This window comes from Xenopus laevis, chromosome 1L (assembly GCF_017654675.1).
Source record: "Xenopus laevis strain J_2021 chromosome 1L, Xenopus_laevis_v10.1, whole genome shotgun sequence".
Lineage (NCBI taxonomy): Eukaryota > Metazoa > Chordata > Amphibia > Anura > Pipidae > Xenopus > Xenopus laevis.
The window spans coordinates 231,480,673-231,541,620 of record NC_054371.1 but is presented as its reverse complement, the minus strand read 5'-3'; the positions used below and the strand labels follow the sequence as shown (position 1 = coordinate 231,541,620).

General features: G+C 40.3%; 3 protein-coding genes across 4 annotated transcripts in view; 1 reads left to right on the top strand and 2 right to left on the bottom strand.

The window, feature by feature from the left end:
• Positions 1-1,569: 1,569 nt before the first annotated feature.
• Positions 1,570-28,956, bottom strand: LOC121400941 (E3 ubiquitin/ISG15 ligase TRIM25-like). Its single transcript, XM_041585155.1, has 3 exons — positions 28,598-28,956; positions 5,715-6,666; positions 1,570-1,680 (listed from the first exon to the last, which is right to left on the bottom strand). Exons 1-3 carry the CDS (start codon positions 28,954-28,956, stop codon positions 1,570-1,572), a joined length of 1,422 nt encoding a protein of 473 aa, XP_041441089.1.
• Positions 27,230-28,690, bottom strand: LOC121396011 (tripartite motif-containing protein 14-like). The gene has a single exon (XM_041570610.1). It carries the CDS (start codon positions 28,051-28,053, stop codon positions 27,427-27,429), a length of 627 nt encoding a protein of 208 aa, XP_041426544.1. The 5' UTR covers positions 28,054-28,690; the 3' UTR covers positions 27,230-27,426.
• A 23,644-nt stretch (positions 28,957-52,600) lies between the features above and the next one.
• Positions 52,601-60,948, top strand: part of LOC121396010 — a 16,915-nt gene continuing 8,567 nt past the window's right edge. The window contains exons 1-2 of one of the 2 annotated variants that reach the window (XM_041570607.1): positions 52,616-54,490; positions 57,702-59,117. In XM_041570607.1, the coding sequence (XP_041426541.1) occupies positions 53,989-54,490; positions 57,702-58,294 (1,095 nt within the window). In that variant the 5' untranslated portion in view covers positions 52,616-53,988 and the 3' untranslated portion in view covers positions 58,295-59,117. Of the gene's footprint in view, positions 54,491-57,701; positions 59,118-60,948 lie in introns of those variants that run through there. The other variant, XM_041570608.1, reaches the window with a different exon arrangement.

Below are 60,948 nucleotides of genomic sequence, written 5' to 3'. Positions count from 1 at the left end.
TTGATTCCAGAATCTCCAGAGGGTCCCTTCAATACCTCATCCATTGGAAGGGCTTTGGCCCCGAAGAATGCTCTTGGGAGGGACACCGTGATGTGCATGCTCCTCGTTTGGTAAGAGATTTCCACTCCAAGTTTCCCCAGAAACCAAGTCCCGGTGGTCCTGAGGCCCCCCGTGAGGGGGGGGGTACTGTCAAGACCGCCGGGAGCGCGAGGAGTCGCGTCCGCTCCCGGCGGCGAAGAATCCAAGATGGCGGCGCCCAGGGAACCCACGTGGGTTCCGACGCCGGCGTTGTGACGCCAGCACGGCGCGACGGTCGCAGGCGCGCTGACGCTGGCGCAAGGGCGCCAAATTCAAAGATAAAAGGACGCCTGAGACGCCAAGATGGCGCCCGAAAATAGGATCCTGTTCCCTGAGAGATTCCTGGGTTCCCTTGCTGTTTTTCCCTGCTTATATCTGCCTGATTCCTTGTTGTGACCTTTTGAACAATATAACAGGATGACTGGGGAACTGGCAGCTATGCTCTCAATCTCAGCGAAGCACCCCCGCTCCAGGTGTAGGATATATGCAAATCACAGAGAGAGCTGAGAGAAAGCAAACGAAGAGGCAGAACTTGCTGCTAAGTGCTCTTTATTGCACTGTTCCTTATTCCTTGTTGTGACCCCTTGCCTGGACTTGGACTTCGCTGTTACTCTGCCTGCCTTTTACCCCGTGCCTTGCCCTGGACTTTGTTGTATTCCGCCTGCCTTCTGACCTGTGCTTGGACTTTGATTATTCTCTTGCCTAACCCCTGGATACCACGACCCTGATCCCTCCTGAGGGGCTTCCTCCTAGATCCGGACTACTCCCCAGAGGGGGCTCCTGGCTCCCTGACAGTTGGGTGGTGTGTGCCCTACCCCCCATGCTATGCAAGCACCCAGTCCTTATCTCCCTCATCCTCCTCATTGGGCAGAACTTCCTCCTCTTCTTGCCTCCCATTCCCTTCTGCTTGCCTATAGTGCCTGCTGTCCTCCTCACCATGCACATCCCCCCTTCTCTAGTAGGCCACCCAACGTGTGCTTGAAGAAGAAAACCAGGGGTCTAACTTACTAACACATGCATTGTTCCTGCTAACAAAGTGTGTGGCCTGCTGAAAAGGGGCAAGTTCTCAGCAGAGCTGCCTCATCTGTTGCCACTGCTCTGCATTGAAGTACCCCAAATCTGCCCCAAGTACCCCTGGCACTGTGCTCAAGCAGGTAATTGCTGACCACCCAGTGCTACTCTACAAGGCACTCTACCATGTGCAGGGTAGAATAACAGCACATTTGAGGTCACAGATCAGCCAGTGGGTGGCAGATGCTGCTGCTGTTGCATCCAAGGAAAGTAGCCACATACCTTATGTGCCTTCTCCAACAAGTCACCCAACCCTTGGTAGCTCTTCAGGAAGCTCTGCACCACATGGGCGGAGGTGGACCAGAAGAACCACTGTCCCCATGCCCTGGCACTTTGGTGCTGCTCCCACATCATCCTGTGATAACGTTTCATATGGGAACTTAAAGCCGATGTTCCCATATGTGACCCTGCCTGCCCCCTTCAATCTCTCACCCGGCAAAGCTGGCACACTGCTACTGGCTGGTCCTCAGCGGATGTGAAAAATGCCCACACTACTGCCGTGTTGGCCACTGCCTTGCCTTCTGTGGAGGGCTGGGGATGGTCCCCACCCATATGCCTGTAGGCTCTGAACCTAGGTGCAGTGCTCCCCTGTTGCCTGCCCCCTATCCAATTTATAAAAAGTGTCTAAAAAAACACACTTGTAAGATTGAATCTCATTTCATTAAATTTTATTAACTACACATCTTAATTAATTAACAAACCACCAAAATCCATAGAAAAAATCAAAAGCACATGATTATTAAATTCATGTTCATTTAGAATGAATGCATAAATGTATTAATTCATTTGATGAACTAGATCAAAACCAGCTGGAAATAAATAAAAAAAATCAATCAAATCATGAAACAAATTGAATTGATTGATTGACCATAATATCCAGATACTGTTAAAAAATCCTGGAAATTGAAGTGGGAATTTTCGTCTCAATAAAATTTGTCAAAAGAACAGTACCCATTAGTATGGATCAAATCCCATCAAGAAATCACCACTTTGGTCACATCTTTCACCCATGCCGAAACTCAAAAAATTTGCAGCAAAATCTCAAATATTCAAGTTTTTTATTACAAATTTGATTGTCAAGTTTTTTAAACTGAAAATGTGAGTTTTGATAAAAAGCTTTGATTTTTGAGGAAAAAAATCACTTGAACCTTAATAAATCTGCCCCATAGTGTATAATAGCATGTATGTGGTTTGGAGTTTTTACATGATGTATTTCCAATTTCTTAATAATAATTCTTGACAGTAAGCCAAACAATGAGGTCTTAAAAAGAAAAAAAGAGGACACAAGGGAAACCCCCATAGTGTATCAACAAGCTATTAGATAAGGGATTCCCATTTAGCTATTATCAATTAGCAGGGAAAGAGAGTTTAGGTGGCCATAAATGCAAAGATTATATTGATAATATCTTACGATCTTCAATACGTGTATGGTCGGCTCGTCGATCGGGCTGGATGGATAGAAAATTTTTGATCGGGTGCCTTTGAAGGGACCCAAACATCGGCCATTGTTAGTTCTGAATCATCAGATACAGGTAGAATTCTATTGTTTCTATATGTATATCTGACCATTCAGCTCTACACGTGTGTATTGAAATCAACGATCTTTCTTGTATTTGTTACATCTATGGCCACCTTAACATTTTGCAAGTAAGGGTCCATCACTGTGCCCCCCTCTTACCTATACACTCACAGACACAATAATAATAACTTGTTTCCCCAGCCATTCCACCTTTACTAAGATTTTTTTACTCAAATGGTACAAAGGAAAAAAGCATAAAAGAATGTGCATTTATCCTTTTACTTTTACATATATAGTTAAAAACAGATGTTTACAAGCATTGAGAATATCAATCAAAAATACACTGACTGAGGGGTCCCTGAGGGGTGGTTCTGTGACCATATAAAGGCACAAGGCTGCAGGCTGAGTTATACAGGGAACTCTGAGTATCACTCATGTATTATAAGGGATAATGTACCCCCTACTGTAAATGATAAGGATATTAGAAGTCACTGAGGGGTTGTTCTGTGACCATATAAAGGCACAAGGCTGCAGGCTGAGTTATACAGGGAACTCTGAGTATCACTCATGTATTATAAGGGATAATGTACCCCCTACTGTAAATGATAAGGATATTAGAAGTCACTGAGGGGTTGTTCTGTGACTATATAAAGGCACAAGGCTGCAGGCTGAGTTATACAGGGAACTCTGAGTATCACTCATGTATTATAAGGGATAATGTACCCCCTACTGTAAATGATAAGGATATTAGAAGTCACTGAGGGGTTGTTCTGTGACCATATAAAGGCACAAGGCTGCAGGCTGAGTTATACAGGGAACTCTGAGTATCACTCATGTATTATAAGGGATAATGTACCCCCTACTGTAAATGATAAGGATATTAGAAGTCACTGAGGGGTTGTTCTGTGACCATATAAAGGCACAAGGCTGCAGGCTGAGTTATACAGGGAACTCTGAGTATCACTCATGTATTATAAGGGATAATGTACCCCCTACTGTAAATGATAAGGATATTAGAAGTCACTGAGGGGTTGTTCTGTGACCATATAAAGGCACAAGGCTACAGGCTGAGTTATACAGGGAACTCTGAGTATCACTCATGTATTATAAGGGATAATGTACCCCCTACTGTAAATGATAAGGATATTAGAAGTCACTGAGGGGTTGTTCTGTGACCATATAAAGGCACAAGGCTGCAGGCTGAGTTATACAGGGAACTCTGAGTATCACTCATGTATTATAAGGGATAATGTACCCCCTACTGTAAATGATAAGGATATTAGAAGTCACTGAGGGGTTGTTCTGTGACCATATAAAGACACAAGGCTGCAGGCTGAGTTATACAGGGAACTCTGAGTATCACTTATGTATTATAAGGGATAATGTACCCCCTACTGTAAATGATAAGGATATTAGAAGTCACTGAGGGGTTGTTCTGTGACCATATAAAGGCACAAGGCTGCAGGCTGAGTTATACAGGGAACTCTAAGTATCACTCATGTATTATAAGGGATAATGTACCCCCTACTGTAAATGATAAGGATATTAGAAGTCACTGAGGGGTTGTTCTGTGACCATATAAAGGCACAAGGCTGCAGGCTGAGTTATACAGGGCACTCTGAGTATCACTAATGTATTATAAGGGCTAATGTACCCCCTACTGTAAATGATAAGGATATTAGATGTCACTGAGCGGTTGTTCTGTGACCATATAAAGGCACAAGGCTGCAGGCTGAGTTATACAGGGAACTCTGAGTATCATATTATAAGGGATACTGTACCCCCTACTGTAAATGATAAGGATATTAGAAGTCACTGAGGGGTTGTTCTGTGACCATATAAAGACACAAGGCTGCAGGCTGAGTTATACAGGGAACTCTGAGTATCACTCATGTATTATAAGGGATAATGTACCCCCTACTGTAAATGATAAGGATATTAGAAGTCACTGAGGGGTTGTTCTGTGACCATATAAAGGCACAAGGCTGCAGGCTGAGTTATATAGAGAACTCTGAGTATCACTCATGTATTATAAGGGATAATGTACCCCCTACTGTAAATGATAAGGATATTAGAAGTTACTGAGGGGTTGTTCTGTGACCATATTAAGACACAAGGCTGCAGGCTGAGTTATACAGGAAACTCTGAGTATCACTCATGTATTATAAGGGATAATGTACCCCCTACTGTAAATGATAAGGATATTAGAAGTCACTGAGGGGTTGTTCTGTGACCATATAAAGACACAAGGCTGCAGGCTGAGTTATACAGGGAACTCTGAGTATCACTCATGTATTATAAGGGATAATGTACCCCCTACTGTAAATGATAAGGATATTAGAAGTCACTGAGGGGTTGTTCTGTAACCATATAAAGGCACAAGGCTGCAGGCTGAGTTATACAGGGAACTCTGAGTATCACTCATGTATTATAAGGGATAATGTACTCCCTTTTGTAAATGATAAGACTAAGGGGTTTTGTGACCATAGAAAGGTGAAAGGCAATAAAATAATTTAGAATTTGTAAGAAGCATTTAATAAAGCATGAGAATTTTTTTTTTGTGCTGTACATTAAAAATGTATTTATGTCAACTACAGATTACGTATAAATGCTGACAGGGAGAAAGAGGCCTTGCTCATTAGAGCTGAGTAATGTGTACACTATTAGTAATTATTTTCATATTTTATATATTATACACATCCACGCCTATTCAAATGAGTCAAGTTTTTTTTACTGTATAGTTCATATTCTACTTAAACCCACCCATTTGCAATCAATAATTGCACTTGTGTTTGCAAATCAGCCACATTTAGTTAAAATGATTGAGACTAGCTAGATAAAGACTACATAACATAAATATGTCTCCTGAACTCCCTTCCTTTCGTGGCATCACAGGGTAAGGGCAGCTCTGGGAATGGGTTTCCTCCTGGGCAGTGTCCTAACTAATGATTCTCACCCAGGTTCTAACCCTGCCTACCCCAAATGCAGCATGAAGGGGCTCAGTGAATGTGGCAGTGAAGGTGTGTAAGTGTCTGGTGCTTAAAACCTGAGGGAACTGAAATCTCTCTGGGGTTTGTGGGTGACACTGGTCTGTGAGTGAGTAGGAAGCAGATTTCCTGTCCCCTGATACAGATACATCATTCCCAGCCGTGTTTATATCCAGTAACAGGTCTGTAGCCTCCTGCCCATAGATCCTTCCCTTTACCCAAGTCACAATGGCAGCTAAGCCTGTGAGTAATGTCTCTGAGATCAGATCCACATCCAGATCCCCTACAGCAGGGACCTTTATATCATGTCTCTCTCTGGCCCCCTCATTATCTGCAGCTCCATGTGATTCCCGTTCCTGTAGGACAGTGAGTGGATCTGCCATGTTGCACAGCTCCTCAATATGAGGGATCTTCCTGGACAGCTCGTCCTTCTTTATTTCCAGCTGATCCATTAGATCAGAGAGTGGGAGTGAGAGCTTCTCTTTCTGGCTGGAGATGTCACTCAGGAGTCGCTTCTCTAGGGCTTCCAGCTGTTCCCTGATGTCTCTTAACAGGGCAGTGACTCTCTCTATCTCACCAGCTGCTTTTTCTGCCACTTCTCTCCTGCGCTCCTGCAGTCTCTGGGCTCCTCTCTCAGTCTCCTCTCTCTCTGTCCTCAGTTTCTCCAGAACCTTCCTTAGTTTCTCTTTCTTCTTCTCAGAGGCCTCACTCAGCAGCTTCACCCTGTGGCCCCTGTGCTCTCCAGCCAGGCAGCAGGACACACAGACACAACCAGAGTCCTCACAGCAATAATACTTTAGGAGCTCATTGTGTACAGAACATTTTCTCTCCATAAAAGAGTCAGTGGGTTGGGTCAGTACATGTTCTGCTGACTTGCTGTGCCCCCTCAGGTGGGTATCACACAGAGAAGCCTCACACAGGAGACAGGATTTAGCAGCAGGTACAGGAGAGAGGACACAGTAGGTGCAGAAGATCCCAGTCTCCCCCGGCTCTGTCTCAGTTGGACGGAATCTCTCTGCTATGTTACCCAGAGTTCTGTTCCTGAGCAAGGCAGGGCGCTCCTGATACTTCTCTTTGCATTCAGGGCAGGAATAACCCCCAGATCCCTCCTGGGTGCCCAGCACCCTTTCAATGCAGCCATGGCAGAAGTTATGGCCACACGGCAGGGATACAGGATCAGTATAAATGCTCAGGCAGAGGAAGCAGCTCAGCTCATCTCTCAGATCAGCAGCCGCCATCACTGAAATCAGGAACAACAAATAAACCTGAACTTTCCTCTCCCTCTCTCTCTCTCTCTATAACCAGTGGAACTTGTTTTTTCTCCAGCTCTCATACAGGGTGGGGGTAAGGTTTTTTTTGTACTTTAGCTTCCTGTTAACCTTTAAGTTTCTGTTCACTCTCTAGAGAGGCCAAGTGGCAGATCTGCCGATTTACAGGGCCCATCATTGTGGGAAACAAACCCAAACCATCATGCTGGGGGTACAGGGGTCATTCAATTATTCACTGGTCTGGGTGACTATAAATTATTGCTAATTGTTGTGTCACTATATAAATAATTGATGATGATATGGGGGTGGGGAGGACTTGATTTTTCTAAAAGAAAAGACTAATAATTACATCAGTATAATTCTATAGGGGAATTAAGGAAATAAAATCAATTTTACTGCTCTGTGACAATGGATGTTTATTTCAAGCCAATATTTATTTAGCTTATTTAATTAATGGTGTTACATATATCAACATTTCATTGTCCTTTTTATTCCCATGATTCCCAAGCACTGAGATAATATGTATACATAGTAATGTGGATATGTGTGTATCGACACCCCTTTGTCAGTGTTACACTCCACGTGTGGCACTTACCTGATGACACGGGACAAACCTGAGCCACTCCACAGTGGTATGGGGAGAGACTGGGTACCTGGTACTTACTAGCGCAGTGCCTCCACCTAGTGGGATCCGGGAATGCACCTACGGTTGGCCCCACTAGGAAAACATTAATGACACACACACAGTATTGGTTAAACTAAATAACCGTTTGTATAAAATAAATGGGCACCTAATACATGCAGCACTCCTAACCGGTGGCAATAGGGCCTCACTAACTTACTTGCTAGTGCAATCTGTCTAGCTAAAAAGGCAAAGTCCTTTAATGTCCTTTAATAAACAGTCTTTATCTTCAGCGCTCTTTAGGGTACTGTCCCATTAAACAGGATACTCACAAATCCTCTTTGGATACTTTAGAGCTCTCTTCAGGTGAGTATAGCACAGTCAGTCATACAGTGCGATTACCAGCTCCTGCTCAGATAGGAATCTCCTGCTGGTTGTTCCTCCAGTCTGGATTCCTCTCACACTCTCTGTCTCTCCAGGCACAGTATGTGGCTTCCCTGTGCCAGTCTGATCCAAATGAATGTGGTGCAGCCTCTCAGCTCTCTGGGCCCACCAGCAGCTCTCTGGCCTCTCTCTCTGTCCACCATGCGGCTCTCTATGCCAGGCTTTCTTCTTTTGCCAGTCTCTGTGACTTCCTCTTCCTGCCAGCCACTCACTAGCTGCTGTGTCACTTCCTGTTGCACTGAGATCACTGAACAGCTGGTTGCTAGGTAACAGCTTACCGCACACACACAGGTTCTCTGCCCTTACTGGGAGAAGTGCAATGATTTTGCACGGATTCCCTACATGTGTTTTTATATGTTCCTCTGATATTCAATACACATAGATTATGGCCTTACATATCTAATCTTACTGTGCAGTATTGCAGTTGGCTGCTTTATATCAATCTTTGTGAAATATCAATATGATGTGGATGTGAGACTTGAGTCTCTTTGTTTTTAAAGTATGGGGCATTTTAACATGAGGCAATAAAGAGATTATCACCTGGGTCTACTGCTGCCTGATACACTTACCTCTAGCCAAATGTGTCAGTCTATAGAAGTGGTCATGTTACTCACCAACCACTTGGATGTTGCTCCCAGTGGCCTCATACTAGATGCTTATTATTTAATTCCTGCATTGGAGGCAGGTTTTAGTTGCATTGTGTTGCTCCCCAACTCTTTTTACATTTGAATGTTGCTCAGGAATAATAAAGGCTGGGGATCCCTGGTATATAGAGTACAATTTAGTTAATAAAATAGTTGAATTTTAAGTAAAAAAAAACATAGTGCAGCTCTTGAAATCACCTTGGGTGGCTCATTGCATTGATGAAGACAAGAAGCAGAACAGCAGTTCTATGTGCTACTCTTCGTGTCCTACCATCAATGCTGTGCAGATAACTCCACAGGGATTTCGCCTCTCCCTCAGGTACACTCTCTGGATCCTCCTAGGTAAGTGGTGGATCACAGTGGGGTTCAGCTCTGACAGTGTGGTACAGGAGGCACTGGGGTATTTCTACATGAAATGGTCTCAGTGCCATCCTTATATGAGTTTTGGGGGTATTTCTATATGAAGTAATCTCTGTACCATCCTTATATGAGTTTTGGGGGTATTTCTACATGAAATAATCTCTGTACCTTCCTTATATGAGTTTTGGGGGTATTTCTATGTGAAGTAATCTCTGTACCATCCTTATATGAGTTTTGGGGGTATTTCTACATGAAATAATCTCTGTTCCATGCTTATATGAGTTTTGGGGGTATTTCTACATGAAATAATCTCTGTACCATCCTTATATGAGTTTTGGGGGTATTTCTACATGAAATAATCTCTGTTCCATCCTTATATGAGTTTTGGGGGTATTTCTACATGAAATAATCTCTGTACCTTCCTTATATGAGTTTTGGGGGTATTTCTATGTGAAGTAATCTCTGTACCATCCTTATATGAGTTTTGGGGGTATTTCTTCATGAAATAATCTCTGTTCCATGCTTATATGAGTTTTGGGGGTATTTCTACATGAAATAATCTCTGTACCATCCTTATATGAGTTTTGGGGGTATTTCTACATGAAATAATCTCTGTTCCATCCTTATATGAGTTTTGGGGTTATTTCTACATGAAATAATCTCTGTTCCATCCTCATAAGAGTTTTGGGGGTATTTCTACATGAAATAATCTCTGTTCCATCCTTATATGAGTTTTGGGGGTATTTCTACATGAAATAATCTCTGTACCATCCTTATATGAAGTTTGGGGGTATTTCTACATGAAATAATCTCTGTTCCATCCTAATATGAGTTTTGGGGGTATTTCTACATGAAATAATCTCTGCACCATCCTGATATGAGTTTTGGGGGTATTTCTACATGAAATAATCTATGTTCCATCCTTATATCAGTTTTGGGGGTATTTCTAAGTGAAGTAATCTCTGTTCCATCCTTATATGAGTTTTGGGGGTATTTATACATGAAATAATCTCTGTACCATCCTTATATGAGTTTTGGGGGTATTTCTATGTGAAATAATCTCTGTGCCACCCTTATATGAGTTTTGGGGGTATTTATATGTGAAATAATCTCTGTGCCACCCTTATATGAGTTTTGGGGGTATTTCTATGTGAAATAATCTCTGTGCCACCCTTATATGAGTTTTGGGGGTATTTCTATGTGAAGTAATCTCTGTTTCATCCTTATATGAGTTTTGGGGGTATTTATATGTGAAATAATCCCTGTACCATCCTTATATGAGTTTTGGGGGTATTTCTATGCGAAATAATCTCTGTGCCACCCTTATATGAGTTTTGGGGGTATTTATATGTGAAATAATCTCTGTACCATCCTTATATGAGTTTTGCGGGTATTTATATGTGAAATAATCTCTGTACCATCCTTATATGAGTTTTGGGGGTATTTCTACATGAAATAATCTCTGTTCCATCCTTATATGAGTTTTGGGGGTATTTCTACATGAAATAATCTCTGTACCTTCCTTATAAGAGTTTTGGGGGTATTTCTATGTGAAGTAATCTCTGTACCATCCTTATATGAGTTTTGGGGGTATTTCTACATGAAATAATCTCTGTTCCATGCTTATATGAGTTTTGGGGGTATTTCTACATGAAATAATCTCTGTACCATCCTTATATGAGTTTTGGGGGTATTTCTACATGAAATAATCTCTGTTCCATCCTTATATGAGTTTTGGGGTTATTTCTACATGAAATAATCTCTGTTCCATCCTCATAAGAGTTTTGGGGGTATTTCTACATGAAATAATCTCTGTTCCATCCTTATATGAGTTTTGGGGGTATTTCTACATGAAATAATCTCTGTACCATCCTTATATGAGTTTTGGGGGTATTTCTATGTGAAATAATCTCTGTGCCACCCTTATATGAGTTTTGGGGGTATTTATATGTGAAATAATCTCTGTGCCACCCTTATATGAGTTTTGGGGGTATTTCTATGTGAAATAATCTCTGTGCCACCCTTATATGAGTTTTGGGGGTATTTCTATGTGAAGTAATCTCTGTTTCATCCTTATATGAGTTTTGGGGGTATTTATATGTGAAATAATCTCTGTACCATCCTTATATGAGTTTTGGGGGTATTTATATGCGAAATAATCTCTGTGCCACCCTTATATGAGTTTTGGGGGTATTTATATGTGAAATAATCTCTGTACCATCCTTATATGAGTTTTGCGGGTATTTATATGTGAAATAATCTCTGTACCATCCTTATATGAGTTTTGGGGGTATCTATATTTGAAATAATCTATGTTCCATCCTTATATGAGTTTTGGGGGTATGTCTATATGAAATAATATGTGAAATAATTTCTGTTCCATCCTTATATGAGTTTTGGGGGTATGTCTATGTGAAATAATTTCTGTTCCATCCTTATAAGAGTTTTGGGGTATTTATACGTGAAAGAAAACATTTAAGGATACACATAAAATGACAGGTGCAGGGACCAGTTAGTTTTATGATATTATTGAATAAAGGACTCTAATTGCTTGTCTGCAGTGTCTAGCAGTTCTAGTTTGAATGCCTCTGAAAATTCTTCCAGATGGAAGTGGCATCATACTAGGTGCTTATTATTTAATTCTATAAATAAAAAATATAAAAATAATAAAAATTTATATTATAAATTAAAATCAATCTAGGAATTTGCGGGGGTAACCTAGATACAGCTCTCCTCACTAAAGAAAGCAAACTCATTTTTATGATGAATGCCTTAGGTCCACAGGGCCTGAATGAGAGCATTACAATGAATGTCTTTATTTGACTGATCCAATATCACCGGCATTTTTTATTTTATTATATTTTCATATGAGTCACTAACGTGTAATCTGTCAGGATTGTTAGCTATGTTGGACCGACTGTCCCTTATCTAATATCTAGCTACATCCGGCACAAAGTTACTTCTACCATTTCATTCATTACTCTATAGTTTCAACTTTATAACTGAATTTCAGTGATACTTTGTTTCGATTTTTGTGTGACACTGTGTTTCAATGTTTTGATTTTGTATGATGGATGACTTGTACCAATTGTGAAGCCCAGAGAGGTATATGAGTCAATGACCACACTGATGCCCCGCCTCATTTCTGGTGATTGGCTCATTTGAATTTGATTGACAGCCTATGGTCTTTTTATACACGCACTGTTTTTGTCGCCAAATTAGCCTTAGACAAAGCTCTTGCTTTATCGAGCGAAACGCGTCAGGCGCTACTGTTTTTCTAAAATTCTTAGGTAGGATAACAGTACTCTGGGTCTGGGGAAAGGGCAGAAGGGTGGAAGGTGGATGGACCGATGGTTCAATGTCTCTTACTGTACAGCTCACATTGCTGCATTGATGCCGGGGGTTTGAAGGAGAATGGTGGCGAGTGAGCAAGCAGGCGTCTGCGCTGTTGTTCTTGGGTGCCATACAACCGGTTAGATAAGGGAGGTGCGAGAGCAGTCAGTCGGTCAGTGCTGTTGATCTCTCCCTTATAGGCATCCACTCTCCACTGGCATCGCGAGTCTCTGCATAGGAGACTGAACTAACAAACTACTCACCGCTAACTGTGAACAGTCTCTGCCGAACGTCCTCATTCCATAGCTGTCCCGAGTGCCTATTGTTGGTATTTTGTATCCCAAGACCTCGTTTATAAAAGCAAAACTCAGAGAAAAGGCTATTCAAATAAGTGAGGTTATTTATTAGACAAAGACAAACAAGACAAGAGTTTTGCCTAGGAAGTTGTCACAACCACACCACAGCATAGTACTTAAGTGTGACAGGAGAACTTCCCAAAGACACTCCTCTTACAACAAGCTTTTATACCTTTTTACTGAGCATTTACCATAAGAGCAAAGGATACACGGAAATACCATACATGGTCAAAAGCCCTCCTTGTAAGCTTATTATAGTAAATATTGCAATACCTGTTACATCATTTTATGTTTCCCTGATTCCAATATACACAAACCATAAAATATATGTCTGCTAGTTTGAGACAGGATGGGTGTTTGCAGTTCTGAAGCAACACTTCTGTATCTCACTGTTTGACTTCTGTCTGCAGAGTCTTGACCTTTGGTCAGCATATTACCTGAGACCACTATCATCAGCCTTCCCTTCCCCCTTATCTGCCTTAGGTCTGGCCTTTGTATGTACCAGGACAAGGGGTCTTGATCTTTAATTTATATTAATAGTCCTAAATACCAGCCATTACCCGTCATGGAATAGGGTGTTCTCATTATTATATTGTTAATATCATTATTTTATTGTCATTCCCCTCTTGAGGCGTCTCTGTACGCCTCATATTAGCATATGAGTAAGAGGGGCCCCCTGAGAACGAGGGAGGCTTGTTATAATTAAGACAGTGACCTGTGAGCTATAGTTCTTTACTTTGGCAGTACAAGTACAGAAGTGCAGCTGAAAACTGGTAATGAAATAGAGCAGTGAGCTAGGGGTCGGCCTTCACTTCCTGCTCCAGGGAATGTCTTGGTCAAGTGATGTTGGTAACAAGGAAAACTAACAATAATGAGTTTATATGTAAGTATATAGGTGCAACATGTATAACATATAGATATCATTCTAAGCATATGATACTTTAAAATATTTGCATATGAACAAAACATGATTCTAATGATAATGCATAATAAAGATCATAATGCAACTTTAAACAAAAGGTCTTTTTTTTTCTTCAAACCACCCCCATATCCAACTAATATAAGCTTTACCTTATATATGCAGATCAAATGAGCTCAGAAACTGGGGAGGAGATACAGTAACTTATGACCTAAAGCATAATTCTTACAAGTAAATATAGATTAAGTACCAATACTAGGAAGATTAGGATAGACCTAAAGAAACTTCCAATTAAGTTGTTTAACCAGCTGTAAACATTATCTAATCATCTGAAATAACTAAACACTTCTTTAGAAATATTATACTTATTGTTGCATCTCTAAAACCTTGTCTATATGGCTCTTTATTTGGATAACCTCTATATTCATAGCTATGAACACAATTTTACCTTTGTTGTTTTTATGACTGATCTATAACTAAACATACAGAGAAACCACTTCATTATTAAACTTCCATTTTTTTTTCAATTTCACACAATTTAACTATAGCATATTCAATACTGTATGAAACTAAAACTAAAAATAACCCGCTTCGGCATCAGTCCATCAGTTCATCATGGCTGTGGATAGGCATATGAAGAAATAATGCAGAAGTCTTGTACAGTTTTAAGAGTTCATGGATCCAATATCACAGATATGAATGGCAAACTGCTCTTTGTATGTATGCAGAATGTCCTTCAGTGAGGGCTGTGATCAGAGATAGCTGTTCTATTGAAAAAGGATTGAGATATAGTGGATAATCTCAACAGCTACTGATGTAGTTTTGCTTGTAAATCAGATCATCAACCTGGAAACAAAAAGAAAATGTGACAATATCGGGTGCTCTCTCGAAATACTGACCTGAGTAACCAAGTGTGTTATAATGAAGCTGTACAAACTGTCAGTAATGAGAAGTGGTTGTGTATTTATGATATGTGTGAAGGACGTTTGTTTTCTTGTGTTTATTTCAAATGGAGAGAGTCCACAACAGCTGATAGGATTGTTACAGAGAATTGACAGGACAGCTGGGAGTAAATCCAACCAAATGCTGCCAGTAATTGTGTTGTTGGAAGTGGGATGGTACAAAGACACAACTCCACTTAATATCAGTGTCATTTGCAAATGTCTCTCAGAGTTTAATAGGTTCTTTTTATGACTTCCATTGTCCAAGACAATGAACTGGGGAATACCGTGTCTGGGGAAAATTTAATTGTGTAAACTGTCAAATACAACCTGTGATGTTTCCTTCTAATATCAGAACAAATATGGATCAATCATTACTAGCAAATACATTTAAAAAATCCCCTCTAGTAACACATTTAGCATACATTATTTTTTTCTCTCTACTGCAGCAGCGGCACAAGCACATATGCTGCACTCTCATGAACTGAAAATGTATTCAATGTGTATAGTAAAATATTTTTGTCCTTACACTTAAGCTTTATCTGTTATAACAGCCTTTCAAGTTCTAAAGGGAAGAATACTATAGTTTTCTGGCCAGGAATACTCAGAATTCTGTCCCACTTATCCCTTCTGCTGTTACACTTAACAAGGGCTTTAAAACTTAGAGCACTCCTCTATAATAGCTAGGAGGATGTTTTAGATGTTATAACCCATTGGAACTTAGTTTTGTCAGATAACAAATAATAGTTAATATCAAATAGAAAAATAGTTACCAATTTGATCCATAAAGATAAAATAAAAGTAAAGTTAGTTTGAGAACACTTAAAGAGACAATTGAAGTGTATTATCTTTATACCCGAGTAACTCATTCATAAAGAGAAATACACAAAAGAACTACAATTACTATGAGAATAATAACAAAGAAGACAATGTTAGTTACAGACACAGAGAACAAATATTCCAATTGGTCCCTATTAAAGCTCATAACATTAAAGAGAACAAAAAACAGTATGTATTCATTACAGACACATCAATTCACATAACACATCAAATTCATATAACCGTCAAGTCCAGTCAAGTCAAGTCCTTTTCTTTATAACATACACATCAGAACAGACATGCAGAAACACATAAGCTATACAATGTAAGGATTCAAAAAATATAGCAGCAAGCTATTAACATTAGTTTATAAAAACAGACAAGGGAGACAAACATACATATAGACTCAGACAGGGGAGACAAACATATATATAGACTCGAGTCACCTGCAGGAAAATGTTTTTCACATTCCACCCACTAAAATAATTTCCTTTAGAAAACCTAGTTTTCCGTACTCTGGCCTGTTAAGTCGCCCTCTAAACAGGAAACGCAGATAAGTCCTGAACTGCGAACAGACTCTGTGGAAGAGCCACGAATCCCTTATGGGCAATGTCACACAACTTACAAATTATACTACATTTATTCACACACCAGGCTGATTCTGGGAGTGGGATCCAGTTTCAACCTCAAGCATACAATACAACAATCAAGGATCCTTTTCATTCATCAATCAGCAAACACGTGTAATTTCTATTTCAAGATGTTTTTAGACTAGTCAACCTTTTCATGATAAGGAATAAGATACATACAAAGAACAAAAAAAGTAAGGAAAAAAGCATACTCCTATCATGAAAAGCAAACAACAGTTGACAAAACAAGAAACAAAGAAGAAAGAAAGAAGAAAACATGTATACTCACTTCATGGAGACTTCTGCAGGATTACTTACATTAAAGTCTCTTTAGACCACTGGCTCACTTCATCAGTCGTTTAACAACCGGCTAATACTTTCATCAGTGTCCCTCTTGGATCACTGGCTTACTATCACGTCGGGCAAGTCACCATATAATGTTGGTATTTTGTATCCCAAGACCTCGTTTATAAAAGCAAAACTCAGAGAAAAGGCTATTCAAATAAGTGAGGTTATTTATTAGACAAAGACAAACAAGACAAGAGTTTTGCCTAGGAAGTTGTCACAACCACACCACAGCATAGTACTTAAGTGTGACAGGAGAACTTCCCAAAGACACTCCTCTTACAACAAGCTTTTATACCTTTTTACTGAGCATTTACCATAAGAGCAAAGGATACACGGAAATACCATACATGGTCAAAAGCCCTCCTTGTAAGCTTATTATAGTAAATATTGCAATACCTGTTACATCATTTTATGTTTCCCTGATTCCAATATACACAAACCATAAAATATATGTCTGCTAGTTTGAGACAGGATGGGTGTTTGCAGTTCTGAAGCAACACTTCTGTATCTCACTGTTTGACTTCTGTCTGCAGAGTCTTGACCTTTGGTCAGCATATTACCTGAGACCACTATCATCAGCCTTCCCTTCCCCCTTATCTGCCTTAGGTCTGGCCTTTGTATGTACCAGGACAAGGGGTCTTGATCTTTAATTTATATTAATAGTCCTAAATACCAGCCATTACCCGTCATGGAATAGGGTGTTCTCATTATTCTATTGTTAATATCATTATTTTATTGTCACTATGGGCACTTAGAGTGAGTGGAGCAGTTAGTAAATCATTTACCGCCAACTGGGAACAAGCTATTGTAAAATACCCGGCCAAGTGACCACTATAAGACATCAGTAGTTTACATAAAGGTGTCAATATATGTTCTAACAAGTATAAGCATTTAAAGGGATACTGTCATGGGGAAAAAACATTTTTTTCAAAATGAATCTGTTAATAGCGCTGCTCCAGCAGAATTCTGCACCGAAATCCATTTCTCAAAAGAGCAAACAGATTTTTTTATATTCAATTTTGAAATCTAACATGGGGCTAGAGATATTGTCAATTTCCCAGCTGCCCCTGGTCATGTGTCTTGTGCCTGCACTTTAGGAGAGAAATGCTTTCTGGCAGGCTGCTGTTTTTCCTTTTCAATGTAACTGAATGTGTCTCAGTGGGACATGGGATTTTACTATTGAGTGTTGTTCTTAGATCTACCAGGCAGCTGTTATCTTGTGTTAGGGAGCTGCTATCTGGTTACCTTCCCTTTGTTCTGTTGTTTGGCTGCTGGGGGGAAAAAGGGAGGGGGTGATATCACTCCAACTTGCAGTACAGCAGTAAAGAGTGATTTAAATTTATCAGAGCACAAGTCACATGACTTGGGGCAGCTGGGAAATTGACAATATGTCTAGCCCCCTGTCAGATTTCAAAATTGAATATAAAACAATCTGTTTGCTCTTTTGAGAAATGGATTTCAGTGCAGAATTCTGCTGGAGCAGCACTATTAACTGATTCATTTTGAAAAAAATGTTTTTTCCCATGACAGTATCCCTTTAAGTATACTGCTACTTTTCAACACACCATTTTCTGCCCCCATCTGGCCGCACCATTGATTTAGCAGTGACCAGTTTAACTGCTACGATCAACCCAGCAATACATGTGTATTCGCCGTCTATAAGATGACGACCTTGTGTCATTACAGCTTCTTTCTCCTAATCATTCTTTTAATAAATATTTACTTTTCAGTTTATCTCTATTATATAAACTATTAAGACGTAAAAGTTACGTTTTATTTCATCAATTTGGTAATTTCAGATTGAGTTTGTGGGTAGGTGCAACTAATGGGACATACTTTCTCTCTCCTACTTCACTAATGTCTAAATATCCCAGTCAGATCTGCTGCACGTGATCTAATGGAAATATTTTCTGTCTCCCTCCCTGTAACATGTAAAGCACATGCCTCAATATTATTCATAGTCAATATTTACTACTCAACATAAATATCCATAGATTGGCAGCATGTGACTGCCCAACTGAGTTCAGCTCCCGCAGAGAATAAGAAAGTGGAGATGCAGTGGGATTAAGAGAACAATGGACAGTGGAGAACTGAAAATACCTCCATGCCATAAACAATATATTGGTTGTACCATAAATTCACTTAAAAATTAGAATAAGGAAACATATTTACTTTATCGATAAGGAAAGTTATAATTCCCCTATACACAGACACTTCAAAAATTGTTCTTTGGGAGGCTCTAAGGATTTAAAAGTCCAAATAATAGAGAAGTTGAGACCCCAATAAGAGGAGGTGATTCCTTAAGAATTTTGAATGCCAGAGAAGCTTTAAGAATAACTGAATTAAATACATGTGCCCCTTTGATCTAAACTCTAGATGAGACATCTCATATTATTTGAAACATATTTGTATTTTTTTTTACCATATGAGCCATAGATTGGATCATTTATATGGCCTACAAACTGTAACATTACATTTATATATTTTGTATATATGTTCTTCTATAGGTTCCCATTTTTCCCTCTGCCATTCATCGTCCCAGTGTTTTTATGATTATTATGGTGTATTTCATTTCTATATATTGTTCTTTTATACTTTTGGTCCAGTAGATGGCGTTGTTTTCAGGCGTAAAAAAGAACATCTTATTTAACTGCCTGAAACACTTAGGCATCCTTTTCACAGCAGCCACCTGCTTTTTAATGTATAATAAACAGTGTTTTTTTACTTTATGAGGTAGTGTGCCTTTAATTTTTTCTCCTTTTTGGGTCTTGGATAATTACAGTTTGAGGAACAGAGTGTAAGCACAATGAATCCTCAGCAGTCTGTCTCTTATAATCAGTGAAGGGAGCAGAGTTGAGTCTGTGTTGTTTAGTTGAATCTCTACATACATTAATTGGGGTACAATATATTTGGCTGATGAGTTGTCCTAATGTGACAGATGAAAGTGATTGGGAAACACAGCTGACATTATAAACTGTCAATTGTTAATAGGCTGGCACCTGTGTCAAATGGTGCAGCAGCTCATTACTTGCACCATTGGGTTGGAAGGACTGATCTGCATGAGTGCAAGTATATGTTAGTACAAAGAATGCATGTGGATGCAAATATCTGTAATAGCAATGTGTGCATTATGTTCGGGATATAGGGGAATGTGTTTATTGTTTTATAACCCTGATTTGGTTACTGTCTCTTTAAATAGCAATTGACCCTTGGCAATTCAGGGCCCGGAGTCTCTTGCATATGAAAAGTACTGGGAACTGGGATTGACAGTGACGTGCCTCCACCTAGGGGACACTAGGAGCACAACACAGGGGATTTCCATTAGAAGAAATTAAACACACACAGTTTGCAATAATACAAATAATTATGTAATCTGAATTTAGTAATTGTAAATGCAAATCACACAATATCACTTTACTCTGGGGAACCTGTGTGGACTATAAACCCCTCTCAATGAGAAAAGTACACTGGCACTTGCGGCAATTCATGCAGGGAGGACCCCTTGCATATTTATTGACGCATTCCGGTGAATAAATACGCAAGGGGTCCTGCCTGCTTGAATTCCCGCGAGTGCCAGTGTACTTTTCTCTGAGATTAATTGGGAGGGTGCCAATCCCTCCAACACCGAGCACCAGGCATCCAGAATTGAAGGCCAGGGTGTGCGAGCGGGTCTACTATCCAATACAGTCTCTCAATGCCACAGTCCCACTCTCCACTCATGGGTGGATCAATGTCCCTTCCCCCAAACCTCTTTTATCCCCAGCTAGTGCTACCTGCCCCAAGGTACCTTTCCCTTTGAAAGTAGTAGCCTCTCCCATGTGGCAGGTACATGAGCAAGACCTGTCCTCACCCTGGGGAATCACACAGTGGCCAAAGTATCTACAGGCAGGAGATAAAAAAAACTAGCTCTCATTGATGCTCATATACTTCCTCCAGCAAAGAAAACACAGCCTTCTATTTTCCTTCTCCTTGGAAATGCCTTTCAAGCAGCACTGTCACTCTTCACAAATCTGGATCTCTCTGGCTGCTGCAGCACGGATCCCTTTATAAGCTCTGTCAGAAACCCTGTACATCTGGCTCCTACGTTAGGCACTCCCCATCTCCCAAGGATGCACTGGGGCACCCAGCCAATCGCATTGCTCTCCAGCCTATAACTGGCCTGAATGATGTCACAGACAGAAAAACAGGGGAACGATTTGTCTGATCCCCTACAGTGTATTTCAATGAAACAGCGTTTTGGCGTTTCAGAGATCAGTATCCTTATTGGTACATTGTGTTTCTAAAGAATCCCAATTTAGCCTGCCATTCTTTATATACAATATACAACTCTTACTATCATTTATGTATTCTAAGGGATAATGTACCCCCTACTGTAAATGATAAGGATATTAGAAGTCACTGAGGGGTTGTTCTGTGACCATATAAAGGCACAAGGCTGCAGGCTGAGTTATACAGGGAATTCTGAGTATCACTCATGTATTATAAGGGATAATGTACCCCCTACTGTAAATGATAAGGATATTAGAAGTCACTGAGGGGTTGTTCTGTGACCATATAAAGGCACAAGGCTGCAGGCTGAGTTATACAGGGAACTCTGAGTATCACTCATGTATTATAAGGGATAATGTACCCCCTACTGTAAATGATAAGGATATTAGAAGTCACTGAGGGGTTGTTCTGTGACCATATAAAGACACAAGGCTGCAGGCTGAGTTATACAGGGAACTCTGAGTATCACTCATGTATTATAAGGGATAATGTACCCCCTACTGTAAATGATAAGGATATTAGAAGTCACTGAGGGGTTGTTCTGTGACCATATAAAGGCACAAGGCTGCAGGCTGAGTTATACAGGGAACTCTGAGTATCACTCATGTATTATAAGGGATAATGTACCCCCTACTGTAAATGATAAGGATATTAGAAGTCACTGAGGGATCAGGGTGCCATATACAATAAAGGCAGAAGTAGGATTTTGATGGTGACAGGGACAGACCCTGGGTGCTGGCTCAGGGGGATCATCATACAGAAATAAGAGACTTTTAAATGCAATTACAAAATAACCAGGTTACTCTTCACTCTCCTTTTACCTAGAAGATATTTTAAAAACACCAGGACTCCAGTCTATATCCAGGATTTGTGCCAAAGTCAGTTATTTTGTTATATCTTGTTTGTACTGGAATCAGTAGGAGGAGGGACTTGTGTAGAACAGGTTTCTGCTTCTCAGTCAAACGTTTCCTTAGGCCATACTGCACTTTCCAGACTATGGAGACTGGTTTCCTTCACTATTATGTTACCAAGTTTTAAAGAGCAGAATGTGGGTAAAGGTGAGTCACAGCTTTATTTGGATCCTCTAGATCATTAATAGTCTTTGCCATCTGTTTGTTCCTGTAACACCAAACATCTTATCAACTCAACCTCAACATATATAAACAGGTGATAGAGAAATGTTACCCAATGTCGGCCACCATAGTGAGTATGTAAAGTTTTATTTTTAATAAGTCTTTGATATTATAGAGATGACAGTCAGTGTCGGCCACTAGCGAGGGAGGGGGAGCAGCTCCAGGCACACGACAGAAATGGAGGAAACTGTTTGGGAAAGACTTAAGGGGAACTAGGGCAAAAATGAAAATGTAATTTAAGCTTCATCTTACTGAAATATGAAACTTTCTAAACGCAATTACATATTCTGTAATGTTTCTGAAATAACCAGGTTACTCTTCACTCTCTCCCTCTCAGCATCTGCCACTCTTTATTCTCTCTTCATTCAGGAGTCGGGAGTCTGATTCTGATTGACAGTTAGATCCAATATAGCCTTTGGGGTGCTCCTTTTATGTAGATTATACTTAAAAATCACCAGAAATCCTGTCCCTGTACATGCAGGATTTGTGCCAAAGTCAATAATTTTGTCAGATTTTGTGTGTATTGGAAACAATCACATGAATTGTCTCTAAAGTATCTGCTATAAATAAGAGCCCCTTATAGATACAGTATATTAGATCTCACTGGCAATGAAAATCTGACCCCGACTCCTGCGTGAGTGAAGAGACAGATGCTGAGAGGGGGAGGGTGAAGAGAGAACATGATATGTTTAGAAACTGTACATCATTTCTAGTTGGTTATATTTAGAATGTTTCTTATTTCAGGGCGATGAAGCCATTCCTTTCCATAGGCTACTGAGGAGACTGGGTAGTTAACCCTTTATAGCATGGAGGGAATTGTGCATAGCAGTTTTCTGCTCTACGGTCCCTCTGCACTTTTCATTAGGAATTCCAGCACTTCCCAGATTCTGGAGACTGATTCCCTTCCATATTATATTACCAAGCTGTAAAGAGCAGAAGAGAATTGTAGGTAAAGTTCAGCCACAGCTTTATTTAGATCCTCTTTAATAGTCATTACCATCTGTTTTCCCCTCTAACATCAAACTACTTATTGTATCAACACAGACAAACAGGTGCAGCTTCACAGAAGAGAGAAGAAACTGCATGGAAGAGACTCAAGAAGGGAGAGGGGGGGAGAGAAGAGATCCCTTTCCATAGACTACTGAGGATATTAGGTGGTGAGTTAACCCTTTATAGTGTGGATGGAATTGTATACGGCAATTTTCCTCTTCATGGTCCCTCCGCATTTATTATTAGGCATTACTGCACTTTCCAATATGTGTATAGTACGTTATGGTGAATGAGTTGAGGACAAGCAGGGATATCTAGGTGCTCATTGTTGATATCACAGAGTAGCCTCTTTTATTTCTCTCAGATTTACCCTCTTCTCTCTAATACTGCCTCATCCTCCTCTATAGTCTCCTCTCATAGACTCCTCCCCTATACTCTTGTTTTATAGACTCCTCCTTTATATAACAGTTTTTTTCCACCAGATAATGATGTTGGTGGAAATGACATTATGTGCCGGGCACAACCGTTCCTGAAGCTGCTGATTTCATACTTTACATGTGCACATTGCTCCTCTAACTTCACTGAAGTCTTCTGCATATGCACCCGCTGGACTTGTGCCCCAGTTAGTAGAAAATCATGGAAATACCCGATAGCGGTGGGAAACTGGGGTGGGGGGTTTAGCAGAAAATCGGGTAGCAGCAAGCGGACAGCTCCACCTTCAAAAATAACACTAATTAAGGTTAAAAACAAAATTAACCTAAATAAGGTTAAAAGCATTTCCCCCATCGAGTAAAGTAAAGCCTAGTTGCAGACTTACAATTAAGGGTTCAAGCACACGGGCAGAAGCTCAAAGTTTCCTCGTGAGGCAACTTCAGACGACTTCCGAAATTGAAGCGCCGTGAGTGCATTGGTGCTGGCTTTTGTCATTATAGCAGGTGGCAGGCAGTTCGGGGAGATTGTCGCCCAGCAGAAGAGGCGATTAGTCGCCAGGCAACTAAATCTCCCCGAATCTGCCTGTGTGTTTAAACCCTAATTCAGAGGAACCCCATAAACCCCTACTCAGATGCCGCCAGGTCTTAACATGACAGGTGCAAGGCGAAGGGTTCTGGACAGACAAAAGGGCACAACTGTAAGCAAAGAGTCTTTAGGCAGAAGGTCGCAGTACAAGGCGTTAGGCAGAATAGTAATCAGGACAAGCCGGGTCGAGGAAGGCAGAATACAACAAAGTCAGACAGGCAAGGGTCAAACCAGGAAGTCCAGCAGAGGGATGAGGCAGAATCAAAGTGGGATGTCAGGCAAGGGTCAGGTTTCAGAAGGTAGAGTTGTCTAAAGCCAGGCAGGGGTCAAAACAGGAATCAGAATAGGTCAAAGCTCAGAATACCACAGGATTAAATTTATAACTGGCAAGGTCTAGGAGCCCAAATGAGCCTATTATAGTGGTTTGAATTTCACGCCATTGCACGCCTGCATCATCACGCGTCCATAAATCTATGGCGGACGAAGAGGAGCGGCATGGCCGGCATCCCCGCCGCACCACTGGACCACCAGGGTGAGCTGATTTTGTTACAATATTGTCCCCCCATGCTTCCTCTCTTTATAGATGTCCCTCCATACATCCCATCCTTATACTGCCCATCCTTATAGATGCCCCCCCTACTTCCCATCGTATAGATCAGGCGTCCCCAATTTTTTTAGCTGTAAGCAACATTCAGATGTAAAAAGTGTTGGGGAGCAACACAAGCATGAAAAACGTTGCTGTGGGTGCCAAATAAGGGCTGTGATTTGCTATTTGGCAGCCCCTATGTGAATTGCCAGCATAAAGGAGACTCTGTTTGGCAGTGCACCTGTTTTTTATACAAACAAAACTTACCTCCAAGCCTGGAATATAAAAATTAGCACCTGCTTAGAGACCACTGAGAGCAACATCTAAGGGGTTGGTGAGCAACATGTTGCCTGCGAGCTACTGGTTGGGGATCACTGGTATAGATGGTGATTAGATCACATAGCCGTATTATTTGTACACAAACAGCCCAAGTGAAGAGGTTCAGCAGCTCAATATTGTGCAGAAGGAACTACAAGAGATAGAAGATATCCTACTGAAAGGGCATTGCCCTCCTCGCTTTTCTGAATATGCTCATTGTGTTGTTGTTTTGTTTTATGACAACAATAGAAAAATAATAAAACAAAGTTTTTGTTTGGAGTTATTTTATTTCACTACTTTATTTTTTTACGTGAAGTTGTTTGGATTAATTAATGCAACATGACTATTCTCAATCTCAGTCATGTAACATTCCGTTACATGTTATTTCAGATTTCATACAGTTACATATAAATATATGGTTCATTCATTATAATGTCTGTGATACCCAGAATCTGTTGGTGACCAGATTTATTATCAGTTATGTACAGCCATATAGTTATTTAATGTAGTAGTACAGGTATGGGATCCATTATCTGGGAACCCCTTCTCCTGAAGGCTCTGAATTACATGAGGGACATCTCCTATAGGGTCTATTTTTAGCAAGTAATTCTAATTTTAAAAAATTATTTTCTTTCTGTTAATAATAATCTTATTGTGTTTAATTCATGTTTAAATGATTTCTAGTGGACTTAGTATGGAGGTCTAGCTTATGAAAAGATCCCTTATCCAGAGCATTCTGGTTAACAGGTCCTATCCAGAGGTACCATCAAAAACATCACAGATGTTATGAAGAAATTGATAACTTGGGAGCCCTTTGATCTATAGAAAAAGCAATTGTAGCCTAGTGGATAGGAGGTTCTCTAACAGTGGGGCTTATTTCTAAGCACTAGTCAAATTTATACCTGGGCAGTAACCAATAGCAACCAATCAAATTATTACTTTAATTGTTCAACCTGCAGCTACCTGTAAAAAGACAGTCACTGATTGGTTGCTATGGGTTACTGCCCAGGTTCAAATTTGCCCAGTGTTTATAAATGAGCCCCAGTGTGTGTATAAACTGAGTGAAAAGCGCATGTCACCTTCCCATGGATTCTAATACAAGTTGGCAAATTTTGATGCCTGTTTGTGAATTTTGACGTAAAATAAAACACAGCAGATTCACTCATCACGACCTGTGACACAATAATGGTTTTATTTATCTCCTCATTTGTGGGTTAAATTTACCCCAAAGCAACAGCACAGTCACTAATGTATCACACATTACAATATTATTAATAACAATCCCCATTCTCACCTCTATTTCCCTGTCTGATGATCTATCTCTGCATCTGAATGGATTCACCCGGGTCCTACTAGAGGCTCAGTGAGGAATTTACCATCACAAAGAACCACATGGGGGATACAAACTCACACACTCACTTCAGGGCCAATATAAGATTGATATAAATTGTTTGAAGTAAAACCCAAAATAATTGACCCTTTATAATGATTGTGACATCCCAACTCAGCTGAATTAGATGGGAGACACCTGACAAGCTGGTTGAGAAAGGGGCAGAACTTTGGGCACATTGGGTTCATAAAAGAATGCGTTTGGGACTTTGGAAGTGGTGCATGTAGAAGGGTAAAAGTTTTATTTGAAAAAACGTAATTAATTAACCCCACTTGCTAAAGGGGTGGATGGTGCTAGAGAGACTGGGGTAGGAGGCCTCAGTAGTAGGCTTGGGCGAATTTTACCCAATTTTATCAAAAATCCGCCACTGGCGAAATGTCGCCGACGCCCATTAAAGTCTATGGGCATCGAAAAAGGGTTTTTTTTTACGCACAATGCCATACAAGTCTATGGGTGTCATTTCCGCAGTGAAACAAGGCGTAAAAGAGAGGCAGTGAGAGGAGGGTGTTATTGCTCCGTCTAGGGGCAATACAGGGTTTCAGAGCAGCCAATGAGAAGGGCAGAAGGGTATCATGGGCATCAGCCCCAGTGTAGGGACTCAATGAGATTGTGTTTTAAGAACCAAGTTATTTGAAGATCTGTAAAGTGTGTAAGTGAAAACAGATCATATATAAAAATCAATAAATATAATTATGGTGCAAAACAATTACATTTAGTTTCTGGGGCTCAGTAAGAAACTCAGGTGATAAACAATTGCAGATGTCGATAGCAACCAATCAGCAATTTGATCATTCTGATAAAAAGTTTCAGAATGAAAGAAAAAACTGTATTGGTTGTGACTGGCAACTGCACTTGTGGAATTTAGTACCTGTGTTTGTAAATCAGTCAGACTCAAATGGCTGCCAATATAAATATGGCTTCTGCACTGCCTTCCCTTTCTGGTATCACAGGGCTAAGAGCAACTATTAAAGAGATACTGACACCAGAAATTAAACTCTTTTTTTTACATCTATCATAATATTGCCTTTGAAAGCAACTTATAACTTTGCCATAAAGTATTTGCACATTTACATTACCTGTCTGGTGTCCCATGTTCCTGTATGAGGGGGCTGCCATATTTGTGCAGCAGAAGTCTGTTAGTATTAGAAACTTTAACTGACAGGCTGAGATGGGACAGTCAGGTTTAGGAACTTCAACTAACAATTACTTACAAAAACAAACCTTTTGACAGCTTAAATGGCCATGTATGGGGCCCTCAGATGGGCCTAGACAATGGATATCTGGGCCAAACTATCAGATTAGCACAACATCATGGGGGAAGATCTGCTCATTCAGCATCATCGCCAAATGAACGGATCTTACACAGTATGGCCATCTTTAGTGCCCTAACTAATGATTCTCACCCAAGTACCTTCACCCCCCCATATAAAAAATGCAACATGAAGGGGCTCAGTGAATGTGGCAGTGAAGGTGTGTAAGTGTCTGATTGGCTCACTCAGCTCATAAAAGGACAGAATTCCTGCCTCATAATCTAATGAGATCCTAATTCTCCCGCAGGAAGGGTCATGGGCCAAACATGGTTCTTCACTGTCATGTCTCACTGAATATTGATTACACCACCTGCGCAAACACCAGGACTTGTTATTTTGCCCAATGTAGGCCTGATCTCCCCCTTTCCTCTCTATACTGGGATAGGCCACCCCTACCATCCAGTCCCCTGAGTCACAGGCTTCCACATCCCAGTAATGTCGCCCTGAGGAGAAACTCCTGTCACTTAAAACCTGAGAAACCTCAAATCTCTCTGGGGTTTGTGGATGATTCTGGTATGTATGTGAGCAAGAGGTAAATTTCATGTCCCCTGATACAGATACATAATCCCCAGCCGTGTTTATATCCAGTAACAAGTCTGTAGCCTCCTGCCCATAGATACATCCATTTTCGCCAGTCCCAGCTAAGCCTGTACTCTCATTATCTGTCCCCTCAGTCCCACAAAAGGCAGTTTCATCACCCATATTGCACAGCTCAGCTCCTCAATGTGACGGATCTTCCTGGAGCTCGTCCTTCTTTATTTCCAGCTGATGGATTAGATCAGAGAGTTGAAGGGAAATCTCTTCTTTCTGCCAAAAGATGTAACTCAGGAGTCGCTTCTCTAGGGCTTCCAGCTGTTCCCTGATGTCTCTAAACAGGGCAGTGACTCTCTCTGTCTCACCGGCTGCTTTTTCTGCCACTTCTCTCCTGCGCTCCTGCAGTCTCTGGGCTCCTCTCTCAGTCTCCTCTCTCTCTGGCCTCAGTTTCTCTCAGGACACACAGACACAGACAGACTCCTCACAGCAGAAATACTCCAGAACCTTGTGATGTACAGAACATTTTCTCCCCATAAAGGAGTCGGTGGGTTGGGTCAGTACATGTTCTGGTGACTTGCTGTGCCCCCTCAGGTGGGTATCACACAGAGAAGCCTCACACAGGAGACAGGATTTAGCAGCAGGTACAGGAGAGAGGACACAGTAGGTGCAGAAGATCCCAGTCTCCCCCGGCTCTGTCTCAGTTGGACGGAATCTCTCCACCAGGCCACGCAGCTTCCAGGCTGTTGTCAGTTCAGGTCTCCTACTAAATCTCTTTCTACATTCAGGGCAGGAAGGATTTTCAAGGAAAGTTTCCACCTGGGTGTCCCATGTTGTCCCAATACAGACCCGGCAGAAGTTATGGCCACACGGCAGGGATACAGGATCAGTATAAATGCTCAGGCAGATGGAGCAGCTCAGCTCAGCTCTCAGATCAGCAGCTGCGAAATCAGGAACAAGAAATGAAACTATCCTCTTTCTATATATATAACCAGTGGGACATGTTATACCCCCCTCACACAGGGTGGGGCAAGGTTTTAATTTGGACTTTAACCTCATGTTAACCCTTAACATGAGGGTTAAGGGTTCCTGTTCACTCCCTAGAGAGGCCAAGAGTCAGCTCTGCCCATGTATGAGAATCAAACCCAAATAATCAGCCAGGGGGTATAGGGGGCATTTCTTTTTTCCCAGATCTGTTTATATCATTTGCAGACCCCTTTGGGTTATAAATCAGTGCAAGGTGGCACTATCTAAGACTTTGATGCAGAAGAATAAGAAGAAGAGGAAACAGGGGGCTAAAAGGGGATTGGGGACCCCTGATCTTTTGAGTTGTGTTTCTTACTGCCCCCCATAAGCTAAACATGCAATATAATGATAGTTTGTCTCCTGAAAGCAACAGAAAATATGTTATTGGGGGATAATAAACTGCTAGTTGTGCCAGTCTGTACCAGTCATGATCTGTCCCCCCTCTTGTATCAGTGTGTATGTGTATGTATAGTTTGTATCCCTCCTGTATTATATCCTACAGCTCTGTATTGTATATTCCTGTCTCATACTCCTCATACTCATATGTAACTCTGTACTGTATATTCCTGTCTCATACTCCTCATACTCATATATAACTGTACTGTATATTCCTGTCTCATACTCCTCATACTCATATATAACTCTGTACTGTATATTCCTGTCTGATACTCCTCATACTCATATATAACTCTGTACTGTATATTCCTGTCTCACACTCCTCATACTCATATATAACTCTGTACTGTATATTCCTGTCTCATACTCCTCATACTCATATATAACTCTGTACTGTATATTCCTGTCTCATACTCCTCATACTCATATATAACTCTGTACTGTATATTCCTGTCTGATACTCCTCATACTCATATATAACTCTGTACTGTATATTCCTGTCTCACACTCCTCATACTCATATATAACTCTGTACTGTATATTCCTGTCTCATACTCATATATAACTCTGTACTGTATATTCTTGTCTTATACTCCTCATACTCATATATAACTCTGTACTGTATATTCCTGTCTCATACTCCTCATACTCATATATAACTCTGTACTGTATATTCCTGTCTCATACTCCTCATACTCATATATAACTGTACTGTATATTCCTGTCTCATACTCCTCATACTCATATATAACTCTGTACTGTATATTCCTGTCTGATACTCCTCATACTCATATATAACTCTGTACTGTATATTCCTGTCTCATACTCCTCATACTCATATATAACTCTGTACTGTATATTCCTGTCTCACACTCCTCATACTCATATATAACTCTGTACTGTATATTCCTGTCTCATACTCCTCATACTCATATATAACTCTGTACTGTATATTCCTGTCTCATACTCCTCATACTCATATATAACTCTGTACTGTATATTCCTGTCTCACACTCCTCATACTCATATATAACTCTGTACTGTATATTCCTGTCTCACACTCCTCATACTCATATATAACTCTGTACTGTATATTCCTGTCTCATACTCCTCATACTCATATATAACTCTGTACTGTATATTCCTGTCTCATACTCCTCATACTCATATATAACTCTGTACTGTATATTCCTGTCTCATACTCATATATAACTCTGTACTGTATATTCCTGTCTCATACTCCTCATACTCATATATAACTCTGTACTGTATATTCCTGTGTCATACTCATATATAACTCTGTACTGTATATTCCTGTCTCATACTCATATATAACTCTGTACTGTATATTCCTGTCTCATACTCCTCATACTCATATATAACTCTGTACTGTATATTCCTGTCTCATACTCCTCATACTCATATATAACTGTACTGTATATTCCTGTCTCATACTCCTCATACTCATATATAACTCTGTACTGTATATTCCTGTCTGATACTCCTCATACTCATATATAACTCTGTACTGTATATTCCTGTCTCATACTCCTCATACTCATATATAACTCTGTACTGTATATTCCTGTCTCACACTCCTCATACTCATATATAACTCTGTACTGTATATTCCTGTCTCATACTCCTCATACTCATATATATAACTCTGTACTGTATATTCCTGTCTCATACTCCTCATACTCATATATAACTCTGTACTGTATATTCCTGTCTCATACTCCTCATACTCATATATAACTCTGTACTGTATATTCCTGTCTCACACTCCTCATACTCATATATAACTCTGTACTGTATATTCCTGTCTCACACTCCTCATACTCATATATAACTCTGTACTGTATATTCCTGTCTCATACTCCTCATACTCATATATAACTCTGTACTGTATATTCCTGTCTCATACTCCTCATACTCATATATAACTCTGTACTGTATATTCCTGTCTCATACTCATATATAACTCTGTACTGTATATTCCTGTCTCATACTCCTCATACTCATATATAACTCTGTACTGTATATTCCTGTGTCATACTCATATATAACTCTGTACTGTATATTCCTGTCTCATACTCATATATAACTCTGTACTGTATATTCCTGTCTCATACTCCTCATACTCATATATAACTCTGTACTGTATATTCCTGTCTCATACTCCTCATACTCATATATAACTCTGTACTGTATATTCCTGTCTCATACTCCTCATACTCATATATAACTGTACTGTATATTCCTGTCTCATACTCCTCATACTCATATATAACTCTGTACTGTATATTCCTGTCTGATACTCCTCATACTCATATATAACTCTGTACTGTATATTCCTGTCTGATACTCCTCATACTCATATATAACTCTGTACTGTATATTCCTGTCTCATACTCCTCATACTCATATATAACTCTGTACTGTATATTCCTGTCTCACACTCCTCATACTCATATATAACTCTGTACTGTATATTCCTGTCTCATACTCCTCATACTCATATATAACTCTGTACTGTATATTCCTGTCTCATACTCCTCATACTCATATATAACTCTGTACTGTATATTCCTGTCTCACACTCCTCATACTCATATATAACTCTGTACTGTATATTCCTGTCTCACACTCCTCATACTCATATATAACTCTGTACTGTATATTCCTGTGTCATACTCCTCATACTCATATATAACTCTGTACTGTATATTCCTGTGTCATACTCCTCATACTCATATATAACTCTGTACTGTATATTCCTGTCTCATACTCCTCATACTCATATATAACTGTATTGTATATTCCTATCTCATACTCCTCATACTCATATATAACTCTGTACTGTATATTCCTGTCTCATACTCCTCATACTCATATATAACTGTACTGTATATTCCTGTCTCATACTCCTCATACTCATATATAACTCTGTACTGTATATTCCTCTCTCATACTCATATATAACTCTGTACTGTATATTCCTGTCTCATACTCATATATAACTCTGTACTGTATATTCCGGTCTCATACTCCTCATACTCATATATAACTCTGTACTGTATATTCCGGTCTCATACTCCTCATACTCATATATAACTCTGTACTGTATATTCCTGTCTCATACTCCTCATACTCATATATAACTCTGTACTGTATATTCCTGTCTCATACTCCTCATACTCATATATAACTCTGTACTGTATATTCCTGTCTCATACTCCTCATACTCATATATAACTGTATTGTATATTCCTATCTCATACTCCTCATACTCATATATAACTCTGTACTGTATATTCCTGTCTCATACTCCTCATACTCATATATAACTGTACTGTATATTCCTGTCTCATACTCCTCATACTCATATATAACTCTGTACTGTATATTCCTGTCTCATACTCATATATAACTCTGTACTGTATATTCCTGTCTCATACTCCTCATACTCATATATAACTCTGTACTGTATATTCCTGTCTCATACTCCTCATACTCATATATAACTCTGTACTGTATATTCCTGTCTGATACTCCTCATACTCATATATAACTCTGTACTGTATATTCCTGTCTCATACTCATATATAACTCTGTACTGTATATTCCTGTCTCATACTCCTCATACTCATATATAACTCTGTACTGTATATTCCTGTCTCATACTCCTCATACTCATACTGTATATAACTCTGTACTGTATATTCCTGTCTCATACTCCTCATACTCATATATAACTCTGTACTGTATATTCCTGTCTCATACTCCTCATACTCATATATAACTCTGTACTGTATATTCCTGTCTCATACTCCTCATACTTATATATAACTCTGTACTGTATATTCCTGTCTCATACTCCTCATACTCATACTGTATATAACTCTGTACTGTATATTCCTGTCTCATACTCCTCATACTCATATATAACTCTGTACTGTATATTCCTGTCTCATACTCCTCATACTCATATATAACTCTGTATTGTATATTCCTGTCTCATACTCCTCATACTCATATGTAACTCTGTACTGTATATTCCTGTCTCATACTCCTCATACTCATATATAACTCTGTACTGTATATTCCTGTCTCATACTCCTCATACTCATATATAACTCTGTACTGTATATTCCTGTCTCATACTCCTCATACTCATATGTAACTCTGTACTGTATATTCCTGTCTCATACTCCTCATACTCATATATAACTCTGTACTGTATATTCCTGTCTCACACTCCTCATACTCATATATAACTCTGTACTGTATATTCCTGTCTCATACTCCTCATACTCATATATAACTCTGTACTGTATATTCCTGTCTCATACTCCTCATACTCATATATAACTCTGTACTGTATATTCCTGTCTGATACTCCTCATACTCATATATAACTCTGTACTGTATATTCCTGTCTCACACTCCTCATACTCATATATAACTCTGTACTGTATATTCCTGTCTCATACTCCTCATACTCATATATAACTCTGTACTGTATATTCCTGTCTCATACTCCTCATACTCATATATAACTCTGTACTGTATATTCCTGTCTCATACTCATATATAACTCTGTACTGTATATTCTTGTCTTATACTCCTCATACTCATATATAACTCTGTACTGTATATTCCTGTCTCATACTCCTCATACTCATATATAACTCTGTACTGTATATTCCTGTCTCATACTCCTCATACTCATATATAACTGTACTGTATATTCCTGTCTCATACTCCTCATACTCATATATAACTCTGTACTGTATATTCCTGTCTGATACTCCTCATACTCATATATAACTCTGTACTGTATATTCCTGTCTCATACTCCTCATACTCATATATAACTCTGTACTGTATATTCCTGTCTCACACTCCTCATACTCATATATAACTCTGTACTGTATATTCCTGTCTCATACTCCTCATACTCATATATAACTCTGTACTGTATATTCCTGTCTCATACTCCTCATACTCATATATAACTCTGTACTGTATATTCCTGTCTCACACTCCTCATACTCATATATAACTCTGTACTGTATATTCCTGTCTCACACTCCTCATACTCATATATAACTCTGTACTGTATATTCCTGTCTCATACTCCTCATACTCATATATAACTCTGTACTGTATATTCCTGTCTCATACTCCTCATACTCATATATAACTCTGTACTGTATATTCCTGTCTCATACTCCTCATACTCATATATAACTCTGTACTGTATATTCCTGTCTCATACTCATATATAACTCTGTACTGTATATTCCTGTCTCATACTCCTCATACTCATATATAACTCTGTACTGTATATTCCTGTGTCATACTCATATATAACTCTGTACTGTATATTCCTGTCTCATACTCATATATAACTCTGTACTGTATATTCCTGTCTCATACTCCTCATACTCATATATAACTCTGTACTGTATATTCCTGTCTCATACTCCTCATACTCATATATAACTCTGTACTGTATATTCCTGTCTCATACTCCTCATACTCATATATAACTGTACTGTATATTCCTGTCTCATACTCCTCATACTCATATATAACTCTGTACTGTATATTCCTGTCTGATACTCCTCATACTCATATATAACTCTGTACTGTATATTCCTGTCTGATACTCCTCATACTCATATATAACTCTGTACTGTATATTCCTGTCTCATACTCCTCATACTCATATATAACTCTGTACTGTATATTCCTGTCTCACACTCCTCATACTCATATATAACTCTGTACTGTATATTCCTGTCTCATACTCCTCATACTCATATATAACTCTGTACTGTATATTCCTGTCTCATACTCCTCATACTCATATATAACTCTGTACTGTATATTCCTGTCTCACACTCCTCATACTCATATATAACTCTGTACTGTATATTCCTGTCTCACACTCCTCATACTCATATATAACTCTGTACTGTATATTCCTGTGTCATACTCCTCATACTCATATATAACTCTGTACTGTATATTCCTGTGTCATACTCCTCATACTCATATATAACTCTGTACTGTATATTCCTGTCTCATACTCCTCATACTCATATATAACTGTATTGTATATTCCTATCTCATACTCCTCATACTCATATATAACTCTGTACTGTATATTCCTGTCTCATACTCCTCATACTCATATATAACTGTACTGTATATTCCTGTCTCATACTCCTCATACTCATATATAACTCTGTACTGTATATTCCTCTCTCATACTCATATATAACTCTGTACTGTATATTCCTGTCTCATACTCATATATAACTCTGTACTGTATATTCCGGTCTCATACTCCTCATACTCATATATAACTCTGTACTGTATATTCCGGTCTCATACTCCTCATACTCATATATAACTCTGTACTGTATATTCCTGTCTCGTACTCCTCATACTCATATATAACTCTGTACTGTATATTCCTGTCTCATACTCCTCATACTCATATATAACTCTGTACTGTATATTCCTGTCTCATACTCCTCATACTCATATATAACTCTGTACTGTATATTCCTGTCTCATACTCCTCATACTCATATATAACTGTATTGTATATTCCTATCTCATACTCCTCATACTCATATATAACTCTGTACTGTATATTCCTGTCTCATACTCCTCATACTCATATATAACTGTACTGTATATTCCTGTCTCATACTCCTCATACTCATATATAACTCTGTACTGTATATTCCTGTCTCATACTCATATATAACTCTGTACTGTATATTCCTGTCTCATACTCCTCATACTCATATATAACTCTGTACTGTATATTCCTGTCTCATACTCCTCATACTCATATATAACTCTGTACTGTATATTCCTGTCTGATACTCCTCATACTCATATATAACTCTGTACTGTATATTCCTGTCTCATACTCATATATAACTCTGTACTGTATATTCCTGTCTCATACTCCTCATACTCATATATAACTCTGTACTGTATATTCCTGTCTCATACTCCTCATACTCATATATAACTCTGTACTGTATATTCCTGTCTCATACTCCTCATACTCATACTGTATATAACTCTGTACTGTATATTCCTGTCTCATACTCCTCATACTCATATATAACTCTGTACTGTATATTCCTGTCTCATACTCCTCATACTCATATATAACTCTGTACTGTATATTCCTGTCTCATACTCCTCATACTTATATATAACTCTGTACTGTATATTCCTGTCTCATACTCCTCATACTCATACTGTATATAACTCTGTACTGTATATTCCTGTCTCATACTCCTCATACTCATATATAACTCTGTACTGTATATTCCTGTCTCATACTCCTCATACTCATATATAACTGTACTGTATATTCCTGTCTCATACTCCTCATACTCATATATAACTGTACTGTATATTCCTGTCTCATACTCCTCATACTCATATATAACTGTACTGTATATTCCTGTCTCATACTCCTCATACTCATATATAACTCTGTACTGTATATTGCTGTCTCATACTCCTCATACTCATATATAACTCTGTACTGTATATTCCTGTCTCATACTCCTCATACTCATATATAACTCTGTACTGTATATTCCTGTCTCATACTCCTCATACTCATATATAACTGTACTGTATATTCCTGTCTCATACTCCTCATACTCATATATAACTCTGTACTGTATATTCCTCTCTCATACTCATATATAACTCTGTACTGTATATTCCTGTCTCATACTCCTCATACTCATATATAACTCTGTACTGTATATTCCTGTCTCATACTCCTCATACTCATATATAACTGTACTGTATATTCCGGTCTCATACTCCTCATACTCATATATTACTCTATACTGTATATTCCTGTCTCATACTCCTCATACTCATATATAACTCTGTACTGTATATTCCTGTCTCATACTCCTCATACTCATATATAACTCTGTACTGTATATTCCTGTCTCATACTCCTCATACTCATATATAACTCTGTACTGTATATTCCTGTCTCATACTCCTCATACTCATATATAACTGTACTGTATATTCCTGTCTCATACTCCTCATACTCATATATAACTGTACTGTATATTCCTGTCTCATACTCCTCATACTCATATATAACTGTACTGTATATTCCTGTCTCATACTCCTCATACTCATATATAACTCTGTACTGTATATTGCTGTCTCATACTCCTCATACTCATATATAACTCTGTACTGTATATTCCTGTCTCATACTCCTCATACTCATATATAACTCTGTACTGTATATTCCTGTCTCATACTCCTCATACTCATATATAACTGTACTGTATATTCCTGTCTCATACTCCTCATACTCATATATAACTCTGTACTGTATATTCCTCTCTCATACTCATATATAACTCTGTACTGTATATTCCTGTCTCATACTCCTCATACTCATATATAACTCTGTACTGTATATTCCTGTCTCATACTCCTCATACTCATATATAACTGTACTGTATATTCCGGTCTCATACTCCTCATACTCATATATTACTCTATACTGTATATTCCTGTCTCATACTCATATATAACTCTGTACTGTATATTCCTGTCTCATACTCCTCATACTCATATATAACTCTGTACTGTATATTCCTGTCTCATACTCCTCATACTCATATATAACTGTACTGTATATTCCTGTCTCATACTCCTCATACTCATATATAACTCTGTACTGTATATTCCTGTCTCATACTCCTCATACTCATATATAACTCTGTACTGTATATTCCTGTGGATTAAACAGGATAAAGGCAATGACAAAACAGTTATTCTTCATTATTGTATGTTATACCTGCTCTTATATGGCTAAAAAAGTGCAATAATATGAAATCAGAGTAATATCACAGGGGAATTAAGAAAACAAAAAATTATGACCACCGAGCAGGAGAATTTATTTTGTTTTAAATGGTTTTTGTTTTTTTAATTATTAACATTTTTACATCAACATTCAATTGTCCTTCAAATTTCCTGATACCCAAGCACTGAAATAAACTGAGTTTATGTTATGTATAGATAGTAATGTGGTAACTCATTTATTTACATGTTGCTATATCCAATATACAGAGATCACGGCCTTACCTGTCTAATCTCACTGTACAATATTGCAGTTGGTTGCTCTGAGGAAGAGGATCGAAACACAATAGTAACATAGTAAGTTAGGTTGAAAAAAGACAGATGTCCATCATGTTCAACCATTTAACTCTATTTTAACCTGCCTAACTGCCAGTTGATCCAGAGGAAGGCAAAAAAAACCCATCTGAAGCCTCTCCAATTTGCCTCAGAGGGGGAAAAAAATTCCTTCCTGACTCCAAAATGGCAATGGGACCAGTCCCTGGATCAACTTGTACTATGAGCTATCTCCCATATCCCTGTATTCCCTCACTTGCTAAACACCATCCAACCCCTTCTTATACCTATCTAATGTATCAGCCTGTACCCCTGATTCACTTCCCAGCTCTCCCTGTAACACCCCTTTCCCTCCTCTAATCTCATTGGCTCCCTCCTGTCTGCTGGGAGGAGCTACTGGTGTATAAAGCATCCGACCCTTCCTTGTACCTATCTAATGTATCAGCCTGTACCCCTGATTCACTTCCCAGCTCTCCCTGTAACACCCCTTTCCCTCCTCTAATCTCATTGACTCCCTCCTGTCTGCTCGGAGGAGCTACTGGTGAATAAAGCATCCGACCCTTCCTTGTACCTATCTAATGTATCAGCCTGTACCCCTGATTCACTTCCCAGCTCTCCCTGTAACACCCCTTTCCCTCCTCTAATCTCATTGACTCCCTCCTGTCTGCTCGGAGGAGCTACTGGTGAATAAAGCATCCGACCCTTCCTTGTACCTATCTAATGTATCAGCCTGTACCCCTGATTCACTTCCCAGCTCTCCCGGTAACACCCCTTTCCCTCCTCTAATCTCATTGGCTCCCTCCTGTCTGCTGGGAGGAGCTACTGGTGAATAAAGCATCCGACCCTTCCTTGTACCTATCTAATGTATCAGCCTGTACCCCTGATTCACTTCCCAGCTCTCCCTGTAACACCCCTTTCCCTCCTCTAATCTCATTGGCTCCCTCCTGTCTGCTGGGAGGAGCTACAGGTGAATAAAGCATCCAACCCTTCCTTATACCTATCTAATGTATCAGCCTGTACCACTGATTCACTTCCCAGCTCTCCCTGTAACACCCCTTTCCCTCCTATAATCTCATTGGCTCCCTCCTGTCTGCTGGGAGGAGCTACTGGTGAATAAAGCATCCGACCCTTCCTTATACCTATCTAATGTATCAGCCTGTACCCCTGATTCACTTCCCAGCTCTCCCTGTAACACCCCTTTCCCTCCTCTAATCTCATTGGCTCCCTCCTGTCTGCTGGGAGGAGCTACTGGTGAATAAAGCATCCGACTCTTCCTTGTACCTATCTAATGTATCAGCCTGTACCCCTGATTCACTTCCCAGCTCTCCCTGTAACACTCCTTTCCCTCCTCTAATCTCATTGGCTCCCTCCTGTCTGCTGGGAGGAGCTACTGGTGAATAAAGCATCTGACCCTTCCTTATACCTATCTAATGTATCAGCCTGTACCACTGATTCACTTCCCAGCTCTCCCTGTAACATCCCTTCCCCTCCTCTAATCTCATTGGCTCCCTCCTGTCTGCTGGGAGGAGCTACTGGTGAATAAAGCATCCGACCCTTCCTTGTACCTATCTAATGTATCAGCCTGTACCACTGATTCACTTCCCAGCTCTCTCTGTAACACCCCTTTCCCTCCTCTAATCTCAGTGGTTCCCTCCTGTCTGCTGGGAGGAACTACTAGTGAATAAAGCATCCGACCCTTCCTTGTACCTATCTAATGTATCAGCCTGTACCACTGATTCACTTCCCAGCTCTCCCTGTAACACCCCTTTCCCTCCTCTAATCTCATTGGCTCCCTCCTGTCTGCTGGGAGGAGCTACTGGTGAATAAAGCATCCGACCCTTCCTTGTACCTATCTAATGTATCAGCCTGTACCACTGATTCAGGGAGACAATTCCACATCTTCACAGCTCTCACTGTAACAAACCCCTTCCCAATATTTAGCTGGAACCTCTTTTCTTCTAATCGGAATGGGTGACCTCGTGTCAGCTGGAAAGACCTACTGGTAAATAAATCATTAGAGAGATTATTATATGATCCCCTTATATATTTATACATAGTTATCATATCACCCCTTAAGCGCCTCTTCTCCAGAGTGAACATCCCCAATTTGTCCAGTCTTTCCTCATAGCTAAGATTTTCCCTTTACCAGCTTAGTTGCCCTTCTCTGTACCCTCTCTAATACAATAATGTCCTGTTTGAGTGATGGAGACAATAAATGGGGGTTCAGCAAATTCCTATTAATATAGACAACCAGTAAGAAGAGAGGTCACTAGGGATGAGTGACATATTTTCCTGTGATAAAACATGCATAGACACTAATGTATTGTTTAGAAAAGTTACATAATTTAAAAAAATGTTGCATTGAATCTGAAGGCTGGTGTAGGACCATGTATTCTAGAGCCTAGGGAGATTCTGAGCAATAGGTACACAATTATAAAAAGAATTAATGTCCTATACAATAGTTGCAAATTCATAATGTACATCCTTTATTCCTACAGTAATTTCCATATAGTTTCCCAATGCAGAAAAAAGTAAAAATAAAACCCCACCAACCAAATTCCATCACACTGGGCGATATTAGTCTGACACTTACCCACAGGCACCCAATAAAGTAGGAGCAGAAATAGAGAAACTGACCTCATTCTGAGATGAAATGTGGAATTCAGTGGAATGAGAATGATGGGGAGCCAACAATCCAAGTGTCCAGGGCAAGGAAAGAAACATATATACAATCTTTTATAAAAGAACAATATAATACAGATATTAGGGGGCTATCTACTAAAACTCAAATCATATTTTTATTGAAACAAGTTCGACTTAACTCCCACCCACAAATTTCATTAATTTACTAATAAATCATGTTGAAAACGTCGGATCTGAAAAAAACCTCAACAAATAGTGCTTCAATTCGAATCAAGCAACTTTTTCAAATTGTCACTCGAAATGCTCAAATTTATCAAGTTGTCGAATGAAAACCAGTATCAAAAACTCTCAAAAATCAAGTCAACAAAACATCTTCTAATGGTTAAAGGGACCTCTGCTGTTGACTTTTACATGATTTGACAGGAGTATTTTCGGATTCAAATTTTTAGCCGCTTTAGAGAATAATAAATCTCGAAACATTCAAGTGGGTTTTCCTCTAAAAATTATAATTTTTTCACTAAAATACTTGAACAGAAAAAAATCAAGGTTTAATAAGTAGACCCCTAAAACTTCACAGAGGATACTTAAACACTTACATTAGTCCCTGCCCCAGAGGAACATCCAGTTCTAATGACACTCAGTAACTACAGTAAGTTCTAGTCTAGACTATGTGAAGAAACCAGCCGGTGGGGAAAGCAACCCAACCACAAGGAGAATATAGAGACTCTCACATATAATGCCATGGGCAGAATTAAACCCAAGACCCAGCTCAGCACGGCACCATTGATACCCACTTTATCAGCCTGAACCCCCAGAAACAGGATTTGTGCTTTGGAGCTGGTAACTAGAAATTGTCCTGTACTCTCAGCTCAAATGGCACATGGATAGTTTTCTTTGAGTACAAAACACCTAAAATAAAAATATTTATTAATATCACATTCTCAGCAGTAGCATCAATTTCTCTATTCCTTTATTTATATAAATTTTAATCCCCAATTGATTCATTTGTTGTGCCTTACTGGCACAGTGGTCTCACAGGCACATATCATTTTGGACCCAGAACCCTACAACAACTAAAGCAGCAGGCTGAATCTTGTTCTTTTATTACTATAGTTTATGTTTGCAAATAATTCTTTTTATTGGTCATAATGTTCAAAGACCTGCCCAACAGCTGCTGTGTTATGTGTCAGTCTAGATACAGAAGGTTATAACTCTCACCCTTCCCAGTTACAGTCAGGTGATCCCATTGGTGGCCAATAAAAGGGCAAGTTTGGGAGTTTTAAAAACGTGTCAGGTAAAACTTAGTCCCTGTGTAAAATGTATAATGAAGTAATATAATTCTTAAGGAATCAGATGAGTGTGTAGGACTGGTCATACCAGGACAAACAATCCATGTTTTGTTAAAAGGGGAGGGCATTTATTACTAGCTTAATCATTTAGAGCAGCAAGAAGCCAAGAAGTCCCTTCAGAAATAATGGGGGGCCCATGATGAAATGACTGTACATTGGTACAGCAGCAAAAGTGACAGACACAGGTGGAATCATTTCTTTATTTTACCATGTGAGTTTCTTTCTTTTCCTCCTTCCTTATTCTCCCTTTTGGGCTTCCGTCATATTGTCTTTCCTAGTGGCAGTTTTATTCTTATATTACTCTTTGCCCCAATCTCTTTTCACTCCTTCCTTTCCCTATTTTCATCTTCTTTTCCCCATTCCTCATTTTCTCCATTTTCAGATTCTGATGAGTGAAAGTAAGCAGTCTGGCTCATGATTAGCAGGAATATGCAGCATATTATAGTCAACAATTTACACCCTATTGCCATATTTAAGGATATTATAGGTCACAAGGAGTTCCATGACTCTATAGTGGTATAAGCCTAAGGGCAAGTGTTTTTCTCTGGTCATGTAAATCTGACTTTTAATATTCTCATATTTTACAACAGGGGGTGCAAGTTTCAGTGAGTCATGTGACAAAAATTACATCACTAAGCAGTATTATATCTGATGACATCACTAAGCAGCATTATATCTGATGACATCACTATGCACCATTAATAAGGATACAAGTTACAGGATATTCAGGGTTCTTCTGCATTATATTTATGGCTGTTAATATTTTAGAGGTAGTGTTTCCAGTGCTATTCAGTTAATTCACTGTGCACTGTATTCAGATAATGCCAGGCTTTCCCTTCTTAATGCCCTGTCTCTGAGTGGTGCCCATTTGGTGCCCTTACAAACACACGTATATATTTTAGATTAAGGAGAATTGCTGGTGTGAATTCAAACTTGTATTCATGTTGTGAAGTGAACGTGCAATAGTGCAGCTGCATTTGGTGCCGTATAATCATTTATACCCAGCCTCTCAGCCTATAGAAATATTGGGTGAGTTTATGTGCAGAGCTGGTGTCAGTGGTAAAATGAGTCAGCTCAATGAGATGATGTGGAGCCCTGACCCACCAAGTACTCGGACAATTGTATCTTCTTCTTCCTCCACCACATTCCCACAAGGAGTGAATCCCACTTCCTTTCAGTCTGTCTGGGCTCTTCCCTTTCTAGCAGATCATTAATAATTTGCACAAACTCTTCTCTATGATTGATTGGGTGGTACAGAATTGTGGGGGTCTGACAGTAGTTATTGAGTTCTGAAGAAGATCTCAGCAAGGAAACCCCTATAAGGATTAGTTCTCTAGGTGCATGGGAATTCAGGGTTCAGTTTAGAATTCAGCTGGGTGTTAGAACTCACATGGAATTATCTGACAGATGTTTTTGCTCTGATTCTATTTTCGATTATGTAAATTAGGGCTGAGATATAGATTGTATTTAGCCGAGTCTTTCCATCGTGTTTCAGAAAACACCATTAATGGTCCCAATCTATAGGGCAGAAGGCCCAACCAAAACATTTAGGTTCCAGAATTGACTGCAGTGTAAATTATTTTTTGGTAGATTTCTACAGCTTTTCTACTGAGATAAAACATTGCGTGTAACGTGAAGTTAATCAAAGGGGGAGGTTTTGTACAAGTTGTCCCTCTCCTTACTCACAAATGTTTTTACATATTTTTATTAATAGTTATTCACAATTTAATAGGGGTGCACTTTAGCCACTATTTTGGGATTTGGCTGAATCCTGAACCCTTTGTGAAAGATTTGGCGAATATTGAACCAAACTCAAACCATAATTTGTATATTCAATTTTGGGAATCCTGGATTCGGGCATCTCTACAATTTAAACACAATTAACTCACACTGATAATACTGTAAAAAAACAGTCACACGTCAATATTAGAGGAAATAAACCACTTAAACCATGATGAATTCTTTAGCAAAAAGCAGTTTGGAGTTAAAACACACATTCACCAATTTAGAACTCATCAGAATGTGCACTTTCCAGAAATATACATCATGGTTTTCTAAAGCCACTTTTTGTGAATTTGAAAAGGAAGTATTGTACTGATGTTGGTTTTAGATTTTTTTTGTCACAAATCTCCATAAAACATCATATTTATTGTCGAATCATTTGCAATTTTGACCATACAATAAAATATTTCTAAAACATTTTCTATATTATGAATAATGGATATCTGTATTTTGGGAGATATACAGTATATTATTACAGAAGTGCAATAACATTTAGACAATTAACACATCTTACTTATCCTTATATATATGTAACAAGTGGAAGGGGGGAACCCCAAATCTCTCTTGTTACTGTATATTGTGAGGCTAGGGACCCTGGCTAGAAATTCCTGGTAGGCACTGATATTTTTAGACTTTAGGTGGGCCCTCACCACACTGGTATAAACACACACCATTCAATCTGTCTCAATAAGTTTGGGCACAAGTGGTTCTTAAAAACAGTGGAATATTTCATTGAACGGGTTCAACCCCCTCAGGGTACCAATCATCACTTTGCAGGGTGTGTGCTCAGTTGGAATAGTAAAAATCAAGTGACAGTAGGTCAATTGCAAAATACTCCCCATGTTCGGTCTTTTCCTTCCCCAACTTTCTCATGGGGAGTATTTACTGCCTCTTGGTCACCAACTCTCCATCATTAGGTGAAGCCCGCAGAGGTGCATTACTCCAGGCAGGGCCACCATCAGAATTAGCGGTGCCCCATACAACAAATTTTTCTGGCCCGCCCCTACAAGTTGAAAGAAACCATTGGTGGCCAAGGCCCACTACAAGTTAAAGAAAAATTGGTAGTCAGACCCCCCAACAAATAAAAAAACAGCACTGGCCAGCCCCTCCCCCACAAGTAGAAAAAATGGTGACCAGGCCCCCCATAAAATTAAAAAAAAGCATTGGTGGCCAGGGTCCCCCATATAAAGTTAAAAAATTAGTGACCAGGGGTTTAAAAAACATTTAAAAAAATTGTTTTAGTGGAATTTACAGTACCTTACTTCTTCCTCGGTGCGTTTCGGTGGCTGTGGCTCAGCTGGCTTCTTTTGATGATGGCTTGACTCCTACCCGTTGCGGCACAAACTTCAGTGGCTTAGTGACTCAAGCAGCATGACCGGGCCCCTGTTAACATATAGTAGCCACCGGGCCAGGGAGTATAGTCCCCCCCCAGTACCCCCTGATGGTGGCCCTGACTCTAGGATCTTACTAATCTTGGGCCTACCCAACTCGAGTCAATTAAATAGCAGCAGAGGTACCACAGGGAACTAACCCTCACTAATCTCCTCATTGGAATTAGCTACTCATTAACTTTTCCTGATTCACGACGAGAGTGACCTATAGCAGTTTCTGACCTGACAGTTGCTTCTCTTATATACATATACAGAATGCTTAAATATCCTGGTCGGATCTGCTGCACTTAATCTAACACAATTATGTTCTACTTCCTCCCTGTAACATGTAAAGCAAATTAATATTAATCATATATTACTGATTATTTGCCATAGACTGACCTTCCAATTGAGTAAAGATGTAAAAGAAAGTAAATCTGGCCATAGACGCATCCTATTGTACGAATCAAGGATTCGTACGATTTTCGGATTGTGTGTGTAAAGTCCCGATATTTTTCGTCCAGAAAAGATCGGTCGTTTGGTCAATTGGACAGGTTGGATTTTGTCCCGACTGTCCCACCGGAGCCCATTGCGCTTTCATCATAATATGATCGCTCGGCCATAGGGCCCAACGTTCAGATTACCCCCGATATAGCCATGCCTGTTAGTGGCATATCGGGGAAAGATCCGCTCATTTGGCGATGTCGCCAAACGAGCTGATCTTTGTGTCTATGGCCACCTTAAAGGGATCCTGTCATCGGAAAACATGTTTTTTTCAAAACACATCAGTTAATAGTGCTACTCCAGCAGAATTCTGCACTGAAATCCATTTCTCAAAAGAGCAAACAGTTTTTTTATATTCAATTTTGAAATCTGACATGGGGCTAGACATATTGTCTATTTCCCAGCTGCCCCCAGTCATGTGACTTGTGCCTGCACTTTAGGAGAGAAATGCTTTCTGGCAGGCTGCTGTTTTTCCTTCTCAATGTAACTGAATGTGTCTCAGTGGGACATGGGTTTTTACTATTGAGTGTTGTTCTTAGATCTACCAGGCAGCTGTTATCTTGTGTTAGGGAGCTGCTATCTGGTTACCTTCCCATTGTTCTGTTGTTTGGCTGCTGGGGGGGGAAAGGGAGGGGTGATATCACTCCAACTTGCAGTACAGCAGTAAAGAGTGATTGAAGTTTATCAGAGCACAAGTCACATGCCTGGGGGCAGCTGGGAAATTGACAATATGTCTAGCCCCATGTCAGATTTCAAAATTGAATATAAAAAAATCTGTTTGCTCTTTTGAAAAATGGATTTCAGTGCAGAATTCTGCTGGAGCAGCACTATTAACTGATTCATTTTGAAACATTTTTTTTCCCCACGACAGTATCCCTTTAAAGAAAGTAGAGATGCCGTAGGATCAAGAGAACAACAGACAGTGGAGAACTGAAAATACCTCCTTGTCTGGTGAGTCCTGAGTTGGGAGCAGAGATCGACTACTGAGGGATTGTTCTGTGACCATATAAAGGCACAAGGCTGCAGGCTGAGTTATACAGGGAACTCTGAGTATCACTCATGTATTATAAGGGATAATGTACCCCCTACTGTAAATGATAAGGATATTAGAAGTCACTGAGGGGTTGTTCTGTGACCATATAAAGGCACAAGGCTGCAGGCTGAGTTATACAGGGAACTCTGAGTATCACTCATGTATTATAAGGGATAATGTACCCCCTACTGTAAATGATAAGGATATTAGAAGTCACTGAGGGGTTGTTCTGTGACCATATAAAGGCACAAGGCTGCAGGCTGAGTTATACAGGGAACTCTGAGTATCACTCATGTATTATAAGGGATAATGTACCCCCTACTGTAAATGATAAGGATATTAGAAGTCACTGAGGGGTTGTTCTGTGACCATATAAAGGCACAAGGCTGCAGGCTGAGTTATACAGGGAACTCTGAGTATCACTCATGTATTATAAGGGATAATGTACCCCCTACTGTAAATGATAAGGATATTAGAAGTCACTGAGGGGTTGTTCTGTGACCATATAAAGGCACAAGGCTGCAGGCTGAGTTATACAGGGAACTCTGAGTATCACTCATGTATTATAAGGGATAATGTACCCCCTACTGTAAATGATAAGGATATTAGAAGTCACTGAGGGGTTGTTCTGTGACCATATAAAGGCACAAGGCTGCAGGCTGAGTTATACAGGGAACTCTGAGTATCACTCATGTATTATAAGGGATAATGTACCCCCTACTGTAAATGATAAGGATATTAGAAGTCACTGAGGGGTTGTTCTGTGACCATATAAAGGCACAAGGCTGCAGGCTGAGTTATACAGGGAACTCTGAGTATCACTCATGTATTATAAGGGATAATGTACCCCCTACTGTAAATGATAAGGATATTAGAAGTCACTGAGGGGTTGTTCTGTGACCATATAAAGACACAAGGCTGCAGGCTGAGTTATACAGGGAACTCTGAGTATCACTCATGTATTATAAGGGATAATGTACCCCCTACTGTAAATGATAAGGATATTAGAAGTCACTGAGGGGTTGTTCTGTGACCATATAAAAGGCACAAGGCTGCAGGCTCAGTTATACAGGGAACTCTGAGTTTTACTCATTTATTATGAGGATACTGAACCCCCTACTGTAAATGATAAGGATATTAGAAGTCACTGGGGGATTCTGTAACCATATAAAGTTGAAAGACAATTAAATCATTTAAAATTATTAAGAAGCATTTAATAAAGTACACATATATTCTGCAAGTCTGTACATTAAAAATGTGTTTACATCAAATACAGATTACATACAAATATTGACAATATTGGCAAAGGGAAAAAAGGTCTTGTTTATAAGAGCTTACAATCTAAGTAATGACACACAGAGTGGTATAATTATCATACAATAATTCTTGTTAAGAGTTGGAGCTCTAATAAATTACACCACTGGGACCTCAAGTGTCTCCCTGGATGTTGTAGACATGAACAAACCCTAAATAGAATCCAGATAATAGCAAGTGAATGACCCTAATCTGTGAGGGACCCCCAGGAAATATGATCTCCAGAAATTTTGGTGCCATTGGCAGCACCAGGGAGTTACAGGATCCGAGCCCCAAAATCTCTTATTTCTGTTCCTGTCATTTACTGATTTACTCAGGGGCACATTTACGCCTATGGCACAATAGTGTTTTTATTAATGTCCTTATTTGTGGATTAAATTTACCCAAAGCAGCAGCGCAGTAACTAATGTATCACATGTTACAATTTAATTCATAACAATCCCCTTTCTATTCCCCTGTCTGATACTCCATCTATCTCTGTACAGGTATGGGACCTGTTATCCAGAATGCTCAGGACCTGAGGCTTTCTGAATAACGGATCTTTCCATAATTTCTATCTTCATTCCTTAAGTCTACGAGAAAATCATATAAACATGAAATAAAGCCAATAGGCTGGTTTTGCTTCCAATAAGGATTAATTATATCTTAGTTGGGATCAAGTACAAGTTACTGTTTTATTATTACGCAGAAAAACCAAATCATTTTTAAAAATGTTGGATTATTTGATAATAATGGAGTCTATGGGAGACAGTCCTTCTGTACTTTGGAGTGATAACGGGTATTCAGATGACAGATCTCATACCTGTATCTGCACTGATTCGGCCGGGTCCCATTAGAGGGTCTGTAAGGGATTTACAAAGAACCACATGGGGGGGATACAGACTTACACACTCACTTCAGGGCCAATATAAGATTGATATAAATTGTTAGAAATAAAGCCCAATAATAAATGACCCTTTGTGACATCCCAACTTAGATGCGAGACAACTGACAAGCTGGGGGTGTCTGGGGCCCATTGTGGAAGTGGTGATGGTGTTTTCCAAAGTGTATGTAGGTAGGGTGGGATCAGTCAGTGTAAGGAGAGAGTTATAGTTCCCTCTAGGGGTGACAGGCTGAACGGAGTTATCAGAGCAGCCAGAGCCCCCAATGAGGAGGGTTAGTACCTGTGCGAGACCCCCAGTGTAGGGACACAAGTGCATAGACTCATTGATAGAGAGATCTTAGATGTGAGTCTGGGCACTAGTTAGTGAGCACTGCTATTGGCTGTAACTAATACCCTGCTGTGCCCATCATGGAAGTGTCATTTTAAATTAACGTTTGAGAGACTGATTGAGGTTCCAGCATATAAACAGTTAATTGTTTTAAGAACTATGTAATTTAAAAAAATGGAAACCTTTCCTCCAGCGAGGACCCCAGGGCCAGATTTACATAGTGGGCGCCCCTAGGCCCACTGCTGTTCATCGCCCCTGTCCCCTCCCCTTCAGAGGAGAGAGGGGTGACCGGACTAGGGATAGGAGAAAGAGAGGGTATGTGCCTGGTGCCCCCCAGCTTTGCGCCCTAGGCACCTGCCTACTCTGCCTACCCCTAGTTCCGGCCCTGTTCCTGAGTTGTGTCAATAATCAATAAATGTAATTCTGGGTGTGGAGTAGAAATTACTTTCTGGGTCTGATTTAGAAATACAGGTGCTAAAATGCACATTTGCAGTTTCCAATAGCAACCAATCAGCAATTAGATATATAAAAAAAAAGCAAAATCCTTATTGGTTGCTATCGGTAACTGCACTTGTACCTGTGTTTGTAAATCAGTCACACTTAGTGAAAATGGCTGTCCAAATGCTAGAGAGACTGTCCAACATCAGTGTGTCTCCTGTACTCCCTTCCTTTCCTGATATCACTGGGTAAGGGCAACTCTAGGAATGGGTTTCCATTTCCAATGGGTGCTGGGCAGTGTCTAATGATTCTCACACAGGCATTACCATCCCTCCCTACCCAGAATGCAGCATGAAGAGGCTCAGTGAATGTGGCAGTGAAGGTGTGTAAGTGTCTGATTGGCTCACTCAGCTCATAAAAGGACAGATGTCCGGCCTCATAGTCCAGTGAGATCCTGATTCTCCTGCAGGAAGAGACGTGGGATAAATTTATATTCTGTCATGTCTCACTAAATATTTATAATTATACCTTCTGAACAAACACCAGGACTTGTTATTATTCCCAATACAGGACTGAACCCCTCCCCTCTCTATACTGGGATAGGCCACCCCTACCATCCAGTACCCTGATTCACTGACCTCCACTTCCCAGTAATGTCGCCCTGAGGGGAAACTCCTGCTGCTTAAAGTCTGAGGAACCTGAAATCTCTCTGGGGATTGTGGGTGACACTGGTCTGTGAGTGAGTAGGAAGCAGATTTCCTGTCCCCTGATACAGATACATGATTCCCAGCCGTGTTTATATCCAGTAACAGGTCTGTAGCCTCCTGCCCATAGATCCTTCCCTTTACCCCAGTCACAATGGCAGCTAAGCCTGTGAGTAATGTCTCTGAGATCAGATCCACATCCAGATCCCCTACAGCAGGGACCTTTATATCATGTCTCTCTCTGCCCCCCTCATTATCTGCAGCTCCATGTGATTCCCGTTCCTGTAGGACAGTGAGTGGATCTGCCATGTTGCACAGCTCCTCAATGTGATGGATCTTCCAGGACAGCTCGTCCTTCTTTATTTCCAGCTGCTCCATCAGATCAGTGAGTTGGAGGGAAATCTCCTCTTTCTGGCTGGAGATTTCACTCAGGAGTTGCTCCTCTAGGGCTTCCAGCTGTTCCCTGATGTCTCTAAACAGGGCAGTGACTCTCTCTGTCTCACCGGCTGCTTTTTCTGCCACTTCTCTCCTGCGCTCCTGCAGTCTCTGGGCTCCTCTCTCAGTCTCCTCTCTCTGGCCTCAGTTTCTCCAGAACTTTCCTCAGTTTCTCTTTCTTCTTCTCAGAGGCCTCACTCAGCAGCTCCACCCTGTGGCCCCTGTGCTCTCCAACCAGACAGCAGGACACACAGACACAGACAGACTCCTCACAGCAGTAATACTCCAGAACCTTATGATGTACAGAACATTTTCTCCCCATAAAGGAGTCGTGGGTTGGGTCAGTACATGTTCTGCTGACTTGCTGTGCCCCCTCAGGTGGGTATCACACAGAGAAGCCTCACACAGGAGACAGGATTTAGCAGCAGGTACAGGAGAGAGGACACAGTAGGTGCAGAAGATCCCAGTCTCCCCCGGCTCTGTCTCAGTTGGACGGAATCTCTCCACCAGGTCACACAGCTTCCAGTCTTTTGTCAGTTCAGGTCTCCTACTAAATCTCTGTCTACATTCAGGGCAAGAAGGATTTTCAAGAAAAGTTTCCTCCTGGGTGTCCCATGTTGTCCCAATACAGTCCCGGCAGAAGTTATGGGCACACGGCAGGGATACAGGATCAGTATAAATGCTCAGGCAGATGGAGCAGCTCAGCTCGACTCTCAGATCAGCAGTCGCCATCACTGAAATCAGGAACAAGAAAAAAAAATCGAACTTTACTTTTTTTCTCTCTCTCTATAACCAGTTGGACTTTTATCTCCCCTCCCACACAGGGTGGGGCAAGGTCTTTATTTGGATTTTAGTTTCCTATTAACTTTTTATTTCCCATTCACTCCTTAGTGGGCCAAGTGGCAGCTTTGCTTATTTACAGGACCCATCAGATTAGCATTTATTGGGCGTGTGGCCGGATGACAAATTAGACAGACGTGCTGTAGTTCTGAGCTCCTGACACAATCCTGGGTGCTACCTGCCTGACCAACCTTTCAAATGCAAAAACTACGACCTGATGCTGATCACATGGCCAACATAGAGAAAATCTGCCAAAAGTAGTTAAACCACCTACATGTGCCCTCCTTTTTCTCCACCAGGCTTGGGGTCAGACCCACAGGCTACTTAAGACCTACCCATTAGAAGGCCATCCTACAGTAACCCCTTCCTGCCTTTAATAACCAAGCTGGACTTTTCCTGAGTCAGGACTAAACCAGGGTAGCACCACCAAAAAAACCAAAAAATTATACAGAAGCAGAACCCTCGCTTAGCACCACCAACTACCACCAGGGAGTTTCTGAATTTAGTGCTAGCTACTGGTATAGCATTTCCAGTAACAGTTTTATAGTGTTTTGATAATGATGTATACCCGGGTTGGGGTGGGGGATACTGGGAGGGGGAGGACTTTGTTAGTTAATCGCAGGATCTAAATTGTTTCTATTTTTTTCCTGCTTTGTTGTCTTACTAATGCAATGCAAGGCCGATATACTCTCCATTTCACTTGAGGAGGGTCTATGCTACCCAGGACACTCTCCAGTTAACAGATTAGACAACCTTACAGCAAGATAGCTATGGCAGGTCATCAGCACATGATACAAGTTGTATCTTAGAACACACATAGCCTAAACAATCGCATCAAACGATTATTCTAGATTACCTTAAAAAGATAGGGGTAGACCTGTTCATGTTCTAAGAGACACATTTAGTAGGTCAAAGAGTCAGGGCTCTGAGATGGGCATGGGAGGGCAGCCTTTTGCATGCTGAATACTTCTCCCACTCTAGAGGTGTAGTGATTTTCACTAGGAAAGGTCTGGGCCTAGGGCTGAAAGAGTTGCAAACAGAAATGAAAGGCTGATACATTGCACTGAAATGACAGCTCTATAACTGCTGTCTAATAATTATTAATGTATATGTTCCATCTCCTTTTACCACAACTCTCTTAGAGAGAGGCAAGTTGCCGCCATGGGCCAATACCCAGTCATATGGCTAGGGGACTTCAATGCAATCCCTGACCCCTCCATGGATAGGCTCCGTCCCCTCCCACATAACACCTCAATGTACGCCAACTGGATTACACGGCATGCCTGCAGGATGGGTGGAGATGTAAACATTCCACAGCTAGGCAGTACTCTTGCTATACAGTAGCAACATCAGCTCTAACATTCAAGGCTGCCATGCTGGATTTTGGAGTATAGGCAATTCAGATACACTCCTTTATCAAAGTGATGATCATGGTCTTTTTTTCCATCCAGTATCACCAAGAGGGAGTCTGAACTCTGAATGATTCAACCCTATTTAGGTGTTCTAGAGATGTGTTTGGATTTGGAAATAATGAACGCAATACAATGTCCTGAGTTGTATGAAATTCAGACCCAACTTTGGGAATTAATTTGTTGGCTGTCTTCAGCTTGTCTTGCCAGGAGGTAAGTTTCCTTTCTGAAATGGACAGAGCCTGTAATTCACTCACTCTACTTGCTGAGGTTATTGTCCCATTGGGGGCCAAATTAGCCTCTTGTGGGCATGGGAAAGCCCGCGAAAATAAGTTATATATAGAGCCCTCCTCGCAGCACCCGTGTCAGCGCAGCCTGGGGATAGCTTCAGAAGAATTTCACCTCTGACCTGCTCGTCGCTGGGAAGATGTCAGCACCAGGGAGCAGCAATAGACAGGCTGTGGGACTTGCTCCGACTGATAGGGAGCGCATAATGAGCTGGATACAGACAGCACGGCCGGAAGAACTGAGCCGAATGATGCAGCAGACAGGCATTGCGTCGCACACCAATGAGGACGGGGAGGAGGCGGCTACTCCTGATTCAGAAGACGCCCCCAGTCCGTTAGGCAGACCCACTGTGAAGAGAAAGCTGGCTCTGAAGTGTTCCACACAGAGATATGCAGCAAAGACAAAGAAGGCTGCAATAAAGACTGTTAACAGCAGGAATGCGTGGCCAGCGATGTCCCCGCCTATGGCTAGCACTAGTCAGGCTGTGCAGGGGGAGTTTTTCCAGCCCACTGAGTCCAGTGGAATGTTTAATAAAACGCTGCCTGTTATGTCTTCCCCTCCCCTATTCTCTTTCCAGCAGGCACCGAGTGACACAGGCAGTGTGAGCAGGGAACAACCAGGACCCTCCATTCAGCAAGCAGGTAATTATGCTACTGAAATGAATGCTCTGAAAATGCTTTAACATGTTTATCAGATGTATTTGATAATATGCAGGAAAGAGTCAATAGGCAAGAAGGAGGGTTGCCCCCTGGAGTGGCAGAAACCAGTTTAAGGGATATAGTGACATGTCAGCCAACCCCATTAGGTTTACATTTGTCCACCTCAGTGAAGGACAAGATAGTAAAGGGTGATTATATAGATATTCTCTCATTGTTACCAGCCTACAAGGAGTTCCTCAAATCTGATAAGAAAGGAGATAGCAAAGAAATCCGTAGACGCCCAGTCCCAAGAACATTTAGCAATTGGCTACAAGCGTTTTGCATATTTGCCAATGTTCTATGTTCTAGTAAACCTCAACTATCCCCTCATTTATTTAAATACCTTGACATCATTTTGGAAGCTTACCGCACATATGGCGGTATTTCATGGTTCATCTATGATGATCGTTTTCGTCAGAAGTTAGCGGTACACCCAGGGTTGTCATGGGGACAAAAGGATGTGGACCTTTGGATGGGAATGTTGGCACCAAAGCCGGCATTTCCATCCACATCCCGTCAAGTACCACCAAAACCCAACACATGTTGGGCATTCAACGAGACCATATGCAAATTTCAAAACTCATGTAGGTACAAACACGAGTGTTCTCACTGCGCAGGCAATCACCCAGCCTTTCGCTGCGTACGAAAATTCTCTGCCAACAGCAAAACCAATACAAAAGAACAGATGGCCAAAGGCAACATCGCCGGTGAATTTAGCAAAAATGTTGCCTTGGCTAAGCAAGTATCCAAACAAATTGAAGGCGGATCTAATTAAGTTCGGTTTTCAGTTTGGATTTTGGATTCCAACATTTAGAATTCAGCCATCAGTATCAGTAACCGATAATTTACAATCTGTTTACAATCACCCTCAGGTTGTCAGAGACAAGCTCTCTAACGAGTTGTCTCTGGGGAGAATCATGGGTCCGTTAGGTGTAGTACCCAAAAAGGAGCCGGGTACTTTTAGGATAATACACCACTTGTCTTTTCCATCAGGGAACTCGGTGAATGAGGGAATTGATATTGAGCTTTGCACGGTATCATATTCCTCAGTGGAAGAAGCCATTAAATTATTACGCATCTGCGGTAAAGGCACATTGATGGCAAAATGCGACATACAATCTGCCTTTCGTCTTCTTCCTATACACCCAGACTGTTTTCATTTATTAGGATTCCACTTTGATGGCAAGTTCTTCTTTGACAGGTGTCTGCCCATGGGGTGCTCCCTTTCATGTTTTTATTTTGAGTCTTTTGCAACTTTTTTGGAGTGGACCTTAAAAACAGAATCTGGGTCCCAGTTCGTCATCCATTATCTGGACGATTTTTTATTTATGGGACCCCGGGGGACAGACACTTGTAAAAGACTTCTACATACTTTTATGTGGATAGCACAGGAATTTGGGGTCCCTTTGGCCCCAGAAAAGACTGTCGGCCCAGAAACAGTTATAACCTTTTTGGGTATTGAATTGGATTCAGTTAATATGGAGAGTAGGTTGCCATCTGATAAAATAGTAAAATTGAGAATATTGCTTGCTAATGCCTTATCAGCCACAAAAATGAAGCTGAAACAGCTGCAGAGCCTTATTGGTCATTTAAACTTTGCCACCAGAATAATGCCAATAGGTAGAGTGTTTTTAAAGCGTTTGTCCTCATTGACTGCTGGAGTGACTAAGCCTAACTGGCATATTCGTGAAAGATGATTTGCGAATTTGGCAACAATTTTTAGAACAATATAACGGAAAAACATGTTGGCAAGAGGAATTCATAGACAATGAGGCCCTGCAGTTGTATACTGATGCCGCAGCATCAACTGGTTTTGGAATATTCTTCCAAAACCAGTGGTGCGTGGGAACATGGCCAGAAGATTGGATTTCTTCAGGATTAACTAAAAATATAATCCTGTTGGAATTTTTTCCTGTCCTAGCAGCAATTGATATTTGGGGCCCAAATTTGGCAAATAAGAAAATAATTATTCACTGTGACAACCTTGGAGTGGTACATGTAATAAATAATTTAACATCTTCATCACCACCAGTATTAAACCTATTACGCCAGTTAGTTCTCAGAGCCCTTAAACACAATATAATGATAAAGGCTAAGCATATTCCAGGTCTAGTTAACCGAACTGCTGATTCTCTATCTCGTATGCAGTTCGATATTTTTTGGCAACTAGAGGAACAAGCGAGCGCGGTTGGGACCCCTTATCCGACTCACCTTTGGAACCTGATATATCCAATGTGATAGCCATTTTACAAGGCTCTGTGGCTTGTAAAACTTGGGTGGATTATAAATCATCTTGGTCGGAATGGCAACAATTTAAGTGCCAAAATAAGTTTAATTTAAGTGAAGAGGATCTTTTAATTATTTTCATATTGGAATGTAGCCAGAATGGGCAGTCCATAGCTTCTATCAAGAAGAAATTAGCAGGAATTTCCTTTTGGGCTAAATTACTGTTACCAGCTAATGTAACAAAGAACCCGATGGTGCAACAAATAATTAAAGGGTTAGCCCGTCATAATGCCAGAGAAGATGATAGACAACCTATTACTGTAACAGTGCTGAACAAACTGATGTTGGTGCTGCCGCAAGTTTGTAGAAATGAATACGAGACGTCTTTATTCAGATTGGTTTTTTCTTTGTCATATTTTGCTGCACTAAGGCTTAGCGAGGTGGTTTCCCCATCCAAATTTAGGCCTGGAGGTATTTTTCAAAATGACATCCAGTTAATAAATGGAAGATTGCGTATTAACATACGTTCTTCCAAAACTGACCAAGAAGCAAGAGGTTGTTTAATTTGGTTAGGTCAGTTTGTTAACCCCTTAATATGCCCAGTTACCAATTACAAGAATTTCATTGAAAGACGGCCGACAGTTGAAGGCCCATTGTTCATACATAAAAATTTGCAATTTTTATCGAAATTCCAATTCACCAGAATTCTCAGTTTTTGTTTTGAAACCCTTGGTTTAGCAGATAAGAAATACCGCTCACACTCCTTTCGGATCGGGGCAGCAACGCAGGCAGCCCTTTGGGGCCTAAGTGAACAATAAAGAAGATAGGACGGTGGAAATCAAATCGCTACAAGTTATACGTGAGACCTACAATGGTCTAATTTCTCTGTTATGAGGTTTTGTCATTGACATTTACAATTGTTTTACAGGCGACATTCAGAAAATTTGGATTTTAGGACATTCTTATGTACACTGGGCAGAGCTGAGAGCACAGATAAGGAAGGGTGCAGCAAATTTATACCTTTCAGATAAAAAGTACAAAGTAATATGGAATGGTATTAGGGGCATGAGATGGGAGAAGCTCTTCCAAACTCTAACAGTGATGTTAAAAACATGGGGATACCCTAAGGTGATTGTGATACATTTAGGTGGAAATGTTATAGGGTTTATAAAAACAATCCAATTGATTAAGTCCATAAAACAAGATTTGTGCCAAATTTCTTTATTTATGCCTGATGTTTATTTGATTTGGTCTGAAATTGTCCCTCGGCTGTGCTGGCAATCCCAACTATTAAAACCACTTGAGAAATGCAGACGTAAAATTAACCATTCAATTGCCAAGTTTGCAGGCAAGTTGAACATAACTGTATACAGACACCATGAGTTAGAGAATGGTTTTGAAGGATTGTTTAGAGAGGACAAGGTCCACTTGTCAGAAATAGGATTGGATATTTTCAATGTTGGACTGCAAAATGCAGTGGAAAAAGCCTTGTTTTGTGGAGGGGGGCCAAGCCCAAGTTAAGGTTTTAACTGGTCTTGGCGTGGCGGATGTTTAAAATGTTAATTGGCTCCTGGCCGATACCATGGCGGGGCTCATATATACACTGAATGGCAAGCTCTGCAATTGTACGGAGCTGGGCTTGGTTATTACTGTTAATTTAAGCAGTGAATGTTAATGGAGTAATTACAGATGCTGTTTAATAAACTTGGCTGTGGCCTTTCTCCACACATAACAAAGTGTTTATGTTTTATTTTGCTAAGAACGGTTCCTTATGTTTAAATGTTCATGCCTACTGATCCCATGTCCCATTGGGGGCCAAATTAGCCTCTTGTGGGCATGGGATGGTGGCATGACATGAGGTAGATGGGCTCAGATCCCAGATACATTCATATCATTATATAAGTTTAGTTATAAAAGTTTTATTACAGGGCATCCTATAGCTTTAAATGCACAGCTGGGCCAGCAGGTATGTGATTGGAGGCCCCCCTGCTGGCTGAAAGCCCGCGAAAATAAGTTATATATAGAGCCCTCCTCGCAGCACCCGTGTCAGCGCAGCCTGGGGATAGCTTCAGAAGAATTTCCCCACCCACCCACCCTCAAGTTATATAAATTAAAAAAAAAAATGTCACAGCCAATTATATGGTTCATAATAAATGGATTCATTAATGGCGGATGTTTAAAATGTTAATTGGCTCCTGGCCGATACCATGGCGGGGCTCATATATACACTGAATGGCAAGCTCTGCAATTGTACGGAGCTGGGCTTGGTTATTACTGTTAATTTAAGCAGTGAATGTTAATGGAGTAATTACAGATGCTGTTTAATAAACTTGGCTGTGGCCTTTCTCCACACATAACAAAGTGTTTATGTTTTATTTTGCAAAGAACGGTTCCTTATGTTTAAATGTTCATGCCTACTGATCCCATGTTAACAAGAAGCACATTTTAAGGTTTAACATTTTAACCAGAATTTTTGTAATAGGGTCAAAGGGCTCCATCACCAAACTAGGATCCCAAGAAGGAACTTGCAGTCTGTTAACTGAGCCTTCTCGAGGCCCTGAAAAAAATCACTCAATGAGAGGTTTATGGGCCTAGGCTGTGGCCAAGAAATGCAATATTGCCATGATGTGGCCTTTGAGTGCGGAGATGCAAAATTTAAGGTCAACAGCTTTTTGCAGAAATTCCAAAATTTGGACCTCTGATGCATTCAATGGGTCAGCACAACTTCTTTAAACCAAATTTCTGATATATCTTTTTATAGTGCTAGGTTTTTCTGCTGCCATTAATGTAGATATGGATCCATCTGAGAGCCTTGATGAGCCAGATTTCACCTCTCAAGAGCCAGGCCATCAATGCCCTTTTTGGATTTGGATGAACCAACTTGCCTTGAGTCAGTAGATCTCCTCTGTTTGGGAGTCTTAGCAGAATGTCTTTGGAGAGCAACATGATCTGTGAGAACCATGGTCTCCTTGGCCACCAAGGTCTACCCTGATCTTTTCAGGACCCTTGGGATCAGAGGAATAGGGGGAAATGTGTATACTTTGCAAAAGTTACATTGGATGGAAAAGGCATCTATAATCGTATCCATCCATGATGCATATGTAGGCATTTTCACATTAAGGGGCAGATTTATCAAGGGTTGAAGTGATAAATCTGCCCCTAATTGTCGATGCAATTAGGTCCAAGGAGAACGGACCCCATTTTGACTGGAACATCTTGAAAGCTGACTGATTAAGCTCTCATTCCCCTGCCATGGCAGTGGACCTACTCACCTTGTCTGCCACCATAATCTGGATCCCTGGGATGTGTTCTGCTCTCAGATCTATGACATTCTTTTCAGCCATGAGAAAATAACAATTGTCAAGTCTAACTGACTTGTTCACATACCTGACAGATGTAATGTTGTCTGACCTGACCAACACTGGTTTGTTGCAGAGAAGGTGTTGGAATGCCAGAAGTCCCAGAAATATGGTCTTCAACTCTTTCTCGTTAGATGACCTGACCACTTCCGTGTCCATCTGCCCTGCATCTTGGTCTCCATCATGTGCTTGCCAGCCCCACTTGCTGGCATCCATAGTCATTTTCACCCACTCTGGCCTGTGAAAGGACACTGGTTGAAGAAGATTATCTTCATTTGAGTAGGGCTTGGCTGGATAAGCTGCTGAGGCAGAAAAGTAATCATGGTCCCACGTTGACAAAAAATCAGTTTGAAGAATTCTCGTGTGGACACAATTGTGGTTGAGATTTTCCCAGTACTTGTTGACTTTTCACTTATTATTATACTGGACTCGTCAAGAAGACCCTCACAGAATCTTGACTGTCTTAATTCTCCTGACAGGAAGGCTGAGATTGAATGTTACTGCTTTGATCATAAACTCAGAAATTCCAGTTGTTGGGCTGGGATTGTGACACTATTCTCCAAGTTTTTTGCCCATCCTAGGCTTTGAAGGTGCGTAGCCACCTTTTCTAGGAGAACACACGGAATCTCTCTTGACAGAGCCTTGATGAGGATGTTGTCCAGAAATGCAAACAGTTGAATTCCCTGAAGTTTCAGATTTGCCACTACTGGAGCCAAGATTTTGGTAAAGACCCTTGGGGCTGTGAAAAGGCCAAACAGGAGCACTCTGTATTGAAAGTGTTTTTACAGGACCTTGAACCTGAGAAATTGCTTGTGA

Bases quoted from the DNA above. Each gene is read 5' to 3' on its own strand.
- LOC121396011 (XM_041570610.1), bottom strand. From the start codon at position 28,053: ATGGGTGATGAAACTGCCTTTTGTGGGACTGAGGGGACAGATAATGAG.
- LOC121400941 (XM_041585155.1), bottom strand. From the start codon at position 28,956: ATGTTAAGGGTTAACATGAGGTTAAAGTCCAAATTAAAACCTTGCCCC. The intron at 6,667-28,597 runs ATTCCGTCCAAC...CATAGCAGAGAG, and splicing joins CTGCGTGGCCTGGTGGAGAG to ATTCCGTCCAACTGAGACAG. The intron at 1,681-5,714 runs GTTTTAAGCACC...GACCATCCCCAG, and splicing joins AGAGATTTCAGTTCCCTCAG to CCCTCCACAGAAGGCAAGGC.